At 28.5% G+C, this 72,089-nt stretch overlaps 3 protein-coding genes and 1 long non-coding RNA gene across 7 annotated transcripts; all 4 read right to left on the bottom strand.

Moving 5' to 3' along the window:
- Positions 1-12,058: 12,058 nt before the first annotated feature.
- LOC107421088 (uncharacterized GPI-anchored protein At1g61900) lies at positions 12,059-17,775 on the bottom strand. 2 transcript variants are annotated; one of them, XM_016030243.4, is made up of 8 exons: positions 17,133-17,774; positions 15,594-15,770; positions 14,878-15,483; positions 14,141-14,386; positions 13,983-13,994; positions 12,988-13,131; positions 12,814-12,861; positions 12,059-12,436 (listed from the first exon to the last, which is right to left on the bottom strand). In XM_016030243.4, exons 1-8 carry the CDS (start codon positions 17,194-17,196, stop codon positions 12,366-12,368), a joined length of 1,368 nt encoding a protein of 455 aa, XP_015885729.3. In that variant the 5' UTR covers positions 17,197-17,774; the 3' UTR covers positions 12,059-12,365. The 2 variants fall into 2 exon arrangements, with proteins under 2 accessions (XP_015885729.3, XP_024922923.3); XM_025067155.3 differs by lacking the exon at positions 13,983-13,994 and having other exon boundaries at positions 17,133-17,775.
- An 11,951-nt stretch (positions 17,776-29,726) lies between these two features.
- LOC132804082 (uncharacterized) lies at positions 29,727-34,892 on the bottom strand. 2 transcript variants are annotated; one of them, XR_009639333.1, is made up of 4 exons: positions 34,518-34,892; positions 33,688-33,760; positions 32,707-32,862; positions 29,727-30,194 (listed from the first exon to the last, which is right to left on the bottom strand). XR_009639333.1 is itself a non-coding variant. In XM_060818070.1 (3 exons), the coding sequence occupies exons 1-3, from the start codon at positions 34,608-34,610 to the stop codon at positions 29,878-29,880; spliced, it is 483 nt and encodes a 160-aa protein (XP_060674053.1). In that variant the 5' UTR covers positions 34,611-34,892; the 3' UTR covers positions 29,727-29,877. The 2 variants fall into 2 exon arrangements, 1 of the variants encoding a protein (XP_060674053.1); XM_060818070.1 differs by lacking the exon at positions 32,707-32,862.
- Positions 34,893-36,498: 1,606 nt separating this feature from the next.
- LOC107421095 (uncharacterized) lies at positions 36,499-39,032 on the bottom strand. 2 transcript variants are annotated; one of them, XM_016030263.4, is made up of 2 exons: positions 38,570-39,028; positions 36,499-36,531 (listed from the first exon to the last, which is right to left on the bottom strand). In XM_016030263.4, exons 1-2 carry the CDS (start codon positions 38,966-38,968, stop codon positions 36,514-36,516), a joined length of 417 nt encoding a protein of 138 aa, XP_015885749.3. In that variant the 5' UTR covers positions 38,969-39,028; the 3' UTR covers positions 36,499-36,513. The 2 variants fall into 2 exon arrangements, with proteins under 2 accessions (XP_015885749.3, XP_015885742.3); XM_016030256.4 differs by lacking the exon at positions 36,499-36,531 and adding an exon at positions 36,843-37,436 and having other exon boundaries at positions 38,570-39,032.
- Positions 39,033-47,403: 8,371 nt separating this feature from the next.
- Positions 47,404-57,522, bottom strand: LOC107420145 (uncharacterized). Its single transcript, XR_001581656.4, has 6 exons — positions 57,280-57,522; positions 55,316-55,683; positions 53,303-53,816; positions 50,412-50,658; positions 48,375-48,493; positions 47,404-48,208 (listed from the first exon to the last, which is right to left on the bottom strand). It is a non-coding gene; the product is annotated as an uncharacterized LOC107420145 (long non-coding RNA).
- Positions 57,523-72,089: the final 14,567 nt, after the last annotated feature.

Genomic DNA, 72,089 nt, shown 5'->3' with positions numbered 1-72,089 from the left:
TTTCAAGACCAATTATAAGGGAGAAAATACGTAAATAGATGATGGCTCTATCAAAGTTTTCTTTCAAATGTGTATCTTAGAAAGCTATGAAAGGCTAGGTTCTAGCTGATTTCTTAGCTAACCATTCTTGTCTAGATATTGGAAGGGAATTGTATCCTACTAAGATAGCATATGTTCCTCTTAGCCTGTGGAAGTTACATTTTGATGGATCTAGTACTTGAGATTTGATAGGAGTGGAATTGTGACAGAATCTCCAGTGGGTTGGAAAACTCAATTCTCATTTCAACTCAACTTTAAATTTTCCAACAACTAAGTCATGTATGAAGCTTTAATAATTGGCATAGAAATTCTTAGAGAGATGGATGTTTCGACTATCAAACTGATTGGAGAGTTATTATTAGTTTGGAATTAGTTAGCTGGAGAATATAATTGTCATAGCTTGATTCTAGCTTCTTCTTTCAAAGTGGCTGAGTAATTGTTGCAAGGATTTGAGACGTGGTTTTCAAACATGTTCCAAGAGAGTTTAACCAAGACGCTAATGAAGTGGACCAAGTTACTACACAAGTCCACATCCTAAAAAGCTTCACGAGATTATTATTATTAATATAAATAATAGAACTCTCACTTCCTTACAAGAAAGAGTGATAATGAATGAGACTTTCTATTTGGAGTTGGACAAAAGTGATTAAAGATATCCATTAATCCAATACTTAAAGAATCCAAGTAGGTTAGATGATTAGAAAACTTGAATGAAAGCCATTACTATATCCTATTTGATAATGAGTTGTATAAGAAAGGTCATAATGACTTATTTTTTAAATGTTTAGGGAAATATGAAGTATTACTAGTGATGGTAGAGATACACGAAGGAATTTATGAAGCATATTAGACAAGCATAAAGATGAAATAGATGATAAAAAGACATGGTTTTTATTGGCCGACTATTTTATCTAACTACATTAACCATGCTAAAAGATGTCAACCGTGTTAGCAGCACGGCCCAGTCCAGCTTGTTCTAGCCGTACATTTCAATCCTTTTATTAAGCCTTGGCTATTCCAATGATGGATTATAAACTTATCCACTTTCTAGCAAGAAACAAACATTTATTATCATAGCTACAAACTACTTTACTAAATGGGTTGAAGCAAGGATGAAGTCAGTTAATCAAGCCGATTTAATCAAGATTTTAAGGGAAGATATAATTCATAGATTCAGCCTTCCACAGTCAAATACAGCTAATCAAGGAACTATTTTTATTGGTGATATAGTTCAAGAATTTGCTAATAAATATAAGTTCAAGCTTATGCACTCAACTTCATACTTTACCAAGGCTAATGGACAAGCCAAGTCAAGTAACAAAGTTATCAAAGGAATTTTAGAAAAGATAATATGAGATAACCCAAGATATTGGTACAACATACTCTTAGAAAGTTTATGAGCATATCGAACATCAAAGAGACCACACACAGGCACTACACCTTTTTTCTTGACCTATGGACATGTGTTATATTGCCAATAAAAGTAACTGTCAAATCTTTAAGAGTTGCCCAGTAATGTAACCTTACTCCAGATGACAAGACTCAGGCCATGATGCATGAAATTAAAGAATTGGATTAAGTAAGATTAGTTGATTTCGATCATATTCAAACACATAAGAATGCAATAGCTTGAGCCTATAATAAAAGTGTAAAGTGATTTCGAAGAAGAAGACTTAGTTTGGAAAGCAATTTTACCTATCGGTTCAAAGGACCTTGGATTTGACAAATGGTCTCCTAATTGGTAACGATCTTTCATAATCTCTAAACTTGTGGGTAAGGGAGCATATCAGCTTCAGAACATTGACAGCCAAAGATACTTAAATCATATTAATGGTCGATTCTTGAAAAGATACTAGCCTTCAAGTTGCAAATCAATTGGAGAAGAATGATATTGCTGAGGAATTTCTCTTTTACTACATATATATATATATATATATATATATATATATATATATATATATATATTATTATATTACCTTAATAAATATTGATTAATCTATATATTTTGGTAAAATAATTTTATTTTTGGGTGGATTTTCATGGGAATTATCTACAATTAATTCCTAGACAAAGGATATGGCAAAATTTGATAAATATAGATTTATGTGAATTATTAATATCTATTAATTGATTAAAATAGATGAAAATTCTAGATAAATACATGATATTGTCAATATTAAGGGACTTTATCAAGAGTTTAAGCGATAAAAATCACGCCCATCAAACCTATAAGTTATCTAAAAGCTTCTATTGGTGCCTATATAATAAAGGAAGAGGATGATCTCATTATTTCATACCTCAATAGACCCAATTTAAAATTCTTTCTTATTCTCTGTTTCTAATACAATTGCCTAATTATTTTATTATTCATTTTACTTTATTTTCTTCAGTTTACTATTGAATTTGAACGTAGCATGCCCTACATTTACGGAGATTGCTAAATATTACAACAAAAATTGAAAAAGTGAAGTCCACAAATTGGATTGTCCTAAAAAGTTAGAGTATGGTGATAAAGAATATGCAAGAAGATGTGGTGGGCCATAAAGTTAGGAGTATGGTACAGTCCTAACAAATTCATAAGCTAAGAGAAAGAAAATCCTATTTGTTATAAAAACTAGTTTACTATCAGTAGGAGGAAATTTTTCCAGATTAGGCATAGTCTAATAACAAAATTACTACTTCTCTAGATAAGATGTAATAAGTTAAAATCTCTCACCCAATAATAAAAATTGTACAATATTAGTATAAAATAAAATTAATATTTATCTTTAACTTTTTTCTCATGTTAGATTATTTTTTAACAAATATTTTCAATGAAAATCTGCAACAAATTTATAGAAAAGAAAATATACATAGAGGTTTTTTAGCAATTATCAGTTAAACAAAGAACTAATCATTAAATAACTTTTGCATATATATTTACAAACTATCCTTTCCAACTAAAAAGATATCTAAACAATTTAAATGAAAGAAATTTAAAATTAAAAATAATATTTATTAGTTACAATTTTTAACAAACTAAATATAGAAAAATTAACTAAGATAAGGACATTTCAATAAAACAAAATATAAACCAATAAATAAACTGATTTATTTATGTAAAGTTCAAATTCGATAAAATGTTATTGTCAATAATAATCAAACTAACTATTCAAACTTTCCATAGATCATACACACTATTTCATTACAATAAATTAAATTGATACTACCACTAATCTTCAAAAGTAACTATTGATGTTATCTTGATATGTGATATTGCAAAATAGAAAACAATGTGATAACATTGCCTAATAAATACACTGTTTTCTAATCCTCTATCTCACAAACCGATAGTGATATCGAAAAACCCACCTTATAGAAAATATGCCTCAAAAAACCTTAATAGAAAATATGCCGTATGTATGATTACAGAGTTTTGCTACCAATAATGCCTTAACCTTTTAAAAATTGAAATAATGTGCAAGTCACAAACCTTAGCCATTATTTCAACACACACCAAAATAATAATTAATAATAATATAATAATAATAAAAATTGAATGTTTATCTTCAAGCTCTTGTCTACAAGGAAAAGAAGCCGTTTATTATGGAAGAAGAAACATCACCAATAATAAAATTGGGATGATGAGTTGGCAATAATGTAGTAAATTTTTAAAATATGTCATATTATTACTTGAAGTTCCTTTCTTCAAGAAATACAAAATAATGAAAAATTTTAATTTCAATATAATTCAATTTTGAAATTTCAAAACTAAACAGAAAAAAATAAATAAGAATATTTTAGTATTTAAAATGTTTAAAGAACTATATGTAGTTATTTCCGCATTATAAAATAAGCTTATCTAATTTTTATATTAAAAATCTATTATTAAAAAGTAAACTATTTTAAGACAATTGTTTAAACTATCAAGTCACATATAAATTTTTCTAGTGCTAGAAAATTTTGTAAAACGGTAATGCAAATCAGCTAATACCACTCTAATCATTGGTTGCCATGATTTTAAAATTGGCCATGTCAGTCACCAGCTCATCATTTTTTTTATGATTTTTTTAACAAAATAGAAAACTAATTTTCATCTTGTTGACTAGCCATGGAAGCTCTTCCTTACCCCTCTCTTCCCTTTGTAAATCCACGTAGAACTTTATAGCGATCCTTTCTTCCTTCGCAACTTCTTCATCACCATATATTAAAATGGAAAAAAATGATTATTGATCACCAAAGCTCCCCACTCCAATTGATTTTTTATTTTATTATTTTGGAAAAATAACCTTTTGCCCATTTCTTTCTTCCATGGGGCCTTCAAAATATAAAAATAAAAATAAACTTTATTAGCTGGTCTTTGACATGGCATTCAATGACTTTGAATGGTACCACCAAACCTGTACCATCATTTCATCTAAGATTTCCCCCACTAGTATTGATGGCAAATAGAAATAAATAGAATTTTTTTTTCTTTTTTAGATTTTTAATATATAAAGTCAATACATAATTAAATAAGTTAATTAATAGTTGACATCATCATAAATCTGAATTGTATAATGATAATAAATAACAAAACTCATATATATATATATATATATATACACAAGAATACTTTAATAAGGATAAACAAAACAATATAAAATAAAAAATGATATATACAAACAAAATAACTTTATTAATAATGAAAGAGTCGAAATTCCATCTTTTAGGATGATTCATAGGAGAATAAATAAAATGACGCTTGTTTTAAAAATATCTCTATGGACTGTGGAAGCAGCGGTGTTAATAGATTATGGTAAGGATATTATCTAATAAGCTTTTTAAAGATTATTTATAATAATTTCTCTTCCTCTATTTTGGTGTTTGGAACTGTGACCCTTTAAATATAGATTTGAATAATTTATTAGCTAAGTCAACTTCATTTAAAGTTATCTAATAAGTTTAATATTCTTTTGGCTTAGATAATAAATTGTTTTTAATGAAAAATTCGATACTATGCAATATTTATATGGTTTATACAAATTTGTATACATTCTTTTTTTTTTTTTGAAGAATACTATAATTATATACTAAATGAAAATGTTTATTAGATTCTTGAGATTATATAGGAGAATTTATATTCTTTAAAATCAATGAGGAAATAATATTTTTGACTAAAATTAATATTTGCTAACAAAGTCAGTGATGAAAATGTTGGTATTTACAGAAATATTAAAGGGTATAATTTTATGAAAATGTCAATATCGATAAAAATATTGAAAAAATTACTAAAACTATAAATATTTCACTTGAAACATGAATTTTTGCACATAAAATATTTAATATAGTAAAATAAAGTAAAAAACAAATACAATAATTAAAATATAAATATTTATAAAATAATCCATAAATATTAAAAATTATTGTATATAAAATAAATAAAGTGATGTTGGCATCATAATATAGTAAATTTGATAAATAATATTAAAAATACTTGAAGTAATATAATTCATAATACATCATCAATACTACAAATAACTTTTTGATGGTTTAAATTGATAATCGTATCCAAAAGTTCAATGTGCATAACAGTAGGCATTCCAACTCATTATGTTGAATAAATTTTTCATGTAATTGAGGAAGTGCCAAAAATATTTTTCTCTATCAATTTTAACCATCTGTCTTAGTAGAGGGTAATATGGATTCCCCCGTAGAAAAGTAAATGTATTCAATTGAAGGCATAAGATAACAAAAAACACCAACATTATAATCATCTTGAAAATTATGTGATCCCATATGATCAATTGATACACATATAAAATCTCAAAATTTTCATGATGAGAATTAATTTGTGTACTTAAATTCATTGTATCAAAAGAGTATCTTCTTTAAAGTGATTCATCATGAAAATTCTACGGTGTTTTCTTGAACCATAACTTATTATTTGAGCCCCGTGATCAAAATCCTATGTAGCATATGTTTATTAGTTTTTACTAATAAATGAACTTAATGGTTATTGACCGGGTTTTTGATTAAAATCTAGCATTTTAACTCTTTTCTTCAACATTCTTTCAAACATTTCCTAAAACATGCTCAAATAATAAGAAATTTTAATGCATGATTGAAAAACTACAATTTCTTTCAATATTTTTTTATAACACCAATATTTTCTACTGATAACAGATATTTTCATCGAGATTTGTGGCAAAATTTGTACTAAATCCTCAATTTCCATCAACCAGTTTCGATGTCATTGACATTTTCCAAGATCATCAACATTTTCACCAACAACTTGGACAGATACATCTTACACCTTCATATTGGTCGAGGATATAGAAACTCTGACAATGTTGATAATTTTTTCTACCTTGAACAAAACTTATCCAAATGTAAGATTTTTTTTTTTTTTAATTGAAAAAGACGAGAAGGGCAACGCAATTTGTTTTTATAAAATTCAATTAAAATTTGTTTTGGGGTTTTTTTTTTTTTTTAAACCTATTACTAGCAAAAACCAAAATTTTTTGTTTAGTCTTCCTTTAATATTATATTGAATTTAACAAATAATAAATACTAAATATTTATATTGGATGTGGATATAAAATTGTACTTATAAATCAAATAAATTTTATTTAATAGATTATATACTCTTAAAAAATTATTTTGGGCCCAAAGGACAATTTTCTGGTTCCGCGCCCTTGTGTAGAGATGTTACTTTTGATGAGAGTACTAGAGAGAAAAAAGAACTGATTGGCTTAATTTGTCTCTTTGTTTAATCATGCATGGGTTCTTGATGGAAGTGCTCTAGGACTAAGCAGTAATAAAATTAGTTCCATCCGGTAGAAATGATAATCAAAATCTATATAAATATATATATATATATATATATAGGAGCACCGTATCCTTTCTCTCTCTCTATATATATATATATATATATGGAAATTCTATGATGAAAACGGTCCGCATGAGAACGACAGTATTAGTGACGGTTTTTCATAGTATTAACGACGGTTTTTTAGAAAATCGTCACCAATACTATTAAAAACCGTCACCAATACTGTTGTCCGCATGAGAACCATCCGCACCATAAACGGACTGATATATGGAAATTTAGTTACAATATCTTAATTTTATGAAGTTAGGATATAACGTAAAAAAATTAAGCTAAAATAAAAATGGTCAATTTATTTTGACTGATTTGAATTGTATCTCAATTTTATAAAATCTTGATATCTTGAGGATATAAAATCAGAATGTCCTGATTAGATCATAACTGTATATATATATTATATAGATTATTTTTTCTAATATTTGAATATCATCAAAAATTAAAATTTAAAATTATATTTATTAATCATTAAATCCCTGACAAAATTCACTTGTTTTGAATAAAATTATGAATATTTAACCACTTTAGTATTTTAAATTCCAACATTTTGATATGATTCGAAGGGCATAATAAAGAAAAATTTATTCTAATATGAGTTTGACTCTATTATATTATTTATAAATAATTAACTTTTGTCTTTGCATATTAAAAGCAACCAAACTAGGTTTTATGTATATTAATATGCCCTATATGGGGAAGCATTCCTCATACAAAACTTTCTAACAAAGCTTTTTGATAAATAATCTAGACGGTTTAGTTAATCTAATCTAATGGTATATATTTGTTTTTAAAAACCCTTAACTCCTTTATATCTATATCCAAACATATTATTTTTAGGTAAATCAAATATATATCAAAAACATTATTTTTTACGTAAATTATTTATTACTATCAAAATAATTTTCCAAAACAATCTTTCTCTCTCTCCTAATAGCATATTCAATGATTTTATGAATTATAATCTATATAGCATAGAGGTTGAAAAAGCTTTCAATCTATGCGGTATGAACAATTCGAAAATTGATATCTAATAATTCTAAGTTTAAATCCTAATTAATTAATGATGTGTTTATTTATTCTTTTTAAACAATATAATAATAATTAATAATATGTATATGATACGAACCTAAGTCGACTCGCGCTTAAACACATATTATATTAATCCGGATCTCAATTAAGTTGAAGTTCTTATGGAATATCTTAACCCTAATCAACCAAAGTTTCTTGAAATATTATTAAAGGTGTATTCTCATTGAAAAATAACACTTAAATAGGTTAAAGTCACAAGATAATAAAACCCTAAAAACCTAAGACAAAACTGGCCAAGCATTGTTATTTTCCTAATGTGGCTGAATTTTGTATTCCTTTACTAATCTAATTTTGATTAATTAATTTTTTTATTTTGAATTAAGAATTAATTAATTTACAACTAAAATAATAAAATAATAACTTTCTTAAGTTAATTTTTCCAACAAATAAATAAATAGAAACCAAATAAAACACTAATTTGCTAAAACAAAAAGTCAAAATCAAATTAGGAAATTAGTTAACTAGTTTGACTACAAAAGTATCTTTGATCAATTTTTAGCTTATAAAGGCTCCAAATCAGCTTTCATATGCCATGAAGGATGCCAAATAAGATTGATGATGATTCCTAAATGTTGCCCTTGCTTGGAACAAAGAGAAAATGTTAACACAACAAAAAACAGTAAAGTCAACAACAAAAACAGCATTTTCAGCCAAACAAGACTTCCATGCGCCAATCACCATTTTGGATGCTTTTGATTCTATCTTGTCTTAATTCCATGATCTCTTAATGATATTTATTGAATTCATGAAGTGTTGAACTAATTCTATGCTGCCTGGAGTCCATAAATGCACTAAGACAGCTACGCAGGTCCATATCGGCCTCCACCACTTGGATGCTTAGAACAAGCTTTATATCTTCGAGTATTAACAAGCCATTTTGAGAATTGACAACTCACTGTATAAAACCAGCCAGATTGTCCTTAAATCTCTTGGTTTGAGCCCTAGTAATTGGTCTGGTCTTCATGTGTATTAGATTTGCACCCCAGCAGATAGTTGGTTGTGCGGACATGGACAGATTCTCATCATTATATTCCTAATGAATATTATTTTGATGAGTCATACTATCGAACAAACTGCCTTAAATAAACCATCGGTCTAAAATAGATAATCTTCTTAAAAGTGTCTATTATTATTTTTTTACCACATTAAGGAGGGATTTTTTCTGAATAAATATCTATATTTCTAAAGTAGCAAATTAAACTTAACAATCCATAAAGCCATTGGAGATGCTTTAAGTTCTTAACCCTTTTTTACTCTCTGTCAAATTCCCATTTATTTAATTCATGGACTTCAATTAAATTTCTCTCTCCTCAACCTTTAAACCAATTCAATTTTATGAAAAATTAATTAAAAGATTATCATATAAAGGAAACCACCACAGCAGCAATTTGATACATATGAATGAAAATCCCCTCAGACGCCCTTAATTTATCAGGAGCTTTGAAAAGGCTTTGAATTTAATGTAGCTTTTTTTATTTAACATAGCTTGAATCTTATTCTTTCATAAAACTCAAATCACCATTAATTTAAGAATGAAAAACACCCTGTGACCTTTATCAAAGACCAAACTTGATGCTTTTCCAATAAATAAAATCAAAAGCTGATTTCTAAAAAATAAAATATATCAATGGAAGACTAAAGCCAGTCAAACATAATAATCTACCCATAGATTAGATATCTAGGATATGTCAGTGTTTATGCTTAAATTATTTCATTACCAAACTCCTGCAAAACATCATTCAAAATAAATAATTTAAAAAATTTGTAGAGAGAAATGTGATTGGAGAAATCATAGAGCGATAAATGTCATTTATTTATTTATTTAAAATAGAAATGTTTGAGAGTTTTTGGATAAAATGATATATGTGATGATTTAAAAAAAATATAAATAACTTTCTACCATTAGACTGGACAAAATTAAAAATCAATATTATATGTCAAAAACATTAGTTTGTAGAACATCTCCTATATATATATATATATATATATATTCAACCTAATTAAAGTTGTATTCATAGGCGTGGTCCAATTGTAAATTAGTGATCCAAAATTCATATTTTGATTTAGTTAACAATCCTTCCTCCTTCATGTTGTAATATAAAAAATAATAAAATAATTAAAAAAAAAAAAGAAGTAAGGCTAAAAGGAAAATACATCCACCCAAAAACAAAATGATTTACTAGATGACAAATATTGTATGTCTAAAGTGAAAGTAATTAAACATATATATATATATAGATATAGATATACATAGTCAGGCATATCTAAAGTAATATCAGATGTTTTTTTATTAACTACTAAATTATATTAAAAATTGATATTTAAAATTAAAAAAAAATTAAACTTAAATTTAATGATATACTAAAATCTTATTTAAAAAAATAATATATATTAAAATTTTATTTAAAAAAATAAACTCTGTCAAAATTTAATAGTTAATAAAATATAATTTTAAATCTCAAAAAAAATAAATTAACGTTAGTTTATATATAACATAAATATATATATATATATATATATATATATCCAAAATTGTAAACTAATATTAAAGCATGTAACAATTTTGCCAGAGAAAAGCAGGAGGCTTCCTTTGCAAGTTGCAAACAGCCGCAAGCATCATTGTAATCCTGTTGAACATTGATTCTCTCATTTCCCAATAGACTGCTTCTCTTTTTAATCATTATGCAGTTGAATTCATGTATGTAAAGCCAAAAATAATATATACAAATGTAAAGATATAGTCATATCCCTGCTTTTCACATATTTAATTATCAGTAGGTACCACTTATATGTCTGTCCATCTATCTTTCTATCTATCTATCTATCTATACTTATCAAATAATGGTGGATTGATGTTTAACCGGTGAGAGCCAAAAATACATTCTTCGAGTGTAAAACAAAACTTTTTCTCTTATAAATTGAAAACAGTTCTGGGGAGATCAAATCGGTATATGTCTATATTCTGTTATATTATTAAAATCTCTTAAGACAAACAAACTTTTTTTTTTTTTTTAATTTTGATATTCTATAAACAAACATTTCATATTTTAATATTTTTGAAGAATGCATCTCTATATTGCTCAGTAATATAAAATCAAACAATCTTGGATTAATGTTTAACCGACGAGAACCAAAAATACATTCTAATAGGGTAAAACAATTTTTTTTTTTTTTTTTTACTAAGAAAAATAAACAAACAAACAAATTTTTACGTAACCGAGGACCAGGCCTAGTTTGTTGGAGCACCAGGCCAACCTATCCAGCAAATCAGGCCTGAACGATGTTTGGACTTCGCTGGGCTTGGATTCCATTTGTAGATCAAACCAACTCAGAGCGTTAAAATGTGGGAGTCTTTTTTTTTTTTTTTTTTTTTTTTTTTGGGTAATAAAATATGGGTATCATCTACTTGAGAGCCATGAGGAACTTATAAATTTTCTTGTAATGGAAATTAGGATGTGTCATATAGTTCAGTAATCAGGGACTATAATTTTCCTCTTTCACCAAAAATAAACAAAACAAAAAAAAAAAATAAGACTAATTTTCCTCTACTTTTCCGTTTATCTATTCAAAGGAAAGATTTCGAAAACTTAAATTGTTTTCCACAGTTTAGATTACAATTTAGGAGTCCAACAAATGAGTCAAGATGGGATCCGGATATTTTTGTCCAATTTTTTATATAATACCATTTCATTTAAAAACAAAGTAGAAAGTATATATTTATAAACAGATAAAGAGTGACCATTTCTATCACTAATATATAGAAATGAAAAGATAAAAAATGAGACAAAAAATCCCCGTCTATCATATAGATAATAATGAGCCAAAGTTTTTTTTTTTTTTTTAACTGACTTTCATGTAATTTATTTGTTTTTGATGATTTTCATGAAATTTATTCATTTGGAGGAAAGCAATATTTTTCTTTCCACTAAGAGTGGAATATTATTTGAGAATAAAAATCAAAGGGGCAATTCAAGCTGCTAAACAAATGAAGTGAACTTCAAACTAACTTCTGCTACTGAAATGGAGAGATAAAATATATTATATATTTTGGTTGGGATCCAAATTTACATGCAATCTCTGTAATGATAGTTATAAATATATATATATTTATATTTATATATAACATTCCTCATCTTCCTAAGTTTACTTTACAACATTATTAATTATTACCCAAACAAGCAAAAATCATAAATCAATAAGCACAAATTTAAAATCACCAGAAATTATAAAAGTCTCTCTCTCTCTCTCTCTCTAACAAAATGGCCCTTCCACTGACTGGGGATGACCTCCATGAGTTTGAACCTTCTTTGGCCTTCATATGGCAATTAATCCATACTTCTTCATGGACTGACAGGATCACATTATCCAGAGGAACAAAAAGAAAGTTTATTTACAAGAGCATCATAAGGAACATCGAGGAAGCCAGGGACAGAATAAGCATCGCATTGTCACCGTAATTGCCTAGAGAACATAGATATGCTCATAATGTTAATGTGGGATCCAAGAAAATAAAACATTTCCATGTTTAAATGGTTAGATATATAGTGACCGATGTACCAAAAATTTACAGTGAGTTCATTAAGTCAATCACTTCGTGAAATAATGGGATCAAATTTGGCTTCGCTTCAATATTGGTTGCTTAAAGAGTCCCCTAAACCAAAAGCTACATTTCTGTGTGTGATTGATTTTTTAAATAATTGTAAGAACCCTTCTTGGTAGGAAGGAAGAAGGATCTATAAACGTATCTCTTTGCTGGTTACTGCACGGAAGATTGAAAGCATGCAGGCAATAAGGCAAAAAAATAAGAGCATACGGTAAATTAATAGGCCGTGCCTTACCATTTTTAGAAGAAGATGTAGCTGCAGGAAGGGCAGGAATCTTGATAGCTGAATTAGTAAAAAGTTAAAAAATCATCAAGACACAACAGATGGGGTAACAAAACTGCGGTCAATTAGATTTGCAATGCTAGGTGCATCCAAATAAAATGAATAAATTTAATGGGTTAGACATACTTTTATTGCAAGATGAGAATGTCACTTGAGATTTACTAGGCCAGGGAGCTGGAATATTATCATTTAAATCACAAAGAAAACTAATCCCTGAAGACATGTCAAATGTGGCATCCGACGGCAAGCTTGGTAAAAGACATCCAACCTCTGTCACACAAAAGGAGGGAGCAAACATTGATTATGGCATTGTGGACCAAACAAAACATTAATTATGGCATTGCAGCATCAAAAACCAAATTTTAAAAATTTAAAAATAATTTAATTAAAATTATTAAAGAAAAAAAGCATAAAAAACAAAAGAAGAACAAGAACAAAAAGAAAGATATACATTACATATCAAAGCACAAGAATACAACATGCTGAAAAGCAAAACTTTAGTCCCAAAAAACCACTGTCTTTTTGTCGATTCCCAAGTATCCCAAGCCTAGGTATAGATTCTCATCTTTCCATTCCTTTGCATTCTCAAATATCACCAGTCACCCTAAAATTCCACCACTCCTATGACAACCCTTGATGATCCATTTCTATCATGCATATAACATAACAAAATATACAAATAAACACACATATGTATATATGTGAGAAATATGACGGATGATCTCCTGTGTGATGCACTGCAGAGCGCTGTATAGCATCCCTGCAGCCCATCACACAGGGGATGGAAATCAGCTATATGTACAACCTCGGACAGACAGTTCCAAAGAATCAAATATGATTCCCAGAAAATAAACAATGAGTCTCCTTCACAACAGGTAACCCAAATGATGAACTTCTCCTAGAAAGTACATGGGAATTGACAAAAGTCAAAATAGGAAAGTTGAGTCAAAATGCCAAAAAATAGCAGGGTATGCTTATTAGTTAGCATTAGAATAAAAAATAAAACAACTTTTTGTTAAAATAGGACCATTAAAGGATACTTTATGAACAATATCAATTCCGTAAACATGAGGCAGTTATTCGAGGATAATTTCATAATGCACATTAAGCATCCACAATACCTTGATTTCCGACTGAGGCACTCAAATTGTTGATTGTGAGATTCCGACAGGTTAAAAAAGGAGAGGGGAAAAAAAATATATATTAGTACCATTATGTACTACAGTAACTAAGAATGATTCTTTGTTGCTCAAAGACATCGAAGACAGACAACACATACCTTGAAGAGAGAAATCCTTAAGGCCTATATGACAGAGGCCATATACATCTGTTGTAATATTTAGTCTTCTTAACTTCATTCCCAATGATGCAGCACAATCCAAAGCTTGCAAGTTGGTTATGAAACTTTGCTTTTGCAAGTGGGACACATAGCTCTCCATGGCATTACAGCATGCTGTCCGATTACTTATTCCATTCCCACAATCCTTTGTAACATGTCTCATGTCAGGGAAAACTAAGGGACACACTGAAATATAAAACATGATAAAATTTAACAAACTAGACAGAAGATTAATGATAGCAGCTAAAAGGGTTGGAATAAGAAAAACTACAAAAAGGTATCATCAACGAATAGATGCTTCATATTCATGAATGAGACAACTAGGAGGATAACAATGCCATCAATACCCACAAAGCATTGAGGTGATTCACCAGATATAGCAAGTGCTGACAAAACCACATGCCGTGTCACCAAAAAACTCGTGTCAACACATGCTACTTAGATGTAATAGTACATACATAAATCTTGCATAAAAAATATGGATGCTTTCATTTTTAGGTTTGAGAAATTTTCTTAATCTTAAAACACCACATGCACAACCTTATGAGTTACATGATAGACAGATGTTTTAACAATACCCAACTCTCAGCATTAGTCTCTTATTTAAAAAATGTAATTTTTGGCAGAAAAGAAGATATATTGCATTTCCCTACCTTCATGTTTTACTCAAAACTAACCTTTGTTAACATTACAATTAGATAGTCCCCTTAGAACTTCCTTAGCATTGGAAGGACCAAGTTGACTAGCCAGCCACCGAAGCACAATATTTCTACAATCATTGACCTTTGCTGAGTGTTCAGGCAAGATGTGAGAGCCACCCAGACTCAAAAGTTCTGAGGCTTTCAATGTAATTTGAGTAGCAGCTTCTAATATGGCATTTTGACAAATCGAATCACAGCATTCTTTCACAGGATCAATCTTCTCACAAGCAGCAAGCAACTTAGAAGTATCGACAGTACTCTCAAATTCATCAATACTTTTGACTGGACAAGATGCTTCAGTAAGATTAGATGAATGGATTGAGCAAATCTGCTTAAGACTGTCATTTGCACCTTGACCCACCAAAATCTGCTCGATGTCTGACAAGCAGTATTTAGCAACAGTCCCATTCAAAGCAAGCACATTGGTTTCTTTACTGGATTGACCAATAAGAATTGCAAGAGTAGCTTCCAACTGTGGGCAACAAATTACATTAGCCAGCAATGGGGCAAATACAGACCAGCAATCTATTGATGTGGTACTCATCAAACTCTCAGCAGCTGTAAAGTTTAACGTACATCGACCTGCAGTGAAAGAGAGAGATTATAATGCATGACATATAATTGGACAACTCAACCCAAGACTTCCTTTAAGAATATAAATATAACTGGAATGCTTTCAAGGATGGAAATACCTGATAATTTTGGAGAAGTCAAATTTGTAAATGGTGCTAAGGGTGAAGGTGCTAGAAGTGGAAGAAAAGGCTGAGGACTTCCAGTGGGGGAGATCTCTGACAAAATTGCTTCTTTTTGTAAATTTGTCAGTGGATGGTCAAAAGAATCTAACGGACTGCAACAAGATTCAAGGTAGCCTATACAAAAAGGCATGCGAATAAGAGTAAGAATATTATTATGATAGATACCACATTTATCAGTTCCAAATCCTCACTATGACTACTGGCACCATACAGAAGATCAGGAAGTCAGGCAAACTGCCCACATGTTCAGACATTATGATGCAAAATAACAACTTAATCACAGATTTTTCAATAAAATGCAAGTGATATGCCCCATTGAAGTTTCCATCCATCAATTTAAAGATTTTTTTTTAAATTAATTAATTTATTTATTTTTTGCCTTTCCCCTCATTTCGGTGCCACCACTTGCTCAGTTGATAAAACTTCTTCCCATGCTGAATCCAAGGGATGGGAAATCAAAAGTAAATTGTGGAGACTGCCCTATAAAGGAAGAATGTCTTTTGGAAATCCTCATTCCTTGTGTCTATCTTTTCTGAAATGCGGATGTATTCTGAGCAGTTAAAAGATCAGCCCACCGATTAAAAATCCTCGACACAATTGTTCATATTATAAAACGTATCTTACAATAAACCAACAAGACAATACCAAATCCAAAGGATAAACAGCCTAGAGCTGAAGGGTAAATATAGACTGACAACACCAATTCACTAAAGGGGAGTCCTACTTTACACAAGAAATAGAAATAGAAGCAATAAACTAAGCCTAGCCAAGGCACTCAAATCATCTTAGCACTACAGATGAATTTTTCACATACAGGTTCAAATCATTGTCCCACCTCCAAAGAAGACCAAATTTCTGGAAGTTGAAACCAAAATAATAAGTTTCTTACACTAGATCAAACAGAGTCTTGCTTTTCTCAGCACCATTTCCACCGAAGATCACGTCGCCGCTACTAATTCGGTGTAAAGTTAATTATAAAACACAAAAAAAATGGCAACTGGGTAGAAATCAGAAGCAATTTCAGCCAAATGTAAGCAATCAAAAGTTACTTACATAAACCTGTGCCAACTCTACTAGGATTGGTCACAAAACCCTAACAGTGGCTTAAAACCACAAGTACTAAAAGAAGTACATCAATGGCGAATCCTAAACACAAGTAAAGGATATACACATTGTATTCAAGCGAAAACAAGATCAACCATTAATAATGCCACCGCCTGTCCTTGAAACCTGATATTAATATGACAATTATGAAAGCTCCACCAGAAAACTGTGCAAATGTCACCAATGCCCATAAACCCCATGGTACTTTTTTCCCCTCACCCACAATTAAAGGCACAATTCAAACCAAAACCCATGACATATTTCATCCAAAATGAGGAAATTTAAAAAAGACCCACTGAACAAAACCCACAGATCATACAAAATTAAGCAAAACCCAGTAAAACCGAAGCAACAAGAAAGACAAATACTCACAGAGGGAGAGCAGAAACACTTGTACATAAATGATATCGAAACGAAAAGCCACTCTTTCTTCCATTCCTTCGCCTGTATAGCTTCCAAATACTGAAACACTTAAAAGAAAACAAAAAAAACCAAGCAAAATGGTTCAAAGCAGAAAAGAAACAAAGAGAGAGAGAGAAGAGCGGTTAGGAAGTTTCAATCTTGGAATTCAGAAAAAGGCAATAGCAATGTGAAGGAAGAAAGAGGACAAGGTGGAAATAGAAAGGGAGAGAGATAGAGACAGTGTATAGAGAAGCCATGAATGAATGAGCTTGAAAAAGGGTGGTAGGGACGGAAGCAGTATCAGTAATAGCTGTCTCCTTTGAGAGAGAGAGAGAGAGAGAGAGTAGACCCCACAATGAACTGAAAAACTCAGATACAACACCACTACTGCATTTAAGCCATCAATTGCCTTTCCCACCATTCCCACTCTCTACGCTAGTCATTTCCCACGCTTGACGCGTGTGATCATCGGCATACAGGCACAGCTGCCGCTTCTGTCTCTCTACGTTTCGATGTGTCAAGCGTGTGAAGGGTACCAGACAGTTGGTTGTTCGGATATTAAATTAAAGGTAGTTGCTTTTTTTTTTTTTCCAATGGGTTTCTGTTTTTAAAAGGACCATAGATGGATTATTGGATTGGGATTTAATGCTTCTGGTGGTGGTTTTTTTTATTTATATGCTTTACCGGTGAAACGAGCAGAGATTAAATACTTTGCATGAATTCTTTTTGAGGTGGATTGAAACTATATGAAACAACTCTTAATAGCTTCAATGAAACCCGGTAAAGACTTTTTTTTTTTTTTTTATCAATTAAACTATTGTCTCTTTTGGTTATTTTTGAGGATGTATTGATAATTTTGGCTATAATTCTTTAGTAGATATGCTTTTAAGGCAAGGGAATAATAATAGATATATTTTGACTTGTTTGTCAGCTTGCAAATTATAAGGAATTGGTGGGTTCAATTGTGGCCATTTTTGGTGTTACACTCCTTAAATTTTACCAAAAATTTGTGTATATATATTTGTCTTTTTCTACATTTTTGTGTTAATAATTGTATATATTTGCCTATTATATTGTAGTATATGATAAGTATATAAAACAATGTGGAGAATAAAGTGATAAGATGACAGCACAAATGGCCAAATCATTTTGTTCTCATTGTTCAATTCAATCTTATAATGGTGCATCATATTTCCTATCATAGTATTAACTTTTATTTATTATTTTGGAAAGCAAAACTTAAACCATAAGCATGAAAGATTGACAATATATAGAACCTCGATGATGAATGTCCTTCCAAAGTGCGGAATTCAGAGATTTTTTTAATTTAAAAACAATTGATGAATAATTAACATACAATTAATCTTCAACTTCAAGCATTGCATCACTTATTAAATAAATAATAAAAATTAACATTTGGTTCAGAAAGCTTTTTGATAAAAATTCTTTGATAGAAGTTAAACCAGCAGCAAAAGTTCTGCTGAGCTTACATCTAGACATATAGCTTTTAATCCTTAAATTTTCTTTTTCTTTTTTGTCGAAAAGAAAAAAAAAATAAAAAATGTTACTCTCCCTATCTACTTTCACTTCATTTTGCCTTCTTCTCTTTTGTTGTTTTCATTGTCTTTTTATCTTTAACCCCAGCAAACAGCCAGAGAAAGAGAGAAAGACAAATGGAAGGTACAAGCTATAGTGTTTATCAACCAAGATCCTCCAAGACACAAAAGCTAGCCATAAAACTAAAGATGGAGAATAAAGGTTTCCAATACTGAAAGGGAAGAAGAATTTTGACTTGAATAGTTATGCCATATATAAAACTTACCCCATCTTTTGGTAGGAGAATTGGGAGGTACAAATTATCTGACCCATCTCATTCTTTAATTTTCTTCTTTTCTCTGGACCGTTTGTATCAATGTTACTAGAGTGGGAGGTTTTTAAATATTATTATTATTATTTTAGAAAAATTACACTTTAATATTCTAAAGTTTATGATTTATACGATTTTAACTTTGAAGGTTTGATTTCAATAATGTCAACCTAAAAGTTTTAAATTCGATACAAAATTGATATCTTACAGAAATAGTACAGTTAAAATTAACAGTAATGATATCAATACGATACAATGCTGACATTATAATTTATTTTTAAAAAATAAAAAAATATTTTAAAAACAATTGAAAAAAATAAATTTATTAGTTTTCCTTTTTCTATTTATGCTCTTTTATTTGAAAAATTGTATCCATTCCATTTTTTTTTTATAGTTAAGTTAAAATACTCAAAATCTTAATTAAATGTTTTTGGATATAAAATTAGAATAAAAAAAAGTAAAAATTAAAGTAGAATTGAAATTTTGATCTAATAAAAATAATTTTATTAGATCATAAATTAAAAATAATTTTTCATGCAGCAACCCCAAAAAAAAGGCCAAAAATTTTAAAAACTAAAAAAAATTGTGGTCTAATTTTTAATTTTAACTTCTAATTTTTTGGTATGATGCCATATTTCATTTCTTTTTAAATTTAAAAATTACTTTTTTTAAAAATACATTTGTTATTTTTTTATTTTATAGAACCAAAAAAAAAAAAAAAAGAGACCAAAATGGTCTAATTTTTTCATTTTTGAAAAACTTTTCCATTTGACCGAATGAATTATAGATAGAGTTGTACATAGATTCTAATGGTTCAAGATCTGTTTGTTTGTGATTGACTCAACAAAAAATATGAGCTAATTTTGAACAAAAAATGAAATTTGAAAAATATGCAAGCCAATCTTGAATTGCTTCAGAATAGCTTATCAGTGGTTCAAATTTATATTTGTATACACATTTATATATTATATTATTAATTTAATAATGTAGAATACTTATAATACGAGTTTAATAATTTAAAATGCTTATAATATATAATGATATAATAAATATTTAAGTTTATAAAATAAATCTAATAAAACAAATGAAATTATTAATAAGTTAATGATAAAATATTAATAAATAAAATGTTCTTTTTTTTTTTTTTTTTGGGACTTTTAAGACTGAACTTAAACTTTTTTATAAATAAGTGGAGTCAATCTTAAGCAATGAATTTCAAATTTTAACAAGTGTGAGTGGAGCTCAATCATTTCAAAAACTATGCAAGCAGAGCTTAAGAATCATAATACTCGGCCAGCTCAGTTAATTATACCATTAACTTTAGACCAAAATACTAATATGGAAATGGATTGTGGTCTATTTTTTCATTTTCGAAAAAAAATATTCTATTTGACCAAAAATTAAACCATTGAAAAATGGAAAAATCAAAACTAGACAAAAAAAAAAAAAAAACCTTATTAGACCAAAAAATAAAAAATAAGACAAAAAATTAGATCAATGATTTTTTTTTTTTTATTTGTAGTCTAACTTTTATTTAGGTATTTTGGTCTAATTTTTTTTCGGTTTGGGTATAAAAATTATTTTTAATATTTGGTCTAATAAAATTATTTTTATTAGACTAAAATTTGTAATACCATTTTAATTTTTAGTTTTTGGTCTAACTTTAGGTCAAAAATAATTTAATTATGATTGTGGATGTTTTTATTTAAATATAAAAAAGGAATGAATACAATTTTCCAAATAAAAAAATTATAAATATAAAACAAAAAATAATAAATTTACTTTTTTAATTTTTTATAATATATTTTTATTTTTAAAAAAATTAATTATTATATCAGTATGACATCATACTTATACGAATATAATATCGTGCTGATGTCAATTTTAATGATACTATCATTTCAAAATACCAATTTACAATGACTTGAAAACCTTAAAGTTGAAATTACTGAAATTGAAATTCCAAGCCTGAAATCCCATAAATCCTAAATTCTAAAGTCTTAAAGTGCATTTTTTCCTATTAGTTTTTAATGCAATAAAAGGTTATGTTCATGTTGTGTACACTATACTAGAATATAAAACATATTAATTAGGTACACTCCCATGTTAATTTATACCTAATAAACTAATCACAGTAAAATCATCTTGGTATAATTGAAGTCTATAAAACTTGTACATAATCAGAAACCTGAACATAGTTTGTAAGGAGATTGGATGAATATTAGGCAGGATTGATAATTTGACGGGCTAATTATTCTTAAATAGAACACTTACAACAGCAATAATAATAAATAATTATCATATATTTAATAATAAAAAATAAATTAAAGAGAAAAAAAAAAAACAAAGTTTAGGTCAATAATTAATTATATGTTACTTTAATTTCACTTATTAATGCTATGTGTTTTCACTTCACCACATAAATTTTTAGTTTTAAAAAGTCAAAAGAATTTATTTCTTCACATGATAAAGTCAAAAAGAAATTTAAATATAGCTAACTAATAAATGTTTAAATTAGTTGTATCTCATAATATCAAGTATCAAATATCAATAATGATAAGTAGTTAAAAAATGCAATGCTCCATTGATGAGGCACACGCAATTAGGACGAAGTCCGCATGAATATTATTGGACTACGCCACCCCAATTCTTGGCCTACATAGAGAAAAGGCTAGGGAGTAAGGCCTCGTGATTTTGGTTTGGGGCCTCGAGTCATAACTTCTGGGAGAATTTGGCCCTTTACCACGGCGTTAACCAAATATATCCTTCTTCTTTTATTTTTTATTTTTTACCTTTTAATATCAATTATAACTTTAAAATAATTTCAAAAGACATTCATATCTTTTTACATTAATTTCCAATCTATTTCCACGAAAAACCTTTAGTTCATCCCATCCTACATTATATTCCACACCACGAAAAATCCTTTTTAACTTTTCAATTAAAAAACAAAAATCCACTTTTTTTTCTATTTTTTAATCCACTTATAAGCATCATCAGGTAATTTTTTTTTTTTTTTTGTTTATTGCCGTGTGTGATGTATATATATTGTGGATTTCATATTTATATCAAATACTTAGAATTTTAAGAATATATAACATTTCTTGAGTACAATGTGATATGTTTCGGAGTGTGAATCGTTTTATTGATGTTTAAAACCGGTTAAAAATTTGAAATTTATGTTAGATTAAGGTTTTTATATGGAAGTTATTAAAATCTAAGTTTTAGAATAGATTGACACTGGGTATCAGTAGGAAATGAAGAGACGAAAAAAATGGGACCGGTTTGGCCTGAAATGGTGGCTGGAGGTGGGAGAAAATTCAGGGTCAGAATTCGGGTACAAGACCCGGTTCGGGTGGGTTCGGGTCGATCGGCTAGAGGTTGAAGGAGAAGCGAACGACGTGTCGTCTATTACGAACGACATGTCGTTCGGTCGGCCAGCCATACGACACGTCGTCCTATTAAGACAACATGTCGTTAATTAGAAACGACATGTCGTTTTTGTGCGTGTGTGAGGGACCACTTGCCGTTTTGCTGACGTAATCGATGACGTCAGCCTTTTTTTTTTTGTTTTTTTTTTTAAAGAGTTTTGAGGTTCAAAAGGAGAAAAAAATATTGAGTTGATTAAGGTTTATAGTTTGGCACAAACTTAAAAATTAAAACTGATATAAAGTAATTTTGAAAGTGATAAAAAATGTGGAATTGGTTGAATAAATAAATGTGTTTGATCAAATTTTATGTTATTTTAAGTTGTTTATACGTAGTTATATATATATATACACACACACACATATATATATACACTTTAAATGTAGATGAAAATGAGCAGCATTGGCAATTTAAATTGAAATGGTTATTTTGTATTGTTTAGAATTATATAAATTATGTATTTGTAATTTAGGATTATGGTTATTTATATATGCATACATAGTTGACTATGTGGCTAAAGGTAGTTAAAAAGTTATTAATGATGTCAAGTTTCATTTATAGGTTGTATTTTATAATGGCACCAAAAAGGAATTTGTGATCTCAATCGAAGAAGGGAGTTAAGAAGATGCAAACTAAGAGACGCGGTGGCAGCATATCAGCACCCGACTCTAAGCGTCGACGAACTACTAGGCAGCAATCAAAAGCTGAGAAAGAAACCACCAAACTTTCAGGGCATGTTCCACTCTCCTCTTCCACATCTGAGATGGTAAGTTTTACATTCATTTATGTAGTTTGGTGTGGTAAGTGATAATAGATCTGTCGGTATTTATTCATGAATGTGAATACTTGAGAAAAACTTCACCCGAAGGCCATCGGTAATTGCCGATAGGCCATCAGGATTTTTTTTAGTTCATTGTAGGTTGATTACCGATGGTTTCATTGGTAGTTACCACTAGTGCAAAAATGTGAACCCATATGTCTTAACATTTGGTTGAAAATTATTATTATCAAGGTAGGGTGGAAAAATAGGGTATGATTAAATGGTTGATTTTTGTTCCATTTATGTAATTCATTTTGCAGGCCAACGACGCTCCAAAGGAAGGGATCTTTCAGAATGCCGATATATTTAAAGTTAGGGCACATTCATTCGGGAATCCAATAGAAGCGAATGAAGTAATTACAAGTGTCCTCACAACTGAGTAGGTGGAAAAGTATAGACAAACATGTTTTGGACACTTACTTGACATGAAGAACCTCAAGTTCTTTGGTCATCTAGTGCATCACCTGTTTTGCAGACGAATTGTGTCCAACGATCCAGAAGTACTGGAGTTTAACTTCGGTGGATCTGGAGTGCGGTTTACGAAGTGGGAATTTGCACTAATTAGTGGCTTAAAGTTTTGTTAGTGCCCTTCCATATATGATATGCTAAATCCATGACTGACTTGAAACCGCCTGAACTGGCTCGAATATTCAAGGGTACACATTATGTGGATGATTGGGATGCTGTAAGAATTACATTACTATATTTCTTAGTTCATGGTGTACTCGGAATGGATCCGAGGGTTCAAATAAATAGAAAATTCGTTGATTTGGTTGCTGATATGGAGGTATTTAATTCCTACCCTTAGGGCTTTTTGAGCTACAAGGAGACGATTGACTCATTGCACAATGCATTCCACCATAAAGGACGTGCAGTAAAGAATAAATCACAGTCGTATGATCTACAAGGTTTTCCATTGGTGTTTCAGGTACGGTAATATATTTAATACATGTAGTGTTTACTTAAAAATTATATTTAATAACCTATAATTTATATTTTGTAGGTGTGGGGGTTTGAAGCAATCCCTAATTTCGGTAACCATTTTGGCCAGCGGCGGGAAATTCGTTGTCCAAGGATCCTTGGATGGCATGCTACAAGTCAACCAAGCCATTTTGCTGTCCATTATTGGTTCACCTCAAATAGCAAGATGAGGCAAATTTATTTAAACTACATGGTACGACTACATTCAAGTTACATTACCAATGTCCAGTTTCCAAATTTACTTTTTTTTTTTCCTTTTTTCATTTCATGTAGTATGTTGCGCACTAGACGTTAGACGCTACCGATAAGGAGAAGACTATGGATTACTGGCAAACAATAGCAGTGAACATACATAAAGTTCGCTATACGACACCACCACTTGTAGCACCGATAGCCACCGTTGTGCTAAAGATGCGTCCAAAGCTGAGGACATTCTAGTGCCCCTCCAGATGCTAATTTCAGGGTATGCAATTGTTACTTGCACGCAAATTTGCATTTCATATGTTGTACTAATATATATTGACTTATGTTTTGGATATTGATATTGATTAGCTTGCTTGCTTGGAGGCAAAATTTGATGAATTAAAGAAATTTGTGGATGATTGTCATCACGAAGTGAAGCAAAAGATGGCATCATTAAGGAAGATGCTTAGTTCTGTTATTGACCAACTAAAGCATTAGGTATCATTTAGACAACATAGTATACTTTAGCGTTTCAGCATTATTAAATTATATATTGTAATTCAATAATTACTTCTTGTTAGTTTTTGGGAACTGCAAAATAACCACTGTGTTTTGCACGCCGAACATCATATGCACACCCATTCACCATCATCTTCTGTGCGACCATCATCCCCTCTGGCACCGTCATTTGAAAAGCAAGCCGAAGAATTTTATGCACCCATAGACGGTTCCAATGGTAGGAAGGAGGATGATGATTGTACAAAACTGTTCGAGCCTATCGTACCTGGAGGAGCCTATGTGGAGGATTCCTGGGCTTTGGTGCCATACCGGCCTTTGCATTTGGGGTGGGATATCAGTGCTTCAACTAACAGTCCACATCATGACCAATTAGCTGAGAGTGAGGTGGAGGCTTAGACGCATAAAGTTGGTGATAAAAGCCGATTCGGTAGAGTTTACCACCAGTCACATCATGTCATCTCTCCTTACACCGAGCCGTGTAAGAAGAAGGTCAAATTTAATCTTAATCAACATATTGATGCATCGAAGGAGAGGGCATTCGATGAGTGGTATAGGGTGGCACCTAATGGAGCGACCGTGTGTACATCTTTTATGACGGTGGGGAATAAATTTTTTGCTGAGTTACTTACCCCTGCAGGATGGTTGAGTTCTGATATAAGTTATATACTTTACTTCCATGTAAATTCATTGTGTTCGTACGTTTGGAATGATGTTTTATTTATCACCTCACACTTGCTTTTTTATTTCCTTTAATGTTGTTTGCAGCATATTGACACTATTTTGTATTTCATACGAAAATGGCGGTTTGAGAATGAGAAGATGTTCACCCACAACTGTGCCATATTAGACATGTTATTTTGGGTAAGAAGATGGGATGTTACTGTGTGCTTAATGTTATATTGATGACATTTTATATTGTATCTATTTAATTATTTGGCAATCATCCATCAAAGGCCGTTATCCCATATGGGAGGCATCTCGAAGCACATATTCATGTGATTAGACACTTCGTAGCATGTGCGTGGGAATTCACCCAAATTTAGCGTGCCGTGATGGAGATGTGATTATGTAAGTCTATACATATATTTAAAAAAATTCTGACTAAGTTTCCCAATTTGTGGATAATGACGTTACGTTCTAATTTTCAGGTGTACATCCCTGTCAACAATGGAGGCGCCCATTGGTTGGCAGCATGTGTGGACTTGAAGGTTCAACATATTGATTTATACAATCCAAATATGGGAAATAAATATGTCCAGAATAAAGAGTTGGACAATGCGAAATGCCTTAAGTATATGCTGCCTTACCTATTGAGGGATGGGGGATATTACGAGAAGAATTCGGAAGTGCTTCCCACTTTAGAGCCATTCACGATGACCATGATCAAGGATGCACCCTGCCAAGATAATGGGTATGAATGTGTTGTCATTTCCAACCACTTCTATTGCTGCTGTTTAATTGTGCTTACGTGTGGAAATTCACGTGGTTGGTTTTCATTAATGTTATTCATTAATGCTATTCTGCAGGGGTGATTGTGGTGTCTTCGCTTTAAAATTTATAGAATACAAGAGCAGTGAGGAGAACCTTTTATTTGGCCTGGAAGACATTAGCTTGTTTAGAAAAAAAATATGCTGTTGACTTATACTTTAATAAATTTTCAATGTAGATCGTATGTTTAAGATTATGACATCCTATATTAATGGTATCTTAATATGCAGAATCTAGCTTTAGTAATGATAACCGTTGACAAAATAAGAGAAAAGAAGACCCTTGGTAGTGATAAAAATTCAAACAAAGATGATTACCGATACGCTTTTGGTAACATCAATTCACATATTTTTTTTACTGCAAAGAGTCCACTAATGCGTGTTTCCGGCAACAACATGTAAAATATACATTCATCATTGACCCTAAACAGAAAAAACCCCAAAATTCCAGAAACATTTCTCAAATTGGCAAAAAAATTTGATTACCGTAGGTTTCATCGGTAATTACCGAAACCCCAGTGGTAATAGCATTTTATCAATTTTTTGCCCCCCAAAAGTCCCCTAATGAGTGTCAAATGCAACAACATCCAAAATATACGTTCTTCAATTCTAAGGAGAAAAAATCCCAAACGTTAGGAAAAAGTTCTCAAATTGGCAAAAAATACTTGATTATCGTAGGGCCTTCAGTAATTACGGATGAAACCTACGGTAATCCGTTTAAACTGGCTAGAAAATTTACCAAAGATTTCATCGGTAATTACCGAAGGCTCTACGGTACATTTGACAACTTTTTTGGCCCCCACAAGTCTCCTAATGTGTGTTAAATGCAAAAAGATACAAAATATATATTCTTCAATGATTCTAAGGAGAAAAAACCCCAAACGTTAGGAAAAAATTTTCAAATTGACAAAAAAACTTGATTACCGTAGGGTCTTCGGTAATTACCAATGAAACCTATGGTAATCAGTTTAAACTTGCTGGAAAAATTACCGAAGATTTCATTGGTAATTACCAAAGGCCCTACGGTAATCACATTTGACAACTTTTTTGCCCCCCATAAGTCTCCTAATGTGTGTTAAATCCAACAACATGCAAAATATACTTTCTTCAATGATCCTAAGGAGAAAAAACCCCAAAAGTTCTAAAAAACTTCTCAAATTGGCAAAAAAACTTGATTGCTGTAGGGTTTTCGGTAATTACCGATGAAACCTATGGTAATCAGTTTAAACTTGCTGGAAAAATTATCGAAGGTTTCATCGGTAATTACCGAAGGCCCTACGGTAATTACATTTGACAACCTTTTTGGCCCCCACAAGTCCCTTAATGTATGTTGAATGCAACAACAAGCAAAATATACTTTTTCAATGATCCTAAGGAGAAAAAACCCCAAAAGTTCTGAAAAAATTCTCATATTGGCATAAAAATTTGATTATCATAGGGCCTTCGATAATTACCGATGAAACCATCGGTAATATTTCCAGAAAATATAAATCTATTACCATAGGTTTCATCGGTAATTACCGAAGGCTCTACGGTAATCAAGTTTTTTTGCCAATTTGAGAACTTTTTCATAACATTTGGGGTTTTTTCTCCTTGGTATCATTGAAAAATGTATATTTTGCATGTTGTTGCATTTAACACACATTAAGGGACTTATGGGGGCCAAAAAAGTTATCAAATGTGATTACTGTAGGGCCTTCGATAATTACCGATGCAACCTTCGGTAATTTTTCCAGTAAGTTTAAATTGATTACCATAGGTTTCATCTATAATTATTGAAGGCCTATGGTAATCAAGTTTTTTTGCCAATTTGAGAACTTTTTCAGAATTTTTGGGGTTTTTTCTCCTTAGGATCCTTGAAGAAAGTATATTTTGCATGTTTTTGCATTTATCACATATTAGGGGACTTATAGAGGCCAAAAAAGTTGTCAAATGTGATTACCGTAAGGCATTCGGTAATTACCGATGCAACCTTCGGTAAATGTTCCAGCAAGTTTAAACTGATTACACTAGGTTTCATCGGTAATTACCGAAGGCCCTACGGTAATCAAATTTTGTTTCAATTTGAGAACTTTTTTAGAACTTTTGGAGTTTTTTCTTTTAAGGATCATTGAAAAATGTATATTTTGCATGTTTTTGCATTTAACACACATTAGGGGACTTGTGGGGGCCAAAAAATTGGTAAAATGTGATTACCATAAGGGTTTCGGTAATTACCGATGAAACCTACGGTAATTTTTCCAGCAGCTACAAATTAATTACTTTAGGTTTCATCAGTAATTATCAAAGACCCTATGGTAATCAAATTTTTGTGGCCATTTGACAACTTTTTCAGAACTTTTGGAATTTTTTCTCCTTAGAATCATTGAAGAATGTATATTTTGCATGTTGTAGCATTTTTAACACACATTAGGGGACTTGTGAGGGCCAAAAAATTGGTAAAATGTGATAACCATAGAGGTTTCCTTAATTACCGATGAAACCTACGGTAATTTTTCTAGCAACTATAAATTGATTACGGTAGGTTTCTTCGGTAATTATTGAAGGCCCTACGGTATCAAATTTTTATGCCAATTTGAAAACTTTTTCAAAACTTTTGGAGTTTTTTCTCTTTAGGATCATTGAAAAATATATATTTTGCATGTTTTTGCATTTAACACACATTAGGAGACTTGTGGGGGCCAAAAAATTGGTAAAATGTGATTACCATAGGGATTTCGGTAATTACCGATAAAACCTACGGTAAGTTTTCCAGCAACTACAAATTGAATGTTTTCACTTATTAATCTCATATTTTCTCTTACTTTGTCAACAATTATCATTAATAAAGCTAGATTTAGCATATTGTCGGTGGAAACACACACGATTGAAGTTGTCGGATGGAATTGTGGTGATTTTTTTACAACGGTGGACAAATGTCAATTACCGACGATGCATCGGTAATTACCATTGGGTAGTAATAGCATCCGTGAAACAGTAAGAAACCTACAAAAAACTGAACACGGAATGATATTTTAAAAACACAATACGACGGATGACTTTGCCAACAAAGCAACACATAAAACCAACATCTATTATGCCAAAACACATGTTAGCGGTTGAGCTACTAATTGCATTCCCTACTACATTGCATAACACACGACTACCGCATAACATGCCCCCATTGGCTTAATATAGCGTAGAGCAATTTAGAGGTACGGCGGCCGAGCATGATTGGCTGCTGTGACCAATCTGTTTGCATCCCCTGCATCTATATTGAAGATGCTCCTCTCCTTGAGATTGAATCCTTTTCTTTCTTGGTCTTCCTGACTGTTTGCCAATCTTAGGTGGAAGTACAAGCTGGTTTATGACATCATCTCGAGCATGCCACTGACATTTATCTTCAAGTGGATATATGGTTTCCGAATATGCATCACAGAGTGAGTCAACTTAGTAATACACCGAGCAAAGGATATATGGAGAAATATGTCGATGCTTACATGCTTCAATTGCATGGACACAAGGAAATCCATCAATGTCGAATTCCTTGCATGAGCATGTCTTATTTTCTAAGTTGACTACTCCAACAAACATGCCATAGCCAACAATTTGAAACTCGTATAAGTTCAATGGAATAACACATAAGCCTCTACCATTATTTGAGCGCTCTTGCATGATATTTTCCAACCAATTAGTAATAAGAGTTTGCATTGCAGCTGCGTTATTTCGACGTTCATACCCCTTGTTGATTAATTCTTCAATCATGTCTGCAAACAAAACAGCTCAAAAACATTACAAACGCTAGTATTGCCCTTCCTCCTCATGATAATTATAGCAGACCATGCCTTCTACCGCAAGGAAAAAAAACTGTTAAATTATAACAAAACCAATATAATATCAACCAATATAATATTAAACACAGTAATCACATAATAAAAGCATTAAAAGTTAACTAAAGACTATAATTGTGGATATTTAGATATCATAAAACATCAATAGCAAGTAGACTTCTCATATAAAACATTTAATATGTCCCCAAGAAGATAATAATCATCAAATGCGGCTCCTACCATGGACCTACCAATAATCCAAACCACAACAGCTGTGATCCTTGTGGTCCTCAAAATTTTGAATAGAAACCTAAAGTGAAAGAGCTTCATGATATCATAATATGCTGACAACACAAATACAATTGAGTGAATAATCTTCCACCAATTCCTTTCACCCTAAAGAGAAAAAAGTTCATCCCACATAACAAATAGCAGGGAGGATTGAGCATTTCTTAAAAATTAACAATGTTTCAGAACATGTGACAAATAAATTGCTTAATTTTTAAAATCCTAAAAACTAGTTATTAAGTGCACAGGAGAAAAAAGGTTCTTAGATAAAGGTGGAAATTCTGTGGTTCGGTAAAATAAAGTAGAAAGCTAAAGCATAGATATTAATTTGAACATTGTTATACAGATAATGAGGATCCATTAATAGTTCCAACAAAGTCAGAGATCAAAATGCCAACTCCTTGTGTGTAGAATGTACAAATATACAACAATGAAAGGAACTCAATGTTGACCTTAATTTGAAGGTCAACAAATATGAACTGAACAAGAAGAATATAGGTAATAATACTATTGCACTACTTTGACCAATATAGGAACCAAATGGACCTCCAAAATTCAGAACATCTAAATTTTTTAGTCTGGCTAATGATGAAATGAGGAAAAGCAACATCTAAATTTTGAAGTGCATGTAAATGTTGATATCTATTTGTGCAATTTCAATTGGTTTACTCGTTTTTTCATATGAACACCTTATTTTACATTCATTGTGATTTTGCCTGTTTTCTAATATCTTTTCTTGGCTTTTTTCCCCTTAATGTGTGTGTATTTGTCAATACAATAGATAATATAGTGGTGGCTAACTTCCAAAAAGCATAATTGATTCGCAGCCAAATCGAGGAACTCATATAAAATGTCTTCCTTGCACAGCTCCCATAGTTTTCTATTATTATCATACGTTAACCTATCATTGCATCTTTTAACATGAAGTGCAGAGGGAAATGATTCCACAACATCATAACTGGAGTTTGAGTTAAATCAATAAATGAAAGCCTCAATGGACTGTTTAAATCAATAAACATGTATGAGAAATGACTAAATTAGAAGGGGATAAATACAAAAAATATCAACAAAGAAAATGGAGAACAATATTTGTGAAGTATCTCTTTGACACAAGAATAATTTACTTGAATAAAATATATTAAAGTAATAATAATAATATAAATAAAAATAGAAAGAAAAATGCATGCTAATACAAAAAAATAAAGGAAAAACAAAGTGCATTTACATTGGATATTAAGTGTTATGAAGCAGTATGAATGCAAATACTTTAAATCAAAAAACTCATTCATAGAACTCAAAGAAAGGCACTGAAAACAATATCGCTAAACAATTCACTTTGTAAACCATGATTAATGCTACAGAATAACACTACCCCAGGAAAACTTAACTCGTAGAGCCCAAATCCAACTAAAGCTACCAAAGGAACAGCTGAAAGTGGACTCAAAAACTTGAAGAATAGATATAGAAAATCTAATTAACAACAGCTTCAGAATTCCAATTGTTTGTAGGACAAAACTATTTTAGAGAAAACATTAAAAGGCATCAGTGCAAACACTCAACAGCCTTAACAAATATTCGACAATAGTTTTTGTAGTCGAGTTCTATTACTTCTCCAGTTCCCTTTTAGAATGAGAAGCCAAATTTCAGAGCTTCAACTTTTTAGCTTCAACTTTCCTCACTTCCATTTTCTCACTCCACTTCCCAAGTACAACATATATGTTAGACAAAATTACATATGTAGATATTGGCTTAGGATTTAAACTAAATATTTTCTTTGCTAGACAACATTATATAAGGTTAAGCACATTCAAACATAAGACCAGTTAACATTAAATAATTATCAACATAAAAAATTTAAGCTTTAAGAAAACATATAGTTTTAACAAGAATGAAATAGTAAGTGGGATGCTTATTGTTTATTTTTATCATTTCTATGTTCACTACCATTATTATGGTTCTTTTAGTCTTTGCTCACAATAAAAATAAAAAAAATAAAAAAAAAACAAAAAAAAAACAAAAAAAAAACAAGGAAATGACCTAAAATGGGCTTTGCAACCAAAAAATGAAATAGGAATAAAAAATTGTAAAGTCTTGAGAAAATGTTCCACCAATAAGTGGTGGGTTTTGAATTTTTAATCAAAAAAGTGATAGGGAAGTGTACCATAAACGTTTATAGTGCCCTTGGGTGGTTCCTTATCAGATTTCTTCACCGTGGGATCAGCATAGACAACAACATAAATTTTCTTGTATAGTTCTTCAAGGTTATCTGCTTAATTCCTTCTTCTATGTACTCATTAAAGGATTTCACTCAACCTTCCTGCTGATGTCAAAGAACTTGTATGAATATATACCACAATGATGCATATGATATTTTGTGCAGTAGCCAATTATAGTAGCTCATGTAGGAACCTCGGAAGACAACGTATTGAGGTTATTTTTAATCACATAAAGTGCAATGCACCCATAACTCATTGGAAAAAACTTAAATTATCAATCAACAAAAAGGATGAACATCTTGACTTTTAAAATTAATATTATCAGACAATAGAAAAGCATGATTAAGTAAAAAAGGAAAAATAAAAAGTTCTTCAACAACTCAACTAGAAAAATGTATTCTGATGTGTTACTTCAAGACATTGCATCAAGCATTCTACTTGGCAGTCTTTGTCTTTGAAGAAACAAGAGCATGCCTAGAACAGGGAAAAGAAATGAAAAAAGGTAAAACTAAATATTTAGAAATATTCAATCAGAATGAGGACACAAATTAAGCAACTCATACCTACCTAAATGCATTGATGCAATAGGTCCTCCATATCCAAACATGTCAAAAAAGGGCTGCAAAATCAAGATATGCTTAAAAGATAAATTTCAACGAGTAAACACTAAGAAGACAGTGGACACAGGACATAACTTACAAACAAATTATACTTCGAATATGGAGGAAGAAATGCACGCTAATATATAACCAAGAGAAACAGAAAATAAGATAAAGTACATGTACAAAATAAGAGGTAGATTTCTCTTTATATTAGAATGAAACATACATGCACAAGCTACAAAAGTTAGTGTTAGTTTTCACCATATAAATAAGTGTATTCATAAGATAAAAGCAAAATAAAAAGATTTTGAAAACAAATTTTACCATAAGGTATGGAGGTTTTAACTGTATTGCCTGTCTTTTTGAAGACCTGTGAAGTGATGCGCCCATCTTTCCCCTGTATAGAATATATGTAAATGACACCTTTTGAGGAACACAAAAACCTCACAGAACATGGAAATCAGATTTAATGAATAACACTTATTATCATAATAACAGTAATGAAAAATGTATTTTCTTGTAAGGCTGCTTAGGGTTTTAGTTCTTTCACAAATTCTTGTTCTGTTTGACTAGTGTATCCACTTTATAAGGAAAACAATTTATTTAATTCATTATGCATCTTTGAAGTACCAATAGCTTGTTTAAGAAATCACATCAAGAATGAGCATTAAAAAGAAAATATAAAAAAGAGCACATAATGAATATGAAATTTGGCCAATTAAACACTAGAACATAAGAAAATTAGCCACCAAATCTATAGGACACTGTTATGAAACATATCCATTGACGAAGTCCAAGTCCGAAGGGCCAGCATAAATTAATTGGAAGTCCAGGTCCAAAGTGATAATATAATGAAAACTAATGAAAAAAGACTTGGTTAAATTTTTAACATTTGATGAAAAAATTTGTTAGTGGGTCATTGTAAAGAATGACATGCTAAAACTTACAGAAGAAAAATCTTCACCTCTGCCGCACCAAAGCTTTCCATATAACCATTGGCAAAAAACATGTTCTACTTAACAGATTAATGATAATGATGGAATTATAAAACATAATACTATCTCCTTATTCATGCATTCAAAGTATAATCCAGACCAGAATTTCTAAATCGAAAAAAGTCGAAAAGCGATGAAAGGAGAAAGGGCAATGCTTACCTGCTGTGGTTGGTTTGTTATCTTCCCTAAGAACACGTATCGTGAGTGAGGATAGGTTTGAGGAAAGATTGCAAAAAGGGGTTGTGTTGACATGGCATAGGTTCCAACCACCGTTTGCCCTACTAATAAGTTCTGTAGATAACCAAAGCCGTGAAGATGAGAAAGAAAAGTCGCTGGGAGAGGGAAGAAGTTGCTGGAAGAATTTAAGAGCTCCTATTGTAAGAGGGAAATGGATCCTAGAGAAAGAGAGAGTGAGAGGGAAAAGAATCATGTGGAGAAGAAGGAAAAGGAAATGGAATGGAGCAAAAGAAATATCAAATAAAATAACAAAAAAACAGATAAGAAATAGAGAGAGAGAGAGAGAGAGAGAGAGAGAGAGAGGAGGGAAATTAGATACGAAATGTGGTAGGTGGGATACTGGTAAGAGGAAGAAAGAAATTGTAAGTGATTTATAGGGTAAAGGTAGAGTTGGAATATTGAAAAAAATGTGGGTAGACAAAAAAGGTTTAAAGAAAGAGGGGTATTTTTCATTAAGCCCTTTAAAATAAGGGCATTGGGCCAAATTCCCCTAACTTCAGCGGTCAACCCAATGAATTAAACAATAAGACCATTTTACCACAGTTTATGAACTTTTCTATGGTGAGGAGCTACGGGGAAAGACCGTGAATGCCTACGTCTTTCATTGGAAATGTCGATGATCTTCAAATGCATAGTTTGCCCCATTATTTAGTTATTTTATTAGGAGAATTTAAAATGGCAATTTAAATCATAACATGATAATACAATTTGAAAATGATTAAGGAGTTTGAATTTATTATAAATGAATTCAGATCAAATTTGGATCAAGTCATTTAACACGATTATTAAACGTGTGAATTTCGTATTGACCCGTTTAATATGAAATTGATCCAGATTTATCTATTTAACTAAACATATCAATTAACGTGTTGAGCCAACCAGACACGATTATAACCCATTTAAATTATACCTTTAATATATTAAATTTAACATTAATAAAATTTTAATTCATAATTTTTTATTTCTAAATTTCAAACATATTTAAAATTGTATTATTAATTTCTTTATTAATTAAAAACATAAAGAATAAAATTTATTAAAATAATATGTTTATTATATGTATGAATTTATGGACACCGAAAAAATAATAATTAATATGCTTAAAAGTATTGGAGATATAGATTATGAAAAATATGATTATTAATAAAGTTTTTTTAATATTATTTTTAGAGAAGTAGTATTAGATTTATTATATATATATATGTATCTTTATTTAATTATTATATGAGATTGTTATATTATCATATCATATGTTATATTAGTGTAAATTTGTAACTATAATTATATGATTTTACATATATATATATATAGATATATATATTTAATTTAGGATTAATTAATGACTAAATTATTTTTATTTTATATGAAATAATTAATTTAAACAAGTTAATTTATTTAATTAGGTTAATTTAATATAAACCGGTCAATTTCATATAAACGGGTTTTATTGAACCAAGTTGATCCATTTATTAAATGGATTGTACATGTCATGTCAGGTTATCTGTTTATTAAACGGATCGTATTTTGGTTGAGAATTTCTGATACGATTAATAAATAGATCATGTTCGAATTGAGCAATTTTGACATAATTAATAAATAGATCGACTCAAATACAACCCCACCCTTAGGTGAATTACCAATTATATCTTTTTTTATTGATGGATCCTAAGAGGGATATGTTCTTCTCCCACTGTTTCTGAATAGAGAAGTATATAGAGAGAGAGATACTGATGGAGTGAATGGTGGATGGGTTATTTTATCCATAACTGCGAAACTCGCTTTCTTTTCACCAAACCCACCTTTATACAAAGTAAATAAGATAAAGTTACTAGACTTTTGCTTCTTGACCTTTTTTTTTTTTTTTTTGCCACTGTGAAAATGCCGACGTTTTAAAGCTTCTCACCCCATGGAACATAGTTTACTTCAATTTGAAGATCTAAACTCATGGAAATAGATGTGTATTAAACAAACCATATAGAAAAGAAAACTAAAAAACAAAAAATAAATCCCAATGATAAATAACAGATCAATTAATCAAACAAAGGAAAATATGAAAAAAAAAAATGAAGTAAAAAAAAACCACGTCAATTTGACATAAAAGACAACACTTTGCCCCCATTGTAAGGGTGGGGTGACTAAGGAGTGGACTGCCAAGGGGGGCGAGGTAGCCAGTACGTCCCCTCGGTTAAGATAGGAAAAGGACGGGAGAATCTTACTTGATTTTATCTAGACCCTGTCCTCATAGTAAGGGCCTCTTATTTATGAGTGGAGACGAGGTGTAAATAAAATCACATTTCCCACTTTAGTCTCTAAAGAATATTGTGTTCCTCACTTTGATCCCTCAAGTATAATTTTTCTCATTGAAATTCATTAAAATCCTATGACGACTTCAAGTAAGTTTACTCCACCCCTTCACAGCCCCTATACTATGGGGGCAAAGTAGGTTGTCTTCAACCTTGAATTGATATGATTTTTTATTTTATTTTATTTTATTTTTATTTTGTTCTCTAACCATTTGCAATAATATTAAAGTAAAGAAATCCAGTAATATTAAGTTTTTTTTCCCTTTTTTTTTTAAAATACTTACCCATTTTTACTTTAACAATGGAGTTTTTTTCCCTTTTTATTTTTTTTAATTTTTACTTCTCTTCTTCAAAAATCCATAGCACAATTTAATATGGAAAAAAAAAAAGAACCATAAAACAACCCAATAAATAATCCATATGAACCCATCCTTATCTTCCACCTATATCTCTTGAAGTGTAATATGAACGAACATGTCAAAATCCAAACCATCCTAACAATGTCCACTCCCCTTCTTCTTTTCTCACTCTTTATCCCCTGCCAAAGGAAAATTTTACTCTCAATTAGGTAAAAGCAATACGAATGAGCCTCTGTCTATGTGCCCAAAATATAGTTAAAAATTCGATCTTTTTTTTTTCTTTTTTTGGAATTTTTTAATTAAGAATACGTTTGATTTATAGAATAAATAGTCGAATAGAATAAGGATTTCTAAAATTTTGATATTCCTTTATTTGGTTGAATTTTTAAAATTTGCTTTATTAATTGCTATAGAATCCTAATTCATTAAAATAAAGAATTGTTATTCCTTCTAAAAAGCTCACAATCTATGTTCTCTAAAATAAAGAAATACAAAATACGCTATTTTATTATTATTTTTGTTTTTTACACTATGAATTTTTTTAATTTTATATTAACATTTTTGGTCTTTTTCTATCAAACTAAATAATAGAAATCGATATTCTATTCCATCTTTTTTATTCTTAAGAATTACTAATCCTTAATTTTTAGAAATAGCTATTCTAACGTAACCTAAAGAGTTGGATTTCTTTTAATGCAAAAGTAAAGATAGATATACAGGAGGAAAAAAGAGAGAGAGAGAGAGAGAGAGAGAGAGTCTGAAAAATAAAGATTTTTCAGAGGGGTATAACTAATATTACCTTAGATAAGATAATTAAATGAGGGAATAAGATAATTAAATGATAGACAAAAATATGTATTTTGAAAAGCATGAGCATTTTTTCTCATTTTAGTTGGCATGTGGTGTGGTCTTTCCCTAAGAGCTACTGCATCCAAGAGCCCATTAATAATAATAATAATAATAATAATGTTTTCTTTTTTATAGTATAGTGGTTTTTATTTTGTTAATTAAGTTTTAGATTCAACTGAATATACATAAAAATTTGGGTGAGAAGAGAGAGGGACAAGATATTACAAATAGGAAGGAAAAAAAAGAAGTTAATATTTCTTTTTACAGTATCCTTGAAAAAAAAAAAAAAGAAGAAGAAGAAGAAGAATAACACATTCTAATTAATAATATACAAATAAATTGAGAATTAACTCCATAAAAATTTCAAAAACAACTACTATTCATTCCCATCATATATCCTAAATTCTAAGTCCTCAAACATGGTGATGATCACCATCATCGATGAGATTATTAATTAGTTCACCTCAGGAATACTCTGTAGGGCTGGCCTCCATGAACGTTGATGATCCAACCAACACGGCCGGTGATCACCGCCACCATTATTAATGACCAACTGAGATAGAAATTGTTCCACAGTCAAACCTTGCATGCCGCCGGTTCTTCCTATCAGCTGATCCAGCTCCTTTTTGGAAATCTTAATCTTCAACTCTCTCGAAGTACCACAATCATTCGACAGCGAGGAAGACGACGAAGAAGAAGAAGAAGAAGCTCTAATCTCATGAAGAAGCCTCTGCTTTTCCATGTCATCAACTCCACCATAGTGCATGGTATTCTGGTGGTGCTGGTGGCTCTTCGACTTTAGAGAACCCCAATCTTCTCCGGCCCATACCATGGCCGATTCACTTCTCAAACAGTTTCCCATTTTAATCACTTTCAATATTACAACAAAAAATAAGTAGATGAAGAAGGTTTTAATTTCTCTACGTTTCTCTTATTTATATACACAAGTTGGTGGACGGCGTTGATTATTCCAGAAAACCGCAGGAAGTTAGATAGGTTCACGGTGCACGTAAGATATATTATAATATATAATATAGTTTTATAATAAATATAAATTTTGGACTGTGGTGGTTCATCCCTTTCCGTGTGGGTCCCAATTATAAATTTAATTGTCACCCTCTTATTACATCAAGTTTTATAAATTAACCAGGAAAAAAAAAAAACGCTTTTTTTTGGTAAATACAAAAAAAAAAAAAAAAAGCGCTTCGGATAAAAAAAACTAACCAACCATCATATGTTTAAATTCGGAATTATGGTTTGAATCTTAAGATGTCCTACTATTGTATCAAAAGATTTTGTACCACAATTTTGTATGATAGGACTTAATACTGATGTCTACATATGATATTAGGATTTATCTTTTTTATTTCATTAAAAACTAAAAAGCTTAATCAATTTAGGAAGCTTGGTTAACTACGTCGGTGAAGTTGGTTTGGGGAGCTCACTGCCCCCAGCTGGAGATTGATTTTTAAATTATATATTATAGCGTCACTAAATTGTGCAAATTATGAAAGTCAAATCCAGCTAGACCAAGAAGAAGAAGAAACAAATTTAATTGAGCTTTGGGATTAGATTTAGAGGGTGTGTGAAATGGATTAGAAAAAGGGAATCTTATGTGATGAGAAAGAAGCTATATATAAGTGTGAACAGAGTTGCAAAAGGAATCTTTTATTTGACTTGGCATATAATCAATCTCGGCAGCCAACCCTTTCCTCCACGTGTGCGGTTTGCTTGATTTGGACAGTTATTTTTATTTTGTACTTTTATTTTTGAATAATTCTTAATCAATCAAATTTTTTCACAAAATCTTGATTATCAAATAGTGTGTCATGAGTTCACCAATATATATATATATATATATATATTATCATACTGTTTATAAAAAATGAATCTAATAAAATAATAATATATTATTTAATATTTAAAATTTAATAAATAAATTTGATAGCTATAAAATTATTTTGTTTATATTTTTGTTACATTCCTCACCATCATATATGTTTGGATCTCGTCCACCTCTTTTCTTTCAGCATGGCCACCAAACATTCCATGATCGTTATTCCAAGTTGAAATATGGGAACCCTTTTCTCTTTGCTTATTTGAAAATGAAAGAAATTAAATTAAATTATAAAAAGCAAATGAAATAATAATATTGTGTCGCTTTCCAACTAAATTAAAATTCCCATATGTTCATTACGACACTTTAATCTGAATGATGGATCTATGCGTGTCAGATAATTAATTAATTATTATAGAAAAAAATATTTCTGATGAGTCTTTTGGATTAATTGCTCAAAACACGTAGCATAGTCATAGTTAAAGCAGACAACATGGCTGTGCCGTGTCATCAACAATATCCCCTAAATTAAGTCGTAATTTATCCAATCAGAATTTTCAGCTTTTAGTCTTTGGATAATATTTTTCATCGTTTCCGTGCATGTCCAATTGCAGAAACATTGAATTTCAAGATTATAGATTAAATTTCAAGATTGACTGAAGACCTGCTTTTCCCAGGTATTTTTCTTGATTACAGTTGACAAGTATTAAAAAAATATGACTAATATTAATTATTAAAAGAAATGTATTAGTATGGAACTTATTCCATCCTTTAGAATAAGGTTTGAAAATATATGAAGCCCATAGAAACCAGTAATTTTATCAATGTGTCACACATATACAAGCCCATTGAAACTTAGTACGATTTTTGTACAAATTGCACGTGTTTTCTTTATTTATTATTATTTATTTTTAGACACTAGCACGTGTTTGCGGAATGAGACATTCGGTGCACGTATACAGGCATATAAAATGTTGAAAGAGAATTTGGCCCAATAACCATTAAAAGATGGCTAATGATATCTATCCCTTTATATTTTTTTTATCTATCCATCTTCTTTTTATTATTTCAACTATACCCATATTTCATATAAATTCAATTTCTCTCTTTCTTTCTCTTATTAATAATTCATCCACCACATTTCACATTTAATTTCTCTCTCTCTCTCTCTCTCTCTCTCTCTCTCTCTCTCTCTCTTATTATTCAATACAACAAAAAAAAAAAGTCATCTCTATTATTCAATGACTATAAAAGAGAAAAAAAAAAAAACCTAATTATGTGAAGCTCATTAACTTCAGTTTTACCAAACTAGAATGTTAATTTATGGTATAGATAAAAAAAAAAGTTGCAGAAAAGTTCATCAATAGAGATCCGCAACTTGAATTTGAGGCATTAAAACATTATCGGAGTAATGAATTTACACGTTTACAACGTCTCTCAGTAATTGAAATTTTCTTGTAAAATCTCTAATATAGAAAAATTACAGCCCATTCATTGGGCTATGTCTTAGTAAACTTATTATAATCCAGTTTTACAAATTTTATTTTCTATGTGTAATTTTGTTTTGAGAACTTTGTTTGTTATATAAAGGTTGATGTTGGTATGATGATAATTATTTGGTTATTAGAATGATTAATGGATATTTTGAGTTTAATAGATAAGATAATGATGCAATTGGTAATTGGGTTTAAATGGAATTAGTGAAACGTGTTGATTACTATATGCAAGAGGAAATTTGCTATCTTCCATTGTGTTTAAGTCCCATAATTATTACCGATGGTTGTTATTTTGGGTTGTGCAATTTTATTTTAATTTTTGTCAACGGGTTAATTTATTTTTTTCTTCTAATTTCATTTTTTGTTTTCTTCAGTAGCTTTTCGATTATGACTACACAACATAAATAATTATAATATCACATGGAGCATGTGTATAAGGAGTTTGATATTCCAATATAAATATTATTAGGATGCAATTTGATCTTGGATTATAAATTTATTATCTTATTTATCTGAATCGCTATGTTTGGTAATAGTTAGTAACTATTTTATTAACGGTAATTATTCTTAAGTTTTAATATATTTTGTTATTATTAAATAGACTTTTTTTCCTTTCTACATTTTATGAAAATGCATTTAACATTGTTCATGATTATCTTTAGGATGGAATTCACCCTTCAAGTTGAGCTTTTATTAAGGAAAAAATTTAAAATCTTATAATCTTGAAATAATTGAAGGCGATGATAGAAAAAGAAATATTTTGTATTCACAAATTAACTTTTGCTATCAATGACACAAATTTCGATTATATTTTTTTTTATGATGGAACTTGGAATTTAAGTATATAAAATACGTGAATGTACTAAAATCCAAAAATGAAGATTGTATATATAAAAAGGAATTCTACATTGGCCAAAATTCAAAATGTTGTCTAAAAGGCTCTCAATTTAGATTCTATGCAATACCACTTAACCTTGAAGTTCATATACTGCATGTATTTGTTATGCAAGCCGTATGTAATGAACAATAATGATAATATGCAAGGTTTTATAAATGAGTATACTTCATATAAACTTCAAGATAGATCTTCATTTATTGTAAATGTGTCATCAGGATCCCACAATTTAATAATCATGTAAACAACAATCTGCATAAAATACCTCCAGATGTGCATGGAAGCACATTTGCTTCAGGTAGTGGATCATGTTCTATTATGGCCACCAAAACATCTATTGCCTCACTAAGTCAAGTTCCAGAACCAATAAGAAGCTGAAATACAATCCCCAGTGATTGAACATCATATCCCTGACACTTAAACACGAGTCTTTGAAATTCAAATTCATAAAACGATGTGCAAAGTATGGTACATAATCATAAATATGAGTGATTTGAGATGAATGATTTAAATGAATATGGTAGGCATGATTATGAAAATGATGTACCAAATGAGGTAAACAATGATCTGAATGAAGATGGGATGTGTGACATAAGTTGGACCCAATATTTGAAATATACTCGCAGTGATAGTCGTCATAGTGATGCTAATCATGGTAATAGTCTAATTGGTAATATTCATGATACTAACATTGATGACAATAACATTCCTTGTGGTTATATAAGTCACATGAATAATTATGATTCGACTCATAGTAATGCTCCTCATGATAATTGCTCAATTGGTAATTTTATAATGGTAACATTCCTGGTGGCTATACGAGTCACGTGAATGGTTCGAATCATAATGACAACCATGTGCAAATTCATCAGGATTCGACTTCATCGATATATGCACATAAGCAAACCATTGCGTATCAGTGTTTAATGAAGGTGAAGTCATTCAAAACAACCAATTGTTTTTGAATAAGAATGAGTTGCAAAGAAGCTTTGTTTGTATATAATGAGGAGAAATTTTGAATTCAAAGTAAAGAAATCAAATAGGGGCCAATATGAGATTGTTTGTGTGAATGATAATTGCAAATTATGATTGCATGCTGCAAAGGTACAAGGTGAAAATTAAGAATTCTTCATGATTAAGGCATTTCAAGATCACCATAATTGCCCCTTAAATATCATGAAAAATGATCATCGTCAAGCAACAAGGTCAATTGTTCGAGACATCATCCAACCAAAGTTCGATGAGATTTCATATCAATACAAGCCACTTGATATTATGCATGACATGCGCTCTAATTGTGGAGTAAATATAAGCTATTGTAAAGCATGGGCAGCTAAGGAATTTGCAATTTCAGGTTTGTGGGATACACCTGAAGAGTCATATGCGAAACTCCTTTTGTGGAGTTATGTTTTAAAGAGCAAAAATCCAGGAACTTTTACTCGAATTGAAACTGATACTTAAAACAAATTTCTATATTTTTTATGGCACTTAGAGCTAGCATCTTTCGTCATATGAGGAGTGTTGTGACTGTATATAGAACTATACTGAAGAATAGATACAAATGTTTATTATATATCGCATCATGTTTGAATGAGAATAATCAAATTTATCCTTTTCCTTATGGAATTGGCCTTAAGGAGATTGATGCTAACTACACATGGTTTTTTTGAGAGATTTAAAGAAGCGTTTGGTGATGATGTCAATTTATTTTTTATATCGGATAGATATACGAGTATTGCAAAAGCGATACCTGTAGTTTTCGCTAATAATCATCATGGCCACTGCACATATTATCTTGGTACAAATTTGCATGCTAAGAAGTTAAAAAATGATTTTAATGCTATTATGTCATTGTTTAACGATGCAGAGCTTAAATTATTGAGGAATTTGATATGATTATGACAAAACTAGAAAATGGTTAGTATTTAAGTTGTGCAACATCTCAAAGAGGCAAATCTTACTAAATGGGATAGATCATATTTTTCTGTCAATAGGTACAACATAATAACCACTAACATTATAGAAAGCATGAATTCTATGCTTCTTGATGCTAAAGATAAACCTATGTTGCCACTACTCAATTACATTTATGATTTATTACAAAGGTAGTTGTATGAATGTTGAAGTAATGCAACTGTAATGTAGACTCCTATTACTAATTGGTTAGAAAATATTATGCAACAATGCTTAGATGATGCAAGAGGACTACGTGTCATTCTAATGAACTTATATAAATTTTAGGTTGTTGGCCATGGTATGTTGGTTGGAATAGTCAATTTAGAAAGTATGACGTGCATGTGCAATGAATTCGAAATAGATGGATTTCCTAATCTTCATGCACTTGTGGCATGTAACTATCGACATATTTCTCCATATATGCTTTGCTCTGCACATTACTCAATTGAGTCTCTTCATTATGCATACTCAGAGATCATATATCCACTTAAACATAAAAACCAGTGGCATGCTCCCAATAGCGTCATAAATCAGATGGTACTTCCATATGAAAGTGCCAAAAAGTCAGAAAGGCCAAGAAAGAAAAAAGATCCTATCTCAAGGAGAAGATCGTCATCAATATATATGTGGGAGTTGTAAACATGTTGGTTACAGTAGAAAAGCATGTTAGGCAGCCGTACCACTTAATAACACTACCAACCAGCAACACCATTCAGGTTATAATAGTGAAAGAGGAAATTTATCTACCAGCCGTAAAGTACATTTTACAGCTAAACTATAAATTTGTTTATACTATCTAAATAGTTGGAGGGTATGTTATTGCTTATATCTTAAGTTGGATGTGTATTTTTTTATGCTATATAAAAATTAAGTAATGTTCTTTACATGTTATTAATAGTTGCTAAATGTGTGCCATGTATTTTGTTTATGATATTTTAATAGCCACTGAAAAATTATCGATAACAATTTTTTTTAGTTTTAATTTCTTTTTCTTTTTTCTCACTTATTCTTTAAGTAGCATTGATTCAATGTATCAGTACAAATTCTATTATGTCATACATGTGCCATCCATAATTTTTTTCATTTTTTATTTATGCCTTAAGCTTTGATCAAATGTATCAATACAAATTCTATAATGATTCTATAATGTCATACATAATATAAGAACAATTGTAATACCATATGAATTATTATTATTTTTTTAAAAGTACCATAAAAAATTATCAAAATGTGTATCAAGACTACCAAACATGCCATATGTATTTTTCCAACAAATATATTACTCTCTAAAAAAATTACTAATAGAATCTATCGTGATTATTTGACAGAGCATTGGTAATTTTGGTTGCACAAATTTTTTTTGTTAATGAATTAATTTGTTTTTAATCATTCCTTAAGTTGTATTGAATAAATATATTAATAGAAATTCTATGGTATCATACATAATAAAAAATAATTGTAATACAATATGGAGTATTATTAAAAAAAAAAAAAAGAATAAAATAAAAAGATTATTGAAATGTATATCGGGAATACCGATATATGCCATCGATAATTTTTTCGATAAATATGTTACTATTAGAAATGTTACCAATAGAAGCTATCGTGATTACCGATAGAGCGTTAGTAAGTTTGGTTGCATAATTTTTTTTTTTCATTAATGGGATAATTTGTTTTTTTCTTTTATTTTTAATCATTCTTTAAGTTGCATTGAGTAAATGTATAAGTATAAATTCTATATTATCATACATAATATAAAAATAATTGTAATACCATATGAAGTATTATTAAAAAAAAAAAATACATACAAAACATTACCGAAATGTGTATTGGGAATATCACAGATGCCCTCAGTAATTTTTTCAGTAAATATGTACTTTGGAAAAATAATCAATAAAAGTTATTGTGATTACAGACAGAGTGTTGATAATTTCAGTTGCACCATTTTTTTTTTTTAACTAATGGGTTAATTTTTTTCTTTTATTTTTTATTATTCCTTAAGTTGCATTGAAGAAAATTATGAGCACAACTTTTATGGTATCATACAGAATACAAAAGTTATAATACCACATTGAGTATAATACAAAAAAATAGGGTGCCATAATGTAATTTTGGCATTCATAACCAAACCCTACATCATCATATGAGCTTTATATCAATGTATTTAGATGGAAAAAGTGAAAAACAATAGGATCTAAATTGAAAAATTATTAAAATACGACTCCATAACATATTTCTTTCTAAATCAATCAATGTCATTCTGCTTGAATAAAAGAGTTTCGCCATTGCTTTTGTACTCAATATACTTCAAAGCAAATATCTTACAATCACTCTAGTAGATTTCAAAACACATATAGGGTCAAGAAAGTTAAAAAAAAAAAAGTCTAAAAATTGCAAAACATGTGCAATATATAAGAGGACCAAGAGCCTATTGATGAAACCAAAACTCTATGAGAAGCATTATTATTATTTTTTTTTTACTGACAAGATAATATTATCAACAAACTGAAATTTCAAAGTAGAACATATTCATAATTATTGTTTTGGCGAGGTGTGTCATTGATGATTGATATGGTGGATGGATCTAAACTCACAAGCACCTTTGATTTGTTGTTATAATACTTCTCATCCTTTAACAAATAAGGTAATATATAATTGATGCATTCGACATTTTTAAGTTCTTTGTTTTGGAAATATTTGTTTCCAATATTTGAATCATATAAATCTATGTGGCATACTTTCAAATTAATATATACACCAAGCCATTGGGTGCCTCCATTATTGATAAGGATGTACAACTGAAATAATCAAAATCACCTCATTATCTACGAAGGGAAGAAATATTCATATTTTCCAACATATTTGTACTTACATAATCACAATTCCATAACGGCATGTTGTATCTTAGTGAGGTCCTATGTACATAACTTGACAGTGTTGAATCACACACATATGTTTAAAGATTTCTTAAACATAGAGTAACACCTTTCAGTTGATACCTGACAACAAATCGAATGGATACAATAAACTTTTAAATCCAATAAATCATGTTTTCAACAATAAATACCAAAAATGTAGGCTTATATAATGTTATCCAAAATAAAATATCCATTATGGCACATCATTATGGGAATGTATTGTGATGCTCAAATCACGTTCTCCGTATGTAAAATAAAATAGTGTCTATATACTACAAACAATACAAAAATATTATATGGTGATAATACAATAGACAAAATGGTGCATATGAACTTATATGATTATCAGCTATATTACTTATATCGAAAGTCAATCATCCAGCATGGGTATGTAGAACGTCAAAAAATTATTTGTCCAACTGCACATAATCAATAATAACCTTTGATTCACTTTTTGCTGCTTTCTACCATTCATCAAACATCCTCTCCTTGGCTAAGTCAGTGGGTCGTTTGAGATTCAACTTTATTTATTTATTTATTTATTTATCTATTTGCATAGATTAGTGTATGGTGAGATGACATGTTGTGACTGTTAATAAACTCCACCAAAGCAGCTTTTATCCAGAAAATCATTCGTCAAAATCGTCATACTTTGTAAACCATCAACCACATCACTATCTTATTTCACATGCAGAGCCTCACATTGTAAATTATTGGCCAAATCAATAATCTCTCTTTCCATATGCAGATCCTAATATCCACTAATATACGGCATCAATGCCCATGAATCATTTGCATTGAAGCTATCAAGTATGACTGAATTGAGTGGTGTTTGACATTCATCAGTATCTATTTTTGTACCATAGACATCTTCCACTGGAGCATCATTTATTCTTTCTTTGTCATAATGTGTTCTTTTTTTCTCACAACCATAAGGTGCCAACGGGGATGATTGTCAAATCGAAGAGGACGGTGATTGTGGCGAAATATTTTGTTCGGCCTGCATAATACCATAGTTAATTTGTAGTTTTGAAAAATAAAAAGGTATCGATGAATAAGTATACAATTTAAGAATAATGTAATCCTAAAATATTAGGTATGAATACATGCAATCAAAGATGGCTGAACAAACTTATTAATAGGTTGAAGCTGCCATAATATAATACCTAATAATTGAGTTTGTCTGTGAGAGAACCAAACATTGTCCTAAAGGCAACCATCTCTTGTTTTATTTCATCAAATTTGACAGCTACATCTTCGTTTATTTCATTTAATTTTGCCTCACCTGATTAGTTTATTCAACATTAGTATCCGAAAACAAATAAATAATACTAGTACAATATAAATGAATCTTATGTAGTACATATTTTGAATGTAGTTGCTACATAAACTAACAATATCATATGTCGTCCATGTGGAAAAACTAGATTTTGATGGGACATTGGCATTCTTTTTATTTTCTACTGCATTTCGAGTACCAACATTTACCTTGGATGCAATCGGTTCCACAAATGGTGGTTCTATATATTGAACCTCATGTACTTCAATTGTTGAGGCTCGCCAATAATATGTAGTTCTCTCATTTTCAATGGCATATAACTTCCAATACACAACATACTATACGTAATAGAAAAAGTAGGAAAACAAAAAACAAAAAATTATATATGTCCATATTTTATGATAACTAAATTTGTTAAAGTGTATGGGAAAATCACATATTAGAATTAAGAAAATGGTGTAACTTGAATGAAATAGCATTCAAGTTAAATTTGGTATAAGTTGAATAAAATAGTATAACTTAACTTTGGTACAGTATGTAGTAGAACTAAATTTATCTTACATTGCTATTTGAGGTAAACCAAGAATTTACAGTTTTATGTTCCGATAGAGTTATAGCATTTCATTTGACAATTCGAGGAAAAATAGTGCTATGTCGTTTGGCAAATTATTTGCCAAGATCTGGAATTGTTTCATAACCCCACACCTAAAAAAGATAGAATTTTAGTGATCAAATTTAATTTTTAAATTACAATTAAATTTATATGTGATAATAAAATGTACCCGAAACGCCAAAGGTAAACCTTTTAGATCGTACAAGCTAGATTTGTTTTCAACCTCTTCTCTTCTATGACAAAATGCATTATTCAAGGACTCCACTGTCTCCTTATAACTCACAGTGCCCCAAGATAAGAATTGAAAACATTGATGTCATCAACAATATCAACATACTTTTTATTAATTTGAACCCTTGGATCCATTTCAAATACATTATAAACTAAGAAATATAATAATGCGATCTTGACTACATCTCAATTATCCTCAAAATGTGCATATTTGAACATTCATTCCAAATCAGGTGGTTTAAGATCATATTTATCTTCTAACAACCTCTTACGTAGGTTGGTGGATTCAATATTGCGCACTTCAAGTTTAGTTGGAAACTGACAAAATTTTAAACCAGTAATAAGTGTAAATTCCCACTTAGTAAATCGAACTTTTGATCTACTAAAGTTGAACTTGATAACCTTAGGATCATTACACATAACTCTTCTCTATTACAGATTATGCACTAAATGACTAGAGAATTTAAAGTTCTTTAGTTCAAGCAAAGATCCAAAACAGGTCATTCTATATAGATTCAATTGATAAAGTGTAAGTACACTTATGATTACTAATGTTTGCTTTCATTGGATTTGCAAAAGAATGCACCCTAACTTTGAATATATCAACATCTTTGAAAATACGTTCCTTCCATCTAAAAGTTTCAATGGCCTGCAAAATAATGTACTATAAATTGAATAGAAGTCAACCATTTGCGCACACACTATTTTTCCATCCAACTTGACATTAATGTGTTTAAACTAATCCAAATACATATGTGTTAACGTTATTAAATAAGTGGCATTTTTTATAAAGCCTTCAGTAATCAAGCTATAAGAAACTAAAAATAATTCCAATGGCCTAATGGCAATTATCAAAAACCATCTGGAGAATTTTACCACGAGGTATCAATAATCATGAATAAATAATTCAAAACATATTATCAATAAAACTGAGATAACTCTCACAGAATTCATAAATGCACATCAAAATCTCATAATTTTGCATATCTATAATAAATATGGTAACACATTCATAAGCTAAGCCTTGAACCAAAACACACATTTAATGTATTAAGATACGTAACAAAGTATCAAACTTACCAACTTAGATGGGGGAGAGAACATTGGGATATCGACGGGAAGCTTGGTTAAAGGAATAAGCTTAGTGCTTTCCTTTTTGAATTGGGATTACAACTTAGTACTTTACTTCTTGAATTGGGATTGTATTTTAGAAGTTTACTGACATTTCGACGAAGGTGGTGATGTGCTTTCACTGCACTCCTTGGATTGTAGCTTCATACTTTCCTTTTTCAAATGAGATTGTAAGTTCTTCTTCCTTGGTGTCATTCTAAAGTACAGTATGTAATCAATATCGCATATAAAGGAACCAACCAACAACATAATACTAAAGGTTAAGTACTTAACAACAACATAATACTAAGGACATAAGGAGAAACGAGAAAAATAGATAAGTAAAAGAAATTTTTTAGCCAGACCTTGCAAATTCCACTTGGACAAATTCATATATGATCAAAATGACTAACAAAGAGCTGATTATGAAAAACTATTAGAGTATTATTGAGTATCAAAACATATATAAATTTATAAATGATCAATAATAAACTGGACAGAATTCTAAAACTAGCAAATTGAAGGCCAAGAAAGTCATCATATAATGGATATGCCTACAGAAATGCTACATAAAAATATATACATCTAAGTTGTTTTCAAGAAAATAAAAATTTATAGATGTAAGCAAGACAAAAGTTTACATAAAAGCTATGGAATAAGTAGAAGTCAACAAGATCAAGTAGATGTTAGTTGTCAATTTGGAAAGAATATGTTAAGTGTCCAATGTCTTTAACATATTAAAGGGGTATTAGTGACAAGTAGTAATCAGGCAACAAAAGGACAAAGCAATGCATGATTAACAAATGTATTTAAGAAGTGATTTCCCCTTTATTATACAAGGCGAAGTCCATATGTATGAAAAAGAACCAAAAAATATAAATGGTATGAGTTCCACAATGTGTTCACAATGCTTTGTTTTCTCAATATGCCATATTGATTCATAATCACACAAACCATAACAATAGCATCACCCTAATATTAATTACTCTAAACTAAGGAAAATAATGAAGAGTTATATATAATGTACCATGCGAACCATGGTATTTACATTCTGATCATCTCCATCAACTAATAATAATGTACTAACATAACAACTCAACAAAATTAAAACCATGTAAAATTTTTTAAAACTTTAAAAAACTTTTCTAGCAAATTTATGTTGTAGAAGTAACAAACACCAAAAAGAAATTGTTTACAGAGAAACATCAGTACATAATGTAATTATAAACAAAAAAAGGTAAATAAAAAAGAATTTGAAATTTTCTTAAAGCCAAACCTTAAGTGATTACCACAGGAAAATTTGAGATTGTAGAATGTAACCCGAATGATTTTATTTTTCTTTGGTTTTAATGTCAAAAAATCACTTAGATTACATTCTACAATTTCAAATTTTTTATCCTTGTTTTGCATTCTTTTAAGAATATCTAAATAAAAAATCAAATACAAGAAATCAAAACCATTATGCATTTTGTTTATCCTTGTTTTGCACTTTTTTTTTTTTTAAAGAATATCTAAAGATCTAAAAGTTTAAGTAGCAAAAAGTATCAACTACTTAATGCAATTAATCAAAAAACTAAATTAAAAATAAAATATATATAAATGAAACCAATAAAAAAGAAAACTATAAATATAAATTGATAACACTAACCAATTTTTATCTATATTCAAGTAGATAGGCATATACGTATATGTAAATAACTATAAACTAAATTAAAATTAAAATATATTTAAATGAAACCAATAAAAAAATTTATAAATATAAATTGATAATACTAATAATTTTTTATCCACATTTTAAGTGCATAGATATATACGTATATATAAATAACTACTTATAAATCGGTAGATAGCATAAAAAATGACCAAACATGTCAGGACCCATCCAAAATTTCTCATCGGAACCCTAAACAAGCTCTGATCCCAGGGAAATCCTACCGGATCCTCCAATGGAAAATCCGGCAGAACTTCCCCTAAGGGTTGGACTTACCACAATTTTCTTGCACTGAAAATACACTTCTATATACACCACCTTATTTCTCCCACATTACTACAATTTAAGTTTCACAACTGGCAGCACTTCGATAACAAATTATATAAAAGGCGTATAATGGAATTAATTTAGTAAATAACCAATTAAAATATACCATCATAGATTCTCGTCTGCGCACACCACCCACTTAGTGCTGCACATGTCGAATACATTTTAAATATCATTTTACAAATATTCCAATGCGTAACATAGAAAGAAAGGTAAACAACATCACATTAACAATCATAAAAAAACTATAACAAACGTTTTAGTGATGATGGAATTGATGTAACTTGCCTGAGGGATATTATATTCCCATACATGTATTAATGTAACTTGCCTGAGGGCTATCTCACATACCGAGAGGCTACCACTTGTCTGAGGACTATTATACTTGCTCGATGGCTATCTTTCTTGCCCGTAGGCTGTGATACTTATCCGAAAGTACCATATGGTAGTAATAATAATAAAAACAATCGCAAAATTAAAATTAAAGATCTCATAATAATGTTAATAAAAATAAAAATAAAAATAAAAATAAAAATAAAAATCAATAATAACAACTATAATTATAATAATGATAATAATAGAAATTGGAATTGCAATAAAATTAATCATTATACATAATAATAACAATCCCGATAACAGTGACAATAATGATTAAATAAATAAATACAATTAATAGTAATAAGAATATAATAACATCAATTAAGAATATTAGTAAGAAATTAAATCACAAATAGATAACATAACATAAATACGTAAAATCATATCTTAAAATCCATAGCATAAAATGAAATATGCACGCTCGTAATGGAGATACGTACGGTACCTTCTAACATGCTACGTGATCCATGATTCCAGCTGTCGCCGGTACTCTGCTACCAATACAAACCAGGGTGGTTGCCTATATTGGCTGTCCGATCCCCTGGACTCATAGGCAATATGATTATGGGGCTACCTCTACATGGACCACATTGGTTCGCCGCCTTCGTATGGTGCGGTATATGTAGTATAATATCAAACAATATAACATACAAATATATGTACGAACATATAAAAAATACTTGATGCACCATACTATATACCAGTGGTGCCCGAAGGTACCCAGCGTCCCGAGCACCGACTGATAGGAGGTTAAAAAGAGAAACTTGCATACGGTCGCTACGGCGTCCCGACAGCGCCGCTGCTTAAACCGTCATCCTGGCCATGGAGGGGGGTAGCTTATAGCTAATAACAAATTTGCCTGCCCTTGGTCCGATGGCAACTCACGGGAGACATTACAACTTGCGCGCTTATCATAATCACATATGCAGTACAGAACACCGGTACGTGTATGGGTGCATCTAAAATAAATAACCATATTTATTATTAAAATACGCAATTTTTTCAAAATTCACCATGGAAATTATACCATTTTTCAAATTCACCATCCCACATTTTTCTTTAATAACACTAGCATAAATCCACCGATAATAATATACAATTAATTTCTTCCCCAAATCATAAAACCAATCAAATAATATTTCAAAGGCATAATTATATAATTTTGAAACCACCAAACTTAAACCAATATTTTTCTCAAAATATTTAAAACCACATCATGCCCAAAAATAATATTAAAATCCAAATACACTTAATTAAATGAAAACACATTGCTCATACGTAATAAATACAATTAAATCACAATAATAAAAATAAAAAATTCCTTAATAAATCAAATTTCCATTTAGCATCAATAAACATAATAAAATTCAAATCATAATTTCATAAAATTAGTCTCTTCCACAATAATTCAAATTCAACACAATTTGGCATCTTCAATATAAATAATAACTTAGTTAAATATCCAACACATAAAATTCATTTTTCAAATATTTAATTAACAAAAAATACACTTAATTTAACAACCCAAAATATAAATATGAGGCAATATATATACTAAATCAACATAACTTAGCATCATAAATTTAAATAGCAGTTTCTTAAATATTAAACACATATGATATACGTCAAAATTTTGAATGATATAAAATACATATGTATAAATGTCTTTATGCACACAAGTACATAGATATGTATATATATCTATATATATATTTTCACACACCCACACACACACACACACAAATATATAGGTCTCATGTATATGTACATACATTTATATCCATATATATATAGATTTAAGGAGTTAAAGTTGGACATCATGATCTCATAACTATAGTACACCATGTACAAGCATTTCAAATGTTTCAATTACTAACACAACTCAAAAGCCAACCAAAGCTTCCTAGTAGCCATACACCATTTCCGTGGGTGAACTTTTAATTGAGTCTACACATATATATGTATATAAAGTACAACAACTCCTCCATATGGTCATCTTAACATATATAATCCAACTTAAGCTCGTATTAATTCGGCATCACTAACAACAAGTATCCCCATAAGTACAAAGGAACTTAACATTACCCTTCTAAAGAGCTGCCAACTATCAATTCCATAAGACAAGCAACCAACTAAGCATGACAAAACAAAGGACAAAGAAAATGTCTCTTAAGCACTATAAACCTTTCTCATTTATAAACTCAAAATCCTCAAAAATTTAAAACACCTTAGCATTGAGAATTCTAAAACATGTCAAAACCTCACATTGGTGTACACCCGCACATATGTATATATATACACCCATATACATAAATTATAGTTATTCAATTTCATAACATTTATAAATATTAGCCCAAAAATAGCGAAATTCTAAATATCCACAATCAATTGTCATATTATATATCAAATGGAAGCTTGAGGAACATAGATTACCGATATTTAGAGTAACTTAGCATACCTCGTCGGCGGCGCTCGGAATTTCTATCGGGAAGCGCTGTTGAGCAAGTCCTCTTGGTGCACCACAAACGAGCTCTAATTGAGGCAAACGGAGCCCACCATCAGCTTCAGGACGCTCGAGTTTGGGGAATAGGATTGAAAATTTAGCCGGTAACGGTCAAAATCCTGAAAATTGAAATGGAGCTCACCGCAGGCTTTTATGCAGTTTTTCGGCGTGTCTCCAGCCGTCCTGTTGATGGCAAGCACCGTGGACTTTCTGGCGTGATGGGTCGTCGGCTGGGCATGGTGGTGATGCTCATTCCGGCCGGCATTGGTGGCAGCACAAGGAGGAGGATGACCGGCGGGGAGGAAGAGAGGGAGAGGAAGAAGCTTCGCGAGACAGAGAGAGGGAGGGGGTTTTTTTCCCCGTGAAGGAGAGGAAAAAGAAAAGGAAAAAGAAAAAGAAAATAAAATAAATAAACAATTATATAAAATAATATTAAAATAATATTATTGTATAGAGTAATAATAAATTAATATGGTATTTAATCATGGTTGATATGTGGTATCTCACCATTATGACACATGGCACCCTTTAATAAGTCACACGTGGCACACTGCTCACATATTTAAAAATAATATTAAAATAATACTGCATTTGAAAAATTTACAGGTCCATAACTTTTTAACCAGATGTCCAATTTAAGCGTGCCGCTAGTCTATAAACTCGTATCGATGAGTACTTCACAACCATACATGAGTCAAAGCTCAACTTTGCATGAAAAAAAAGTCAACTCTGGCACCCCTTGGACAGTTTGGACCTCAACTTGTTTAGCTCATAACTTTCAAATCGTAACTCCGTTTCCAACGTGCTACTAGTCTATGAACTCGTGACAACGTGTACTTTTTAACGGTACCTTGGTCAATGTAAAATTTTATCAGGAGCAAAAGGTCAATATTTGACCCCTTCCCCATCAACGATGGTCAATACCGGTCAACTTTGGTCAAATTTGAGAAATTTCCGGTGTACTTCGGGATGGGGTATTACAAAACACATTTATTAATAAGTATATTCATTAAAATTATTCTGACTTTTTTATCACATATATAAATCTTATAAAACAAATGAACAAATATCAAAACAATGCAAGTTGGTCTGCCATATTCATTAAGAAAGATCATAATTGACCAAAAATACATATAACTATTTGGCTTTAAAAATCAATATTTCAAAAAAAAAAAAAGAAAAAGCTTTACGGATAAATTAAATCCCAAAAAGATTATAATTTTTTTAAAAAAAAAGTAAAACAAAAAAATGACATCATTAGTGATGTCAACCAAACGGTATATCGTCTAAGCTTCCCTCAACCTTAGGTGGGTCGATGGGTCACCTGTTAACATAAAAACTAGTTGCGAACCCTTTTTCTGACCTAGTTGGATCTCACACTTCTGACCATATTTTCTAGTCAAATCACACTTGCTCTTTTCCTCTTTTCATTTTTGAATGACACTCAATATCAATTTCTCACAAAAGCTGGTTTATAATGACTTCCGTTAAAAAAACTTAATTCGATATATATTTACCAAATTTTCAATTTTTAACCGATTTTCAATAATCATAATTGATCCATGTATTATGAATATTTTATATGGGTCTATGAACTTTTAGAAGGAAATTTTTTAAATATATATACACATATTATTTAAAAATGTGGAAGACATTGGTTTTTCTTAATACACAACAGACATTGGTTTTGCTTAATATACAGCACACTGATTAATTCAAGCACCCACACCAGCTAAAATCAAAGCATAACAGCTAAAATCAAAATCACAAAATAACAAGCATAATAAGTATCACTCAAGCTCTTTTTTTCTTTTCTTGCAAAGAACCCATGCTAAGCAAACCAAAATGAACAACCATAGCTATTAGAACTATAAAAATCGTAAAAATAAAAATAAAAATACATAGATAAACATCCTTACCTCAAACCCTCTTCCTTTGTCTTTCCTATGTTTGTAAGAGGAGAAGTGAGAGATGCCTTTTATGGAGGAAAGGAAAGCAGAGGTAGAGCAATTTTTTTTTTTTTTTTTTTTGTTTCCCAATGGGATTGTGGGTTTTCTTAAAGAAGAATGACAAAAGGAAAGCAGAGGTGTGGGAAGGCTAAAACTTTTTTCAATGGGATTGTCGGCTTCTCAGGGAAGGAGTAAAGGAAAGTAAAGTAATTTTTTTTTTTCATTGAGTGTAAAATAGAAACTAGTGGGTAGATAAAAAAAAAACCCCCTAAGAAGGAGGGGTAAATATAATTAGCCACCTATTTGGATGGGTATTAGGCGAAATTCCCCGATGTTCAATAATATAGGCCATAGGCGTTCAAAAAAAAAAAAAGTGTATATAGGCCATAGGCCCATAATTGGCCTTGGCTCCAATTAGATGATAGATCATTCAGTGGTCCTGTTCTTGGAATTCTAATGAATTTATATATTTTGATATAGCAATACTATTTTCATTTTTGGTGAGTAACAATATTATTTTCTTTTATAAAATAAAATATTCATATATTTTATTATTGGTTCAGCTGATAAGTCATTCACAACTATGATTAAAAATGTCATAAATTTAAAACACCAAAGTAACAGACTTTTTTTAAAAAATTAAAAAAGAAAAAGAAAAAAGAAGATCAAGATCAACAGTCAAGCTGGTGGGTATAAGAACTTGAAGTTGTCCTTTTGGTGTTGCTTGGTATTATAGTTAGTTCTTTTTAATTATTTAATTGTATGACTTGTTTATGTCAATAGATGTTGATTAAAAGATAGTGCAATTTGGTGTTTTTGCTTTTTTTTTTAATTTTAATTTTATAGTTAAATTAATGCCTAATAAATTTTAATTACAATTAATTAATACTTGACATAAATAAATTATACACAATCAAATAGGAAAAAAAATTAAAAATTAAAAATTAAAAACTAATCACACTACCAAATAATATATAAATGAGTTAATTGCATTTTAATATTTTCGAATTTTTGGGTTTTTATAGTTTAGAAATTTAAGTTTTTAACTTATCAATTTAGGTCCTTGATTTTTCAATTTTGTTGCAATTAAAGCCTAGTTGACTTTTGACTGGCAAGTTCAATAACCATTTCACATGATTGATATATAAAAATTATATCGCATTCTGAATTATAAGATATTAAAGTGCTAAATTTTAAAATTTGTTCTAATAATCTGTATTTTTAATATCTTCTAGTTAAAAATTTGATACAGTTAAATATTAGTTAGGTTGCACCATTTTTTTAAAATAATGGTATCAAAGTGCAAAATATTAAAAATAATTTTAATATTTTGCACTTTAATAACTTTTAGTTTGAAAATTTATACAATTTAATATTAACCATATGAAACAGTTGTTAAATCATACAGTCAAAAATCAAATACTGTCCAAAATACAACAAATGACCTTTGTTAAAACAAGAGATTAAATGTCTAGGTTACGAAACTTTAAAAATTGGAGTAACAAAATGCAATTAGCACTATATAAAACTAGCTAGACTTACAGTTTGAATTCTAAAAACATTGTTCTATTATTATTGAGACCACACAGATTTACACATACATGTAATGTGAATTTTGCAAGATTTTGAGGTCCCCATTACATGTATGTTTAGAATCGTCAAGGCCAAATATATATATATATATATATATACATATTACCAAACTAATCAAATAATAACACATGTATATTTTGATAAATTATTTTGAAAATAACTTGATAATTTAGATGTCGTCTGTAATATTATTCTATATATAATCAGACTTGCATTAAGATGACATGATAGTTTTAACATTAAATCTTCTTTTAGTAGCATTTAGATTACATTGATGATTAGAATTTAAAATTCTAAAAGTAATCAAATATAAATTTAGTAAAACCCTATTTAATAAAAGTGAACTATGTTAAAATCCAGTGATTAATAAATGTAATTTTAAATTTCAATCATAGATGTGATTCAAATGTTTAAAAAAAAAAAAAAAAAAAAGAAGGAAGTTTCAATGTTAGTATTGATATTAAAAACTTGATTTGAATCTGGTAACATATATATATACATATATATTTGAATATGGTAATATATATATATGTATATAAGTATTGTCTCTCCTGATGGATTTTCCACAAGAAAAATATTATTTATCATCATTGGTAAATGATTACTGATGGGACGGATATGCGAAATAATAATTTAAATTGTTACTATTAAAATATTCATTTTAGTGTTTTAAAATTAAAAAAAATAAATTTAAATACCTCAATTAAATTTGTTGTATATGATGGTGATTGTCACAAATGGTGACAAATAGCATGATGATGGTGATTGTCACAAATGGTGACAAATAGCATGACTTTTTTTTTTACGAGGATCTCACTTACCAACAAATGAATTTTTTTAAAAGCTGATATTTAAATATATGTGAGTCTAACAATGGTTCAATTTTACCCTTATGGTTTTTTAGTATTTCATTAAATTTATATAAATCTCAAATACATTTTTAAATCTCAATCCTTGAATACACCTTAAATACATCTTTATATTTCAAACCTTAAAAGCATCTTTAAAATCCCAGATATATTTTTAAATCTTAATTCTTGGATACATCAATTCTTAGATATTTTTAAAAGCTGAAATTTATAAATATATTTGTGGGGTGTTTGGTAAAAAGGAAAGTATTGAAGGAAACAGATTTTTGGAAATCAGCTTCCTAAGAATGAGTTTTCTTGGAATTCTTTTTAATTATAGAAGAAAATAGGGCTTACAAGTAATTAAATAAATTTATACATTAAAAGTAAAAGATAAAATTGTATTTAAAAAAATACGTAAAATCAGTTTCTCAGAGAATTTGAGAATGACACATCTTTAGTAGGATTCATTTTCTCTGTCAGTTTCCCACATTATGAAATTTATTTTCCATTCGGACATACAAATTTTCTCTTTTAAAAATTATCCAAACAAGAGAAAATTCTACTTTCCTAGGAAATTTTAGATTACTACTAACTTTACCACTACCCAAACACCCCATTGGAGCTATATGAGTTTGACAATGTTCACTTTATCCTCCTAGAATTTTAGTATTTTAATAAACTTATACAAAATTTCAACATTTATTTTTAAATCTCAATCCTTAAAAAGATCTAATGGTTGATAAAATGAGGTTACGATAAAAATCTATCAAAATATCTTAATGAAATAGTAAGTATATATAATTGTAGATACCATGTTGACGGTTATAGTAATTATTAGTACTAGTTTTGATCACATGCGAACGATTTGTATAACTGTAATAGATAATTTTGAAAATTAATTATATTCAAATTGAATCAAATTAATTAACTAAATAATTTTTATTATAACAAAAATTGAAATTGAAAAGAAAATATTATTCAATAGTTATATGTTTGATTGATTGGGAGTTAAAGATCACTTGTTTCATTACCTATTTATAGGTGAAGACCTTCAAACCTGATAAGAATACAAATATTGTTCTAAATAATGAATGTAAATTTTTCTCAATTCTTTAAATGAAGCTATCATTCCAAATTAAAGCTTTTTTCTTCATTATTTGAATTAACTTGAAAATTAACCATGTATGGTCACCATCCCTTCTTTTAAGAAGATTAAATAGGGAGATCAATTTCATTATTGAAATTTATATATTATAAAATTGAATCATCATAATTTATTTCAAATAATTAATTATATTATGATATTGGAATCTATATATTATGATATTGCAATTAATTAATTTACCTATATTAAATCCTCATAATATAATTTAATTATATTTATTATTGTTATTATTATTATCATTATTATTTACCATATAACCTTATAAGATAATTTATTTATGGTTAGATATATTTTATTAAGATCAAATAAGAATATCAATTTCATTATTGAAATCCATATATTATGTATTAATGTATGAAATCTAATTATTAATTACCATATACAAAATCCTTTTATTTCACAATAAAATAAATATAATAAACTAACAAAGATATTAATAAAATTATTATAAATCTATTTTTAATATTTTTTTATTCCTTGCAAATAATTAATTTATTTATATTAAATCATTATAATATAATTTAATTACCTTTATTATTATTATTATTTACTTTTACTTTTTACTTTTTACTTTGTAAGGTAATTTACTAATCGTTACATATATTTTTTCTTATAAAATAATATATTATTTTATAATTAAATAAATATGACAAACGAATAAAGATATTAATATATAAATTATACAAATAAGAAGATCTATTTTATTATTAATTAGTGTATATAAAATCTTATTATCTACCAATAAAATAAATATAGCAAAATAATAAAAATATTAATATATAAATTATTATTTTTTAAAATATTTTTTATTATAACTATCTTTTTAGCTATGTTTTGATTTTAGAATTAAGGAGATGTATTTGAGAAAACCACATATTGTTACTATATAATTATTTTTAGACACGTGGTACATACGCTTTTTTTTTAATATATTATATAGAAAATAAGATCAAATAATTTATTTAGAAATAAATCTTATTTTGCTATATTTAACAATAATTATTTATAATATTATATTTTTATATCCTAATAAAAAGATATCTTTAGTAATTTCCATGTAACCTTATTTGTATATGTAAAAATATTTAAAATATATTTAATTAACAAAACTATGTATTTAACTTATTTGGTAAATAAAATAAAATCAAATATTTTATTTATTTTAAATTTATTTCAAAATTACTACCATATATCACTTTATCAATTATTTGATTGTTATATCAAAGATTGATTTTATATATATTTCGGTATAAACATAAAAGGTAAAATAATAAATAAAATAAAAATAAAAGGTACTTTTTGAAGGAATTTAAAAGAAGTGTATGCTGACGTGTGGCACATATACTTTTTATTTTATATATTATATAGAAAATAAGATGAAATAATTTATTTTGAAAATAAATCTTATTTTGCTATGCTTAACAATAATTATTTATGATATTATATTTTTATATCATAATAAAAGATATCTTTATTAATTTCCATATGACCATATTTGTAAATATAAAAATATTTAAAATATACTTAATTAAGGAAACTATATACATGTAAATACATTTTATGTATTTGACTTATTTGGTAAATAAAATAAAATCAAATATTTTATTTATTTTAAATTTATTTCAAAATTATTACCATATATCACTTTATCAATTGTTTGATTGTTATATCAAATATTGATTTTATATATAATTGGATATAAACATAAAAGGTAAAATAATAAATAAAATAAAAATAAATAAGGTGCTTTTGAAGAGAATTTGAAAGAAGTATATGCTAATACGTGGCGCATATGATTCTTCTTTTATATATTATATAAATTATTATCAATTTTGTTTTTTTTCAGTAGAAAATCGTTTCCTTTGTTTCCTTATTAACTATTAATAATTTTTTTTAATATAAAGCATTAGCCCTTTTTTCTAGGTAATTTACCATATATGCAGAAAATTAAATAAGTTCGTAAATTGCCAGAAAATTAATTCCATTAGTGAGGCCATAAATTTATGAATAGCCTGATTTGACCCTTCTTTCCTTTTTCAGAGAAGTTATTGTTTACATTTAAATTGTGTTTATGCTTCACTCCAACATACACCATTTTAAACAATTAAATGCCGAGATAGCTTAATTTTCATACTAATTACTTAAATTAAAATATGCAATAAAAATAGGAAAACTTATTATTATTATTATATAGATTATTATTTGGGTTAAAACAAACATATGTAACTTTACTTGAAAAGACTATCATATTAATAATTGTAATTATTAAGAGTGACTATGGATGCTGCTTAAATTAATAGATGGAAATTATGCTAAAACAACAAAAACAAATATTATTTTTCAATAACAAAAACAAATGTAAAGAATAATTATATTAACGAACCACAAAAACAAAAATATTGTCTGCCTAAAAAAACTATATTGTAATTTATCCTAATTAAAATAAAAATATTATATTATTTCGATTCCAATAGAAAAAAGTATAATACGAAAACAAAAAAGTATAATATTTAGGACAGATGCTTAATCTCCTTATGAAGTTATCTCAAAGTCAGGGAATTCTGGTACCACTTGATTGCTAGAACGATCGTATTGCTTTTTCTTGCATGCCCTCGGTCTGAATAATCTCTTGCGTCTTCTCATTTTTATCTTTTTCTTATCCATCATCTTGAAAAAGTTATAGATAAAGGTGAATCAATCAGCAATGATTCTTCGTCAGAAGCATCTTTTTCTTTGTGAAGAGTTTTTACGTCATATATTGATTCAGAATCATCAATTTCTTTCAAAAATCCATAGCATGGCTCACGTACATGCTTATGATTAACATGATCATGTTTAGGATCAATAAAAAAAAAATTGAAATTAAAGAATAAAAAAAAAAAAAACTTAAACACTAAAACAGAAATATGAGAGAAATAAAAAATAACAAAATATTGAATACCAAAATTTTAAAAAACTAAGAGATGTCACTTACTAATTTATAACTAAATATATTTAACTTATTTGGTAAATAAAATAAAATCAAATATTAAATAATAATACATGCAAATGAATATTCTCTAAATCTTTAATTATATATATGTTGTACATGCACGGGCCTATATCTTTAATTATGGTTACACAAAGCCATAAATATATATTTGGTAAATAATATCAAATCAAATATTTTAAAAATAACAGTTAAATATATATATGTTTGGTTATATCCATAAAAAGTAAGATAATGAATAATAAATACTAAATAATAATAAATAAAATAAAAATATTTCAAAATTATTACCATATATGTAATTAAATTATATCAAAATTTAATTATATATATATTTAGTTGTATTCATAGATGGTAAGATAATGAATAATAACTAATAAATAAAAATAAAAAATATATTTTTGAAAAAAATTTGAAAAAAATGTACAGTAACACATGATGCAAACAATTCTTCTTTTATATATTATATAAATTATTGTTTTTTAAAGGCAATCTTATAAGCATGTTATGCGACCTCCGTTGGGGAAGTTATCAAAATTAATATAGGCCACGATTCAAATTTTAATAATATTATTTAATGTGATTGTTGTTATTATATCGTTTCGATTTTAAGAAAATTATAATGTAAACATCATTTAGAAGAAAATAATTAAGATAGTACGCGAGGCATGTACTTCATTTATTAATAGAACATCGATCTGATACGGCCGCAAAATCCATTGAAACTAATTCGATTGCGATGCATAGAATATAAAGACAGGTAGTAAAAAGTAGGTAAATAATAGGCACTGCTCAATTATTTTATGCAGAAAGTATGAATCTGATGCGTCTCACTGTCATGCTTGAAATATTAATTACCTAACTACTCGAATTTGTCAGCCGTATTGAAAAAATAAAATGGTCAACTTTTTTGTTTTTAGGGCTGGGTACATGGTAGTTTTTTTTTTTTTTTTTACCTCTTCTAATTATTTATTTATCAAATAATAAGATGATATTTTATTGGCTTGTATTTGTAATTTATTTATGTGTTTAAAGATTTATTTATTCAAATTTATATTAGAGAAAATTTCATTTATATCTCATTGGTTTTATTCTAAGATATTAAATTTAACTTTAGGCTTTTCAAAAACCATAGTTAACTTTGGTTTAGTTTTTTATATTTATCAAAACACATCAATATATCAACTTTAATAGTTAATTTTTACACTTAACATTAAAATTGTATTTTTACAATATTATGTAACTATAAAGTACTACATTTTTAGCCTCTTTTTGGCTTTTGATTATTTGAATTAACTAGTAAAAATTAAGATGAGTCTTTTGATATAGAAGAGTAAAGAAAAGTTGATGATAATTTTTCAAAAACATAAAATCTATGTATAATTTAACAAAACTAAAAAGGTCTAAAATGAAATTCACCCATTTAGATTATACTAATTTTTCATCCAATAATATATTGTTATATCATTTCGTTACATGATTTGCATAAATTTGGTACAGGTAGCAACACCTTTATTATTATCACCAAAAAAAAAAACAAAAACAATAAGTCTCTCATCACTATCTTTATTATTAAACCTTGAATTGATTCAAGTGTTAAGATTTAAAAATTTCTTAGTTATCTATTTTTGTTGGGTGATGTACTACAACCTTGGAAATGCAAAATTAACCCCATCTTAACTTGTTTAAACCCCAATAAATCTTTGGGGTAATTTAAGGACTAGAAATGAGGTCCTGCTAAAAAAAACCATCAGAACGTTTTTATGGGCGAACTCTCCTACTTTTATATATCTTATTACCTTTCATTATCATATATAAATATGTAATCTAACATGTTTACAGAAATTCTCACATTAGGACATGGATAACCATTAAAACCTTAATTATCAAGCCTTAATTCTCTTTAATGATTGAGATTTAAATATACATTTGAAATTTATATAAGTCCTGATAAGATTTACTGCGATTTCTAAAGTTTTGGTATTTCACTAAACTCCTATAAATTTCAAATACATTTTAAATTTCAAATTATGAAGCAATACAATGGTAAATAATAAAAGTCTTAACGGAAAATCCATCATAATAACATTATAAAAGACTTACTATTTATTTATATAATCTAATATGATTTACATGTAACCAAATAGTGGGTTACATGCAATCTACCATACACGATTTTATAGCAAAACTACATGCGTATATATATAACTAGTTTTTGTGTTAAGTTAATCTAATGATTTTAGCATTAGAATTTCCTTTTTCAACCATTGAATCACTTCAAAATCTAAGATTTTAAAATTCATCATCATCTATCGGAGCGAAGCAAGGATATTTAGATTATGGGGCAAAGTTTAATTTTATTTTTTTGGTCAATATTATTATGCTAATTAAAACAATGCTACCACATGATATTAATGTTTCATGTCAAACAACATATATGTTTTTACATATACACTAAGATTTTTTTTTTAAAAAAAAAACATTTTTTTCGCTAAAAGTAAAAATCATCGCAATTACATTTAGATCTTCACAATTTTAGACTATGAAACTTGATATATATTTAATTTTATTTTCCTTATAAAATTACTGTAAGCTTTTTCTAACATTGTGGAATCTAAAATCTTGCAGGTAACAATGTGGAATCTAAATAGGCTTTATTTTGTAAAATGGTAAAATTAATAGAAATAAAATTTCCTTGTAAAAATGGCAACTTTTTTTGTATTTGGATGTTTATTTTGAGATGGAAAAATATCGATGTAGGGAATCAGATTCCCACATATGTGGAAAAATTATTCTTCCTATAGAGATGTTATTTTGAAAATACTTGGAAACTAGTTTTAAGATTTTTTTTGGGAATACAAATTTACCATTAATTTATTACTACAAATTAAATTTAATTATTTACAACTCTTAATTTTCCAATCATTTATCAAACATAAGAAGAGGAAAATTGATTACAAGAAACTAATTCTCAAAATCTTTCAAGAATTAGTTTCCTCTAAACTTTAACATTTTCCAAACCAAGCCAAATAAATAGTTGAATGGAATCAAAATCCATTTGAAAATTCCTTATAACAATAAGGCAATCTAAAGTTTCAAGTTTAAAATTATTCTTGTATTTGATATATTTTTTTTTTTTTTGGGATAATTGTATTTGATATGTAAATGCTGAAGTTCTTCATATGATGGATAATATATAAGAACACACATTAACCACTATTTTATTTATCTTCATTTTTCATTGAGACAAATTTTCTTCTCATTTGTACATATAACAAAAAAAATTATAGATTTTTTTTTTAAAAAAAAAAATTGTACCTTGTTTATTTTGGTTACTTATTTTGAATTAATAAAAGAGATATTTCTTTTAAGTTGAGTTTTTTGTTTTTGTTTTTCTCTTTTTTTTTTTTTTTTTTCAAGTGAACTTTTAAGCCAAACTTGTTTCGTGTAATGTGAAGTGAAGGTGAAAAAAAAAAAAACGTGAAATAAATAGTCAATTGTTACGACTTATTTGGATAATGGTAAAGTTTAAAATTATTTTTGTATTTGATTTTTTTTTGGGGATAATTGTATTTGATATGTAAATGCTGAAGTTCTTCAGATGATGGATAATACATAAGAACACACATTAACCACTATTTTATTTATCTTCATGTTTCATTGAGACAAATTTTCTTCTCATTTGTACATATAACAAAAAAAATTATAGATTTTTTTTTTTAAAAAAAATTGTACCTTGTTTATTTTGGATACATATTTTGAATTAATAAAAGAGATATTTTTTTTAAGCTGAGTTTTTTGTTTTTTGTTTTTTTTTTTTCAAGTGAACTTTTAAGCCAAATTTGTTTTCGTGTAACTACATAGAGGAAATGATAAGTGAAAGTGGAAAAAAAAAAAAAGTGAAATAAATAGTCAACTATTATAGCCTATTTTGATAATGATAATGGGAATCTAATTTTCATAGAAAGTGATAATTTTTTTTATTGGGATATTTATTGTGAGGTGGAAATGTTTGGTCCAGAGAATTAGATTTCTACTAATGTAGAAAAATATATGAGAAAGTTATTTCTACTTATGAATATATCATTTAAGAATTTCAGAGAAAATTATTTTAGAATTTTTTTTAAAATACATATTTACCTTAATTTATTATATAATATTAAATTTAATTACTTATAAATTTCAATTTTTTTTTTTACTCACTAAACATAACAAAAGAAAAATTAATTTTTAGAAAATTAATTTCTACGAAACAAAATCTTGAAAATTAATTTCGAGGAAACAAAATCCTAAGAAGTGGATAAAAATTAGGTGAGAGTAGCAAAAAAATCTTGGAAAAGTGAATGTTTACATAAAATTACTATATTAGACTAAAACTTTCCTCAACAAAAGTATAAATGTCGGGGCAAAATTAGAAATCTACTTCATTTTTTAATGGATAAATTAAATCCGTTAAGGAAATTAGCCAAATCAGCATGGGATAGCTAGCATCACTGCCCTTAGGTTGTTTACGCCATTGGTCATATGGACCATATAAAATTTTAATATCTAATTAAATTCATATTTAATCAATAATTAAATTTTAAATTATAATTTTAGATGTGATTTAAAGATAAATATAAAAAAATTCAATGTTAAAATAATCAAGTCGATATGATGTGAGGTGATATATTATGTTAATAAGAAAATAAATTACCAAATCAATAAGATTAACTATATTTGTGGAATCAAATGACGTCAGTTCAATTAGTATATTACTTACATTCACATTGAAATGGTAAAAAAAAAAAACTATACTTTAGGAACTTCTAAGTTGCCCTCAATCCATTTTCATTTTGGTTTTAACGTATGCAATTCATTTACAATTTTTTCAATTGAGATTCTCAACTTTATTTTTTCCTTCAATATGGATATAAAATTAAAATTTTGAAAAAAATAAATATTTTATTATAAATCCAAAAATGTTATTAACTTAAATATTAAAAAATAAGTAAAAATAAAATAAAATTTCTTACCATAAACTAAGTATGCAATGTCGAAATTGAAATAAAATTAAAGTTAAGAATCTCAATTGAACAAAATGAAAATGCAAAGCTAAATTGAAACAAAAAATGCAAATTGACGCACTTAGTTGAAGATTTTGAAATACTTAAGGCATTCAAATTAAATTGATCCAAAATATACTTTAATATCATATATATATTTAATTAGTTTTCACTTAGAGGGTTGTAAAAAAATAAAAAATAAAAAATAAAAAATTACAAATGATACCCCTATTGTTAAAAAGTACTACTTAAGTTCAATTCTATTAATTTTTATAAGAATCCATGAAAAAAAGGGTCATATGCAACATAAATGACCTCCAAAATTTTTTTTTTTCAATTTTTCTTCTAATTTTTTAAATTAAATTTTAAATAAAATCGTACTGATTTTAAATTCGATTCTCATCCTTTGCCTAAACACTTGAACAGCATTCTTGAAATTCTCGTTGCTCACTGAAATCATATCCGCAAAGCTTTTATTTTACAGTTCTCGTTTACCAATTCTAATCAAAAGTACAGTTAACCCTAATTAATATATTACTTATTCGAATTGCAATTCTAAATTTATGTTTCAACAGTTAAGATCATGAATTAACTTTTTTATTTCTTAGCTATCTCATTAGATTTCATGCATGACCGTTTCTATTAAATTACTGATTTAATTTTTTCTAACCATACTCTTTATAATTCATAACTAAAAGAAGAATATATGATTGAATCCAAAATTCAAAATTTCGGTATCAATAGAAATATCAAAGGTTCAAAATATAAAAATTTCCATAAAAATATCGGAAAGTATCGAATATTAATAAAAGTTTACAAAAAAATAACAAAAATTGATGGAAATTTATTTAAAAAAATAGAAATTTTTGTTGAAATTTTAGAATTAGCTTATTCAATCACCATTATCAAATTTATTATAAAAAGTACAAATATATTGAATAGATATTATATTTTTCTTAATAAATTTAATTTATAATAAACAGTAATGATCATAAATAAATTATTATTCATAAAAATATGAAAAAAATATTTATTTGATAAAAATTATTTATTAATTGAGAAACAATTAGTACAATTATAGTATATTTTATAAATATTATTTTACTATTCATAGAATTCTTAGGTAGTTAAAAATTATTGATTTTTTCCTTATTCTCATTTTGAAATATGAAATATAAAAAATAATTATTAAAAAATATATTTTCTTAATAATTTTTTATGTAATTATTAATATATCAACCTTAAAAATCTTGTAATAAGTGTAATTATCCTAGATATTTAGTATAATATATTATATTATTTTTTTATTTTTATTTGCTTAATATTATTAATTTAAATACTATCAATACAAATTCTACATAATATTATATTTTCATGTAATTATTTTATGTTATTATTTTCTATTATTATATAATCAACTATTAATATGTGATTATGAGATTCTAATAAATATATCTTATACAAAATATACTATAAGTATATATATATATATATATATTATCAATAAATAGAATAAATTAAGGTTATTCAATTTAATTCATTCCGTTTTATTTAGATCATTAAATATTTGAAAGATAATTAAAAGGTTTAAAACTAAAACTATCACTAAAGTTAATTTAATAAAGTAATTTACTAAGCATCAATAATATTTATGATTTTTTTATTAAAAAAATTTTAAAAAAAATTTATAGATATTTCCAAAATTTTCATGAAAATTTCATAAATTTACATAGAAATTTTTAAAATTTAATAGATATTATTGGATTTTTTAACCAAATTATTAAGGATTTGATGTGAATATTTTGATGAAAATTTCCACATAAAATTTTGAAAATTTTGATGGATAATTTTGGAAATTTTATCCATTTTTATTTGGAATTTAAATTTCTTTTTGATCCTTTAAAAAAGAAGAAGAAAATTTTGGAGAAATTTTGGTAGAAATTTTAGATGTTTAAAATGTTGATTGAATCCTTCACCTTTTTCTTTTATTTTTTTCAATTACATAATTATATATGTCATGGCAACTAATTAATGCAAAAGTGATATATAAGCATGTTTCCTAATAATATATTCAATGGTTTAAATTTTTATTAATTATTTGTGAAAGTAATGCTCAGGTGTACAAGTTATACTAAAAGATTATAAATTCCAACTTCCATTTAGTTCCGTAGTCATGCTCTTTATATCGATCATTAAAAGGAAAACTGTCATGAATGAATGCTAGCTTAATGTAAATAATATACAAGTTACCTTTGGATAGTGGGTTGGGGTAACTTGAACCCACATACACATTAATATATATATATATATATATATAGATATATTACTGATATATTGTTAGTTTGTTATTTTATTTAATTATTTGTTGCCCATCCTTATGTGGATAAATTGACTTTAACAATGAAAAGATATTACCATCTAAATTGTTAATCAATAAGGTTAACTATATTTTTGGAGTCAAATGAGATCAATTCAATTCGTCTATCACTTACATTCATATTAAATGGAAGAATTTGTAGTAATGGTAAGAAACTAAAAAAAAACCTGCACTTTAGGACCTTCTAGTTTGCCCTCAATGTAGATTTATTTTGATTTTAATATAGGCAATTTATTCGCATTTTTTTCAATTGAGATTCTATATTTTATTTTTTCTTTCGATATGGATATAAAATTAAAATTTTGAAAAAAAATAAATATTTTATTATAAATCAAAAAATATTATTCACTTAAATATTTAAAAATAAGTAAAAATAAAATAAAATTCCTTACCTTAAAGTAAATATGTAATGTCGAAATTGAAATCAAAGTAAAGTTAAGAATCTCAATTTAACAAAATGAAAATGCAAAGCTAAATTGAAACAAAAATGCAAATTGAAGTACTCAGTTGAAAATTTTGAAACTTGAGGCATTCAATTTAAATTGAGCCAAAATACACTTTAATATAATCTATTTTTGCTGAGATTTCAATTAGTGGCTGTAAAAAAAAATTTAACAAATGATATCCCCTATATTAAAAAAGTAATACTTAAGTTTAATTCTATTAATTTTTATCAGAATCCATGAAAGAAGGGTCATGTGCAACATATATAACCCTCAAAAATTAATTTTTCAATTTTTAAATTTTTTTAATTAAATCT

Source organism: Ziziphus jujuba, chromosome 1 (genome assembly GCF_031755915.1).
Source record: "Ziziphus jujuba cultivar Dongzao chromosome 1, ASM3175591v1".
NCBI classification, from domain to species: Eukaryota; Viridiplantae; Streptophyta; class Magnoliopsida; order Rosales; family Rhamnaceae; genus Ziziphus; species Ziziphus jujuba.
This window is presented reverse-complemented; position numbering and strand designations above follow the sequence as displayed.

What these genes read in the sequence shown, in the direction of transcription:
- LOC107421095 (XM_016030256.4), bottom strand. Translation starts at nt 38,968, where the DNA reads ATGGGAAACTGTTTGAGAAGTGAATCGGCCATGGTATGGGCCGGAGAA. An exon ending in CCCTACAGAGTATTCCTGAG is followed by an intron (nt 37,437 to 38,569) that starts GTGAACTAATTA and finishes TTCCTTTGGCAG; the next exon opens with GGGATAAAGAGTGAGAAAAG.
- LOC132804082 (XM_060818070.1), bottom strand. Translation starts at nt 34,610, where the DNA reads ATGTCAACACAACCCCTTTTTGCAATCTTTCCTCAAACCTATCCTCAC. An exon ending in TAACAAACCAACCACAGCAG is followed by an intron (nt 33,761 to 34,517) that starts GTAAGCATTGCC and finishes TATTCTATACAG; the next exon opens with GGGAAAGATGGGCGCATCAC. An exon ending in TAAAACCTCCATACCTTATG is followed by an intron (nt 30,195 to 33,687) that starts GTAAAATTTGTT and finishes TTTTGTTTGCAG; the next exon opens with ACATGATTGAAGAATTAATC.
- LOC107421088 (XM_016030243.4), bottom strand. Translation starts at nt 17,196, where the DNA reads ATGGAAGAAAGAGTGGCTTTTCGTTTCGATATCATTTATGTACAAGTG. An exon ending in AGTGTTTCTGCTCTCCCTCT is followed by an intron (nt 15,771 to 17,132) that starts GTGAGTATTTGT and finishes CTTTTTGTATAG; the next exon opens with GCTACCTTGAATCTTGTTGC. An exon ending in TACATCTTCTTCTAAAAATG is followed by an intron (nt 12,437 to 12,813) that starts GTAAGGCACGGC and finishes TATGTTCTCTAG; the next exon opens with GCAATTACGGTGACAATGCG.